The sequence below is a fragment of the Pseudophryne corroboree genome, chromosome 10 (genome assembly GCF_028390025.1).
Source record: "Pseudophryne corroboree isolate aPseCor3 chromosome 10, aPseCor3.hap2, whole genome shotgun sequence".
Classification (NCBI taxonomy): domain Eukaryota; kingdom Metazoa; phylum Chordata; class Amphibia; order Anura; family Myobatrachidae; genus Pseudophryne; species Pseudophryne corroboree.
Genome location: NC_086453.1, coordinates 147,453,947 through 147,526,035, shown reverse-complemented (window position 1 = coordinate 147,526,035; position 72,089 = coordinate 147,453,947).

Here is a 72,089-nt window from a genome sequence, read left to right as displayed (position 1 = left end):
ATATCGTCAGTGGAATTACTGATGACACAGGACACTACCACTGGTCTGATGCAGCCCAACAGGTTGTTATAATTGTTATACTGCAGCAGTGGATATATAGCAGCAGCGTATATTGTCACTGGAATTACTGATGACACAAGACACTACCACTGGTCTGCACAACACAGCACCACTTTATACAGCTACACTGGATATATGGCAGCAAGAACATCTACACTGTGAATGGCTGGGCTAATAGAGCACAATACACTGACTACACTGGACTGGTTTGCACAACACAGCACCACTTTATACAGCTACACTGGATATATCTGCCTAGACTGATGCAGCACAATACACTGACTACACTGGACTGGTCTGCACAACACAGCACCACTTTACAGCTACACTGGATATATGGCAGCAGAGAACACCAACACTGTGACTGCCTGGACTGATGCAGCACAATACACTGAGTGAATACACTGGACTGGACTGAGCAGCACAACACTTGCCACCCCACTTTCCCGCCCCAACACACAGACACTGAACACTGAGGACACGTCCTCTCTATACACTCTCCGAGACTGGAGTGAAAATGGCGGGGACACGCGGCTCTTTATATGGAATCCAAATCCTGCGAGAATCCAACAGCGGGATGATGACATTTTGCCGCGTTCGGGTTTCCGAGTCAAGAGGGAAAATCCGAGCCAGGCTTGGATCCGGACTCGGAAGGCAAAGTTCGGTAGGGTTCGTTCTCTGAGAACCGAACCCGCTCATCTCTATTTTAGACACGATTCATTGTCATTTTTTATCCCCGCTAATCGCAAACAATAAAAGATGATTTGCCGCACGAATTCATAAATAAATATATGAACATATGGAGACCGTCCCTGTGATGTGATGATAGAAGAGATGTGTGCCGGACCATTTTTGCTGGATTTGGTTCTGATTAGTCGTGCGATTTTGGATTTGGATCTTTCAAAACACCATGACAGGTTTTAGATTTGGATTTTCTTTAAAAAATGTACAAAAAAAGGGTAAACTCACATAATGTGGGCCTTTTTTTATTCCTAGAGTAACATTAACCTCAATAACATTAATTTCCAGTCATTTCCAGTCAAGTTTGACCACCTTACAGCTCACAATATTGTTTTTACCAATATTGGCCAAAGGCTGCAGTGAGCTGGCTGGTTACTAAGTGACAGATCAGTGGAACAAATACACGGCAGTTTATAGCGCATCAATAAAACCTTGCTACTGGGGTACAGTGCACAGAACAGTACAAATAATAGATCTATATATATCCAGACGAAAAGTGCTAACAAATGCACCTGAAACGTTGAAAGCTAAGCTTGTGTAGCTGTCTAGATTATCTTGAAATCTGTGGAGTGCCACCTGTCTCTCTTTGACATGTTTGTTGATCCAGGGTAAAGCACCCACCAGGTAGCACAACGTCTAAGTGGAGGGCCGGTCAAATTGCATTGGCAAATCGTGTGCTCCGTTCGCTCCCGGTGGTCTGCCTTGCCGGGCACGCCCAGGCACAGATGGAGCCACGATTAGCGTGGCTCCATCTGTGTGTATATATATATATTTATTATTATTTTTTATTTCAGATTTTTTACTTGCAGCTTGGGTCAAACTGCATGGATCACAGAGCTTATAGAAACATGTGAACAAAGTGCACTAGGGTAAAGTGCACAAACAGTACAAACAATAGAAATAATGTATTTTTTATTTTGCTGTCTTTTAACTTGCAGCTCGGTTCCAACTATGTGAATCACAGGGCTTATAGATGCATGTTAACAAAGCGCATCAAACAGTACAAACAACAGAAACATATATATATATATATATATATATATATATTGTGGCAGGGGAGGTACTTTGTCACCTGTAAGCTACACACAGGGTCCTGGGGGTAGGTGGGAAGTGTGGATGGACCAGGTTCCCATCCATTTGGCCCAGACCAGGTCTTATAGGCTTCTTAGCCCAAGTTTGCTGGGTTTAAAGCAGAGTCTCTCCCATGAGTCAGGGCTCCTGAAGGCAGTTAGTGTCCAGGTGATAGGCCTGCTAGGGACAGTGGGATCTGGAGGGCTGGGCCACTAGTGTCAGGATGCCGAGACCTGAAGGGTTCCTTATTAAGTAAGAGGGAGTGAGGCAGGTCCTAACCTCCCTGGTAGTTTATACTAAAGACAGTGATCTTTGTTTTATGCATATCTTTGTTTTTGAGCTACCTGAATAAAAGGTATTTGTTGCTTTTGCACAAGCCTGGAGTCGGTCGTTGGTGGAAATTTTTGTAGCAGAGCACATTCTAGCAAGACTCCTGTTACAATATATATTATATTTTTTAACGTGGTTCAAACTGCATGGATCACAGAGTTTATAGACATATGAGCAAAGTGCACTAAGGTTAAGTGCAACAGTACAATTTACAGCAGATTACAGCGCAGCATACAGCAGCGTGCCCCTATACACAGTCACTATACAGAGCACAGCCAATACAGCAGAGTATAGCGCAGTATTCAGAAGTGTGCAGTGTGCCCCCTATGCACAGTCAGTTTACAGCATTTTAGAGCACAGTCACTTGTGAGTCTATACACAGCATAGCCAATATAGCAGAGTATAGCATAGTATTCAGCAGCGTGCAGTGTGCCCCCTATACACAGTCACTTTATATACAGCATAGCCACTTGTGAGTCTGGAGTCTTAGCACAGCAAATACAGCAGAGTATTGTGCAGTATTCAGCAGCATGCAGTGTGCCCCCTATACACAGTCATTTTAGAGCACAGCCACTTATGATTCTGGATACAGCACAGCCAATACAGCAGAGTATAGTGAAGCATTCAGCAATGTGCAGTGTGCTTCCTATACACAGTCACTTTATAATATATACAGCATAGCAACTTGTGAGTCCGTAGTCTCAACACAGTAAATACAGCAGAGTACAGCAAAGTGTTCAGCAGTGTGCAGTGTGCACCCCCTACACAGACATTTTAGAGCACAGCCACTTGTGGCTCTGGGCACAACACAGCCAATACAGCAGAGTATTGTGCAGCATTCAGCCGCATGCCCCTATACACAGTCACTTTAGAAGCCAACTCAGCAGCATACAGCAGTGTGTGTTGAGTGACATGGAGCAGAGATCAGCTGTGGCGCCTTATATAGAATCTAAGTCCCATGAGAATCTGATGCTGTGAGGGTGACGTCCAGCCTCACAGTTTCATCCAAATCTGTCAGGAACACCCACGCTCGGACTGGGATGCCTTGTGTTCGGAGTGGTTCGGATTCCTTGGGCATTTCTATGTAGTATATTTTGAGTTTGGGCTGCTATATGGCATATTATAAATTGAGGACACTGATACGTGGTATATTATAAATTGAGGGCACTTGTGGCATATTATGAATTGGGAGGAGCAGGGGCCGTTGGTGAAATGTTGCCTAGGGCACCAAGAAACCTTGCACTGGCCCTACTTCCCTATGTTTCCTGAGGGAGAATACTTTAAAATGGAAATGATCTATCATATCAAATATGTTTACTGACAGTTTTATAAAAAATGAAATTACTGGCAAACAGCAGTTGTAGTGCTCTTTATTTGTGTGTCACGGCAATGTATGCAAAACAAAGAAAGCCTTGGGTTAACAGTATCATAAGCCTATTCATGTGCAAGACAGTGAAGTACTGTTAGTAGAATTCTATATTCTCTCAGTGAATATTTTACAGAAAGCCAGTACATTTTCTGGCAGCTGCAGCAGTGACTAACTGACAGGATACTCAATATTCATGGCTCCAGACAGTCACAATGTCAGCTCACTGTCCCACAAGCACTCTGTGATCTACTGTCCTCCTGATTATGTTGGATCAATCCAGATTTTCAGTGGCTAACAGGGGCAGGGGCATAGCCAGAACTTTGTGGGCCCCATAGCAACATTTTGAAGGGGGGCCTGTCCCAGTGCTTCTAGGGAGACATCTCTGCAGCAATGTTGTTAATGTTATGCCCCATAATAGTTCATCTTCTGAACCATAGGAGCGCTCTAGTTCACATGATGTCACACTGTAGGGCTTCCACTCCTTCCAGTACACATTATGCAACACAGTACCCAGTGGCGTAGCGTGGAGACATGACACCCAGAGCAGGGTCATGTCACGGCACCCCCAACCACCACCACCACCACCACCACCACCACCACACATGCATACATGTATTCCATAGACAAAAAAACCTTACGGTTTCACATGTCCCATTAAGGCTTCTTAGACATGATCGAAATTTCAGAAACCTGTTGTAACTCTTCCACTCAAACTCCAAAAAGCAATGAAATTCCGATCATTAAGGCTGACGCCTTAATGGACGTGTTCCTTGCGCAATACAGATATGGTATGCCATCACAGCCTGTGGGTAAGTGCAGATTCAGCAATCTCACAGAGTGAGATTGCTGTCACTCACACAATGGTGGAGCTGCTAATTCACAGATTCGTGTGCTCATTGGAATACACACATGCAGTCTATGCAACTGAAGGTCTGAGCAGTTTTGTGGTGCTCCCATCCCACACAGTCCTCACAACCATCCCATTCAGTCACCACAACCATCCCACCTTGTTACAACATCCTTCTCACTCCATACATCCATCTCACATAGTATACACATTTAGCTCCCTCAAACATCTTGGTTAATTGCTAAAACTATAATACCCTATCTACGGTCTATGCATCTACACTTACTTCCCCTATACACCCCCATGCTGCCCTGTCTTCCCCAATCCCTACTGCTGTGTTCTCCCATCTGTGCTAGTCTGTACTAATTTATCTGCACCATCTGTCTTTCCCCACCTGTGCCTTGTCTGTACCACCGTTTCCTTCTCTCTGTGCTGCTCAGTGTTTCCTTCTTCAACGTCACTCTGCCTCCTTCAGTACATGGCACACTATCTTCTCTCCCATCTGCACCAGTTTTCTACCCATCCATGCCAGTGTTTTCAACCCATCTGCACCGCTCTGTCTCCCTTCCCATACTTGCTGTTTAATCTACCCCCTATCCACACCACTCTTACCCCATTCATGTAGCTGACATCCTGAAGGTAAATTTCGTGGATCATGTGCTCTTGGCAGGGGGATAACCGCTACAGCCCACCCCCCAGTGGTCCGGAAACGCCTCCGTTGTGCAGACCATGCCCTGCCAATGGCATGCTAACGCTGTTTGCACGCCCCCCTCCTTCCCCGCAACCACCTCTGCCTATCAATCAGGCAGGGTGATCGCAGCCAGTGAGATGCTGATAGCATCTCACTGGGCTCCTGGGGTACGCACGCGCAGTGCGGCCATTGCACGTGCGCACCTCACAAACTAATTCAGACTGCGATTGCTGCTGCTGCGGTCTGAATTACCCCATGTGTTTCTTTGTCCCCCCCATCAGTGCTGCTTAGTGTTCAACTCTATCCACACACTTCTGTTCCCCCATCCACACCGCTCTCCTCCCTCCAATCAACAACACTCTTACCTCATCTGAGCAGCTTTGTCTTTCGCTCAGACCTTCAGTTGCATAGACTGCATGTGTGTATTCCAATGAGCACACAAATCTGTGAATTAGCAGCTCCACCATTGTGTGAGTGACAGCAATCTCACTCTGTGAGAGTGCTGAATCTGCACTTACCCACAGGCTGTGATGGCATACCATATCTGTATTGCGCAAGGAACACGTCCATTAAGGCGTCAGCCTTAATGATTGGAATTTCATTGCTTTTTGGAGTTTGAGTGGAAGAGTTACAACAGGTTTCTGAAATTTCGATCATGTCTAAGAAGCCTTAATGGGACATGTGAAACCGTAAGGTTTTTTGTCTATGGAATTTCATCGCTTTTTTTAAATTTATTCTTTTTATTCAGAAATGTAAAATTTCACTGTAAGAATAAACATTTGATTTTTTAAATGTTTAATGAAAATGTTCGTATAACATCACTGTTCTGTGCAGAATTATTTTATTAACCAAACCGAATTGTTTAAGGTCCATACACACTTAACGATTTAATGAGCAACGTCGCTCATTTTCCGCCTCCTTGAGCGATGTCGCTCGTTTTATCGTTAAGTGTGTATGCCGCCAGCGACGAACGATGCGCTGCCCCACGGGTCGGCAACAATCGTCGCTGTCGGTAGGTCATGCATGAAGGATGTGGACTGTCGTCCACGACCTTCATGCAGGGCTGGCGGGGGCGTGACGTCACTGAGCGATATGAGCGGTCATATCGCTCAGTGTGTACAGTCGGCCGCCGGCCGGCCCGGGGAAACATTAGACGATGTCGCTCACAGAGCGACATCGTTTAATGTGTATGGGCCTTTAGACTTTGGTCAAAATATTTTGCTGCCTTTGCAGCTGATGCAGGGAGGGGGGTAGGCGGCAGCAGCCTGTGACTGAGGCTGGAGGTAGGCGTGAAATGCATTGCTTGTACGTGTGAGTGCGTGGTGTCAGGTGCTGCGCGTGTATATGTGTGTGTGTGTGTGTGTGTGTCAGGTGCTGCCTGTGTATCAGCTCCTGTGTGTGTATGTGTGTCAGGTGCTGCGTGTATATACGAGTGTGTCTGATGGTGCGTGTGTATGCGTCAGCTGCCGCACGTGTATGTGTGTCAGGTGTTGCGGGTGTATATGTGTGTGAGTATCAGGTGCTCCGCGTGTGTACAAGGGTAGGTCTGGTGCTGTGCATGAATACGTATGTCTGTGTCAGGTGCTGCGCGTGTACATGTGTGCATCAGGTGCTGCGCGTGTACATGAGTGTGCGTCGGGTGCTGCGCGTGTACATGAGTGTGCGTCGGGTGCTGCGTGTGTACATGAGTGTGCGTCGGGTGCTGCGTGTGTACATGAGTGTGCATTAGGTGCTGCGCGTGTACATGAGTGTGCGTCAGGTGCTGCGTGTGTACATGAGTGTGCGTCAGGTGCTGCGCGTGTACATGTGTGTGCGTCAGGTGCTACACGTGTCTATGTGTGTGTGAGTAAGGTGCTGCATGTGTATGTGTGTGTCTGATGGTGTGCGTGTATATGTATGTGTCAGGTGCTGCGTGTATATGCATGTGTCAGGTGCTGCATGTTTATTTTATTGTGTCTGATGCTACGTGTGTGTGTCAGGTGCCGCACGTGTATATGTGTGTGTGTCAGGTGTTGCGCGTGTATGTGTGGGTCAGGAGCTGCATGTTTATTTTATTGTGTCTGATGCTACGTGTGTGTGTGTCAGGTGCCGCACGTGTATGTGTGTGTCAGGTGTTGCGCGTGTATGTGTATGTCAAGTGCTGTTCCCCTTCTTCCCATCCCAGCTCTCTCTGTAGAATACAGCTCTGCACCCAGAGAGAGGGAAAGACTAGGGGGCTGATCACTGCACTGCTCACTTTTTGGTCATGAGTTCGGCCTCCTGTTTCTTCCAGTGCTGTGTTCCTGCAGCCCAGCCCTCCCTGTTGTGCCAGAGAATCAGCCCTTCCTTCCCCTGCCAGAGAGAGAGAGCCAGAGGCAGAGACACTCTTCCCGTAGCTGGCTTACCCCCAGTACTTCAGCACTGGCCATGCGGCAGTCAACAAAGGAGACCAGCAGGGGGTTCTGGCAGCATCAGCTGTGGCCGCAGCTGGATCGGGGAGGCCTGTAGTGTCTGAGGTGGGCAGCACTTCCTCCGCCGCTGTCACCTTCCCCTGCCGGAGAGAAAGCCAGAGACATACCCTTCCCGCAGCTGGGCTACCCCTAGTACCTCAGCGCTGGCCAGGCGGAAGTCTATGGAGGGGACCGGCAGGGGTTTCAGGCCACAGCAGCAGCGGCCACAGCCAGATCAGGGAGGCCTGCAGGGTCAGAGCTGGGCAGCACTTCTACCAACACTGTCACCTCTGTGCTGGGCATGTACACCAGTCCGTACGGACGGAGGTGTCCACAACAGGCAGCAGTATAATGAGTCAGACAAACTCATTACACGCCGCCCACTGCTGCGCCGCATGCACTCGATGGAGGAAGCCTAGATGCGGTCCCCAGCTGCAGCGAGGGAGAAGGGTGATCACATCACCCTTCAACCCGGCACCTCACAATCAGCTGGGGATCTGCAGTAGCTTCATCTCTCTCTTCCTCTCCCTCTCTGACAGCACAGCAGCCCCTCTGGGTCCCATGTAGCTCTGCCCCCCTGCTCAGAGTTCACTCGGCCTCTCCTGATTAAAAAGAAAATAGACTGACCTGCTGCTCAGATGTGAGGAGGGGACGGGCGGTAGGTCCTCTGTGAGTGCACTACACAGTCAAAATTAACTCTGACTCCTCACAACAGTGTGGACTGTGGGCGACGTCAGACGCCAATTTGGGTGTGCTTGCCGCACTACCTGCCCATCAAGCCCAACGTGGTGCCATGGTGCAGCCCCGCCCACTATACGGATTCCATTTTGTATTAGGAACCCTATAACAGCATTCTGACATCCCTCCCCATGATGCTGCCATCCATACACTGCCGCTCTCACACAACCGTACACTGCTGCTCTCATACATCGATACACTGCCGCTCTCATACATCCGTACAACCCCGCTCTCATACATCCGCACACTGCCGCACTCTTACTGCCGCACTCTTACAGCCGCAGACTGCCACACTCTTACAGCCGCACACCATCGCACTCTTACAGCCGCACACCATCGCACTCTTACAGCCGCACACCATCGCACTCTTACAGCCGCACACCATCGCACTCTTACAGCCGCACACCATCGCACTCTTACAGCCGCACACCATTGCACTCTTACAGCCGTACATTGCCGCTCTCATACATCCGCACACTGCCGCTCACATCTATACAAACATAGCCTCCATACATCCACACATCCAATCCCCGCGCAAGGGAACACTGAAATCACTATCACTTTTGCCCGGGGTGTGACCACAGCCAGCCACTACTCCGGCCACCTTCTTGTGACACCAAAATGCATCTTACCTATCATCAGGGTGGTGCTGCTGCTGGGGGTGGGTTGCTGCCTCAGTCTCCAGGTTGGTGCTGTGATTGGAGGGGGTACTGCTTCCCTGTGCTGCCACTGTCTCCCGGATCATCGTGCCGCTGGCTGAATTGCAGCTTGGCGCTACTGCTGCCGGGAGTAACAGCTTCCTGGCTGTTGTTGCTGGTGGCTGCCTACTGCTCATTGCCACCGGAACACTGACCGGCTCGGCAGTGATGCTGGCGGAGGAGTAGTGGCGGTGGGGTGGGGGTGGGGGGGTGCCTGCTCCCTTCCCTCGAGCATGCTGCAGTATACAAAAATAAATAATAAATAGAGAGCTTACCAGGGTGAGAGTCTGTATGGATCACAGTGATTACATGGGGCACAGCAAAAGGACACCTTGCTGTGAGGGGCTCTGCCCACACAGATTGCTGCACCCTCTCTGATGTCAGCCGCTGCCCTCTCGCTCTCTGGGCGGCTAGTTCCAGTGTGAAGTAGGAGAGGAAGAGAACACACAGGAGAGCAGCCCTGATATATAACAGAGGTGGAAGTTCTATAGGCAGCAGAGACGGAGACCAGCCAGCCAGTCTCCCAGTGCCCTGATCACTACACGCCGCCAGCACAGCATTACAGGAGGGTCCTATAGTGCTGCCCTGAGCTAACAGGTGTGTGTACCAAGTGTACCCCGTACAGTGTGCTGCGCCCTGGTGTCTCTGAGAGGGGTGAGGTCACCGTGCCGCTTTAGTATATGGCTTTTCCTTACTACTGTACGTTACAGCCCTGCACTAGTGGTGGCAACTCTGCCCTATGTGAACCTGTGAGGTTATTTTCCTATTTACAGAATAACCGGGGAGAAGGCGGCCATATTGCGGCTCTCAAGTGAAGGCACTCTAATACACTCCCTGCTGGCGGCCACTGTGCAGGCGCAACAAATTGAAATGCCCGATCTCTAATGGGGCATATTTCTCTTAATTAAAAAAACCCTGTAACTTTCTGAAAAACCACAACCCCAAAAGGCACTTCACTGGGACATGCTCTATCTCATAAAACAAACCCCAAGTCATATACATATACATATATATATATATATATATATATATATATATATATATATATATACACACACACACACACACACACACACACACATGTATATACATGTATACACAAATACACGTATGTCCATGTTTATGTATGTATAATACATTGATAGAGTACATTATATTTATGAATTAATTGCTTCCCGATTCTGCAGCAGCATCATCAGCACCACCAGTGTTACTCACAGTCACTTCACACTGACTGCTGCACAACACATCACTTAATTTCCGGGCCGCCCGCCACCAGGTGAAGAGACATGGGAGATGAAGGACCAGCAGTGCCACGTTGAGCGGAAGTATTGTGAATTAGATACCCACACACTCCTTGTGACACCTGCTCCCCGTCTGCCCTCCCACCCGCCGCCTGCCGTCCGGAACCCGCACTGACAAGTAAGTCTCAGCAGAATGTGTCTGCCGGCGGCTCCCAGTCCCCAGTGGTGTGGCGGCCGCGGCACACTAGGACTGAGAGACCGCAGCGGGAGGAAAGCACAGGTGGGCGGGAGGAGAGCATGGGCGGACATCACCACGTCACATTGCAAGGTGACGCCAGTCCCCCCAGTGAGGCCGCCAACTAATGCACTCAGCATAGTATTAGCAGCAGGCAGAGGGGGGGCGGGCGCATCGGTGGTGGGAGGTACGGAAATGAGCTGCAGGCTAGGCTCCACCGATCACAGACTCAGCGATCACTGTGCTACAGCAAGCGTGGCGTGCAGCGGTGCTGGACATTAGGGAGTGCCTGTGCGCACCAGGCACCCCCTGTACGCACGCCTATGCGCTACCACCCCCCATATGCCACACTACATCACTATGCTATAGCCCTCCCATATGCTGCACTTCATAATTACACTATACCCCCCATACAACATACTACATCACCACACTACACTACTCACAATAAAATTAAAACATCCCAGTTCCTCATTCTTAATGAGCTCACGTGAGTTCTCTTCCCAACGGAGCTCCAGACCAAGTAACAATGAAGACACCAGCAGCGTGTAGGGGGCAGGCCTGGTCCACTTGTCAGGAGAGAGCAGTAACTGGAGGGTAAGAAGGGGGCGGGGCCTAGTCCTACAGACGGGAGAGAGCACAGACAGGAGAGAGCAAGGTACAGGGGTACAAGGGGACGGCTGATGTGAAGAAGGGGGCGGGGCCTATTCTTACAGGCTTTCAAAATTCGATTTTTTTAAAAATTCGACATTTGACAAATTCGACTTTTCTGCAATGGTACAAATGCGGCAATTCGACAAAAGTATATTCTATTGAAGTTTGTAAATTCGACAACAGTGCTTTTAAACAGTAAATTCGTCATTTTCAATCCGCCACACTTTGCTGGCGGAATCTAATAAAAAAATGTAAAAACATGTTTTTTTTGCAGTTTTCTTTTTTGGTAATAGCATATCTATTTATATTAGAAGGGATTAGGTACTTGGTTTGTCTTTTTTGGAGGCACAAGTATTATTTATATATTTTTTAAAAGATTATTATTATTTTTTAAATGGAATGTGAAAAACCCGGAAAAAAAATTGCGTGGGGTCCCCCCTTAAAGCATAACCAGCCTCGGGCTCTTCGAGCCGGTCCTGGTTCTAAAAATCCGGGGGAAAAACGGACAGGGGATCCCACGTATTTTTAAAACCAGCACCGGGCTCTGCGCCTGGTGCAAAAAATACGGGGGACAAAAAGAGTAGGGGTCCTCCGTATTTTTTACACCAGTATCGGGCTCCACTAGCTGGACAGATAATGCCACAGCCGGGGGTCACTTTTATACAGTGCCCTGCGGCCGTGGCATTAAATATCCAACTAGTCACCCCTGGCTTCAATCAAGGGGTCCCCCCCCCCCAGCCACCCAAGGGCCAGGGGTGAAGCCCGAGGCTGTCCCCCCCATAAAAGGGCTGCGGATGGGAGGCTGATAGCCTTGAGAAAATTGAAAGAATATTGTTTTTTCCAGTAGTACTACAAGTCCCAGCAAGCCTCCCCCGCAAGCTGGTACTTTGAGAACCACAAGTACCAGCATGCTGGAGAAAAACGGGCCCGCTGGTACCTGTAGTTCTACTGGGAAAAAAATACCCAAATAAAAACAGGACACAGACACCGTGAAAGTATAACTTTATTTCACACCTGCCGACACACACATACTTACCTATGTTGACACGAAGCAGTCGGTCCTCTTCTCCAAGTAGAATCCACGTGTAACTGAAAATAAAAGATAATTATACTCACCTGATCCAGGTTCCAGATTAAATCCACGTACTTGGCAAAACAACAAACCGAACACACGGACCAGATGGACTGAAAGGGGTCCCATGTCCACGAATGCAGACATCCGAATCTCGCGAGAATCCGACAGCGGGATGACAACGTTCGGGCGCGCTCGGGTTAGCCGAGCGAGGCGGGAAGGTTCGAACCTGCCTCGGACCCGTGTAAAATGGGTGAAGTTCGGGGGGTTCGGATTCCGACGAACCGAACCCACTCATCACTAGTATGTACGTGTGCGTCAGGTGCCGTGCGTGCACGTACGTGTGTGTCAGGTGCCGTGCGTGTACGTACGTGTGTCAGGTGTCGTGCGTGTACGTGTGTGTGTGTCAGGTGGCGCGTACCTACATGTGTGTATGTCAGGTGCTGTGCATGTGTGTACGTACACGCGTGTATGTGTCAGGTGCCGCACGTGTACGTGTGTGTGTGTGCCAGGAGTCACGCATGTACATGTGTGTGGGTGTCAGGAGCCGCGCGTGTACGTACATATATGTGTATGTGTGTGTGTCAGGAGCCGCGCGTGTACGTACATGTGTGTATGTGTGTCAGGAGCCACGCGTGTGCATACGTGTGTGTGTGTCAGGTGCCACACGTGTATGTACGTGTGTGTGTGTGTGTGTGTCAGGTGCCGCGCGTGTACGTGTGTGTGTGTGTGTGTGTGTGTCAAGTGCCACGTGTGTACGTACGTATGTGTGTGCCTGGAGCCGCGCGTGTACATACATGTGTGTGTGTCTCAGGTGCTGCACGTGTATATGTGTGTATCTCAGGGGCTTCATTTGTATGTGTCAGCTGCCACGAGGGTGTCAGGTGTTGAGAGTGTATGTGTTTGTGTCAGGTGTCGCATCTGCATGTGTGCGACTGTCAGGTGCTGCGCGTGTATGTGTGTGTCAGGTGCTGCATGTATATATGTGTGTGTTAGGTGCTGTTCATGTATGTGGGAGTGGCAGGTGCTGCATGTGTATATATGTGTGAGTAGCAGGTGCTGCGTGTGTATATGATTGTGTGTCAGGTGCTGTGCGTGTGTGTGTTAAATGCCACATGTATATATGTGTCAGGTGCTGCCTGTGTGTGTGTGTGTCAGGTGCTGCATGTCTGTATGTGTGTGGGTGTGTCAGGTGCTGCATGTCTGTGTGTGTGGGTGTGTCAGGTGCTGCATGTCTGTGTGTGTGTGTGTGTGTGTGTGTGTGTGTGTCTTTCAGGTGCTGCATGTGTGTGTCAGGTGCTGCATGTCTGCGTGTGTCAGGCGCTGCATGTCTGTGTGTCAGGTGCTGCGTGTGTGTGTCAGGTGCTGCGTGTCTTTGTGTGTGCGTGTGTCTGTCAGGTGCTGCATGTGTGTGTCAGGCGCTGCATGTCTGCGTGTGTGTGTGTGTGTGTGTGTGTGTGTCAGGTGCTGCGTGTGTGTGTGTCAGGTGCTGCGTGTGTGTCAGGTGCTGCGTGTGTGTGTCAGGTGCTGCGTGTGTGTGTGTGTGTGTGTGTGTGTCAGGTGCTGCGTGTCTGCGTGTGTGTGTGTCAGGTGCTGCGTGTCTGCGTGTGTGTGTGTGTGTCAGGTGCTGCGTGTCTGCGTGTGTGTCAGATGCTGCGTGTGTGTCAGGTGCTGCGTGTGTGCGTGTGTGTCAGGTGCTGCGTGTCTGCGTGTGTGTCAGGTGCACATCCCAGTTCCTCATTCTTAATGAGCTCACGTGAGTTCTCTCCCCAACGGAGCTCCAGACCAAGTAACAATGAAGACACCAGCAGCGTGTAGGGGGCAGGCCTGGTCCACTTGTCAGGAGAGAGCAGTCACTGGAGGGTAAGAAGGGGGCGAGGCCTAGTCCTACAGACGGGAGAGAACACAGACAGGAGAGAGCAAGGTACAGGGGTAGAATGGGACGGCTGATGTGAAGAAGGGGGCGGGGCCTATTCTTACAGGCTTTCAAAATTCGACTTTTTAAAATTCGACATTTGACAAAATCGACTTTTCTGCAATGGTACAAATGCAGCAATTCGACAAAAGTATATTCAATTGAAGTTTGTAAATTCGACAACAGTGCTTTTAAACAGTAAATTCGTCATTTTCGTCACACTTTGCAGGCGGAATCTAATAAATAAAAGTTGTTGTTTTTTTGGTAATAGCATATCTATATTAGAAGGGATTAGGTACTTGGTTTGTCTTTTTTGGAGGCACAAGTATTTTTTATATATTTTTTAAAAGATTATTATTATTTTTTTAAATGGAATGTAAAAAAACCCGGAAAAAAAAATTGCGTGGGGTCCCCCCTCCAAAGCATAACCAGCCTCGGGCTCTTCGAGCCGGTCCTGGTTCTAAAAATCCAGGGGAAAAACGGACAGGGGATCCCCGTATTTTTAAAACCAGCACCGGGCTCTGCGCCTGGTACTGGTGCAAAAAATACGGGGGACAAAAAGAGTAAGGGACCCCCGTATTTTTTACACCAGCATCGGGCTCCACTAGCTGGACAGATAATGCCACAGCCGGGGGTCACTTTTATACAGTGCCCTGCGGCCGTGGCATTAAATATCCAACTAGTCACCCCTGGCCGGGGTACCCTGGGGGAGTGGGGACCCCTTCAATCAAGGGGTCCCCCCCCCAGCCACCCAAGGGCCAAGGGTGAAGCCCGAGGCTGTCCCCCCCATCCAAGGGCTGCGAATGGGAGGCTGATAGCCTTGAGAAAATTGAAAGAATATTGTTTTTTCCAGTAGTACTACAAGTCCCAGCAAGCCTCCCCCGCAAGCTGGTACTTTGAGAACCACAAGTACCAGCATGCGGGAGAAAAACGGGCCCGCTGGTACCTGTAGTTCTACTGGAAAAAAATACCCAAATAAAAACAGGACACAGACACCGTGAAAGTATAACTTTATTTCACACCTGCCGACACACACATACTTACCTATGTTGACACGAAGCAGTCGGTCCTCTTCTCCAAGTAGAATCCACGGGTACCTGAAAATAAAAGATAATTATACTCACCTGATCCAGGTTCCAGATTAAATCCACGTACTTGGCAAAACAACAAACCGAACACCTCGGACCAGACGGACTGAAAGGGGTCCCATGTTTACACCCCTTTCCACGAATGCAGACATCCGAATCTCGTGAGAATCCAACAGCGGGATGATGACGTTCGGGCGCGCTTGGGTTAGCCGAGCGAGGCGGGAAGGTTCGAACCTGCCTCGTGTAAAATGGGTGAAGTTCGGGGGGTCCGGATTCCGACGAACCGAACCCACTCATCACTAGTATGTGCGTGTCAGGCGCTGCGTGTGAGTGTGTGTGCGTGTCAGGCGCTGCGTGTGTGTGCGTGTCAGGTGCTGCATGTGAGTGTGTTTGCGTGTCAGGCGCTGCGTGTGAGTGTATGTGCGTGTCAGGCGCTGCGTGTGAGTGTGTGTGCGTGTCAGGCGCTGCGTGTGAGTGCGCGTGTCTGTCAGGCGCTGCGTGTGCGCGTGTCTGTCAGGCGCTGCGTGTGAGTGCGTGTGCGCGTGTCTGTCAGGCGCTGCGTGTCTGTCACGCGCTGCGCGTCTGTCAGGCGCTGCGCGTCTGTCAGGCGCTGCGCGTCTGTGTGTGTCAGGTGCTGCGTGTCTGTGTGTGTCAGGTGATGCGTGTCTGTGTGTGTCAGGTGATGCGTGTCTGTGTGTGTCAGGTGATGCGTGTCTGTGTGTGTGTGTGTGTCAGGTGCTGTGTGTCTGTGTGTGTGTGTCAGGTGCTGCGCGTCTGTGTGTGTCAGGCGCTGCGCGTCTGTGTGTGTGTGTCAGGTGCTGCGTGCCTGTGTGTCAGGTGCTGCGTGTGTGTGTGTGTGTGTGTGTGTGTCAGGTGCTGCGTGTGAGTGTGTGCGTGTGTCAGGTCCGTGTGAGTGTCAGGTGCTACGTCTGTGTGTGTGTGTCAGGTGCTGCCTGTGTGTGTGTGTGTGTGTCAGGTGCTGCCTGTGTGTGTGTGTGTCAGGTGCTGCCTGTGTGCGTGTGTCAAGTGCTGCATATTTGTGTGTGTGTGTGTGTGTGTCAGGTGCTGCATGTCTGTGGGTGTGGGTGTCTGTCAGGTGCTGCATGTCTGCGTGTGTGTGTCAAGCGCTGCATGTCTGCGTGTGTGTTTCAGGCGCTGCATGTCTGAATGTCAGGTGCTGTGTGTGTGTGTGTGTCAGGTGCTGCGTATGTATGTGTGTGTGTGTCAGGTGCTGCGTGTCTGCGTGTCAGGTGCTGCATGTGTCAGGTGCTGCGTGTGTGTCAGGTGCTGCATGTGTGTGTGTGTCAGGTGCTGCGTGTCTGTGTCAGGTGCTGTGTGTCTGCGTGTGTGTCAGGTGCTGCGTGTGAGTATGTCAGGTGCTGCATGTGAGTGCATGTGTCAGGTGCGTGAGTGTGTGTGTCAGGTGCTGCGTGTGAGTGTCAGGTGCTGCGTGTGTGTCAAGTGCTGCGTGTGTGTGTCAGGTGCTGCGTGTGTGTGTGTGTGTGTGTCAGGTGCTGCGTGTGTGTGTGTGTCAGGTGCTGCGTGTGTGTGTGTGTGTCAGGTGCTGCGTGTGTGTGTGTGTGTCAGGTGCTGCGTGTGTGTGTGTCAGGTGCTGCGTGTGTGTGAGTGTCAGGTGCTGCGTGTGTGTGAGTGTCAGGTGCTGCGTGTGTGTGAGTGTCAGGTGCTGCGTGTGTGTGTGTGTGTCAGGTGCTGCGTGTGTGTGTGTGTGTCAGGTGCTGCGTGTGTGTGTGTGTCAGGTGCTGCGTGTGTGTGTGTCAGGTGCGTGTCAGTGTGTGTGTCAGGTGCTGCGTGTGGTTGTCAGGTGCGTGTGAGTGTGCGTCAGGTGCGGGTGAGTGTGCGTCAGGTGCGTGTGAGTGTGCGCCAGGTGCGTGTGAGTGTGCGTCAGGTGCATGTGAGTGTGTGCGTCAGGTGCTGCATGTGCGTCAGGTGCTGCGTGTGCGTAAGGCGCTGCGTGTGCGTAAGGCGCTGCGTGTGCGTAAGGCGCTGTGCGTCTGTGTGCGTCAGGCGCTGCGCGTCTGTGCGTCAGGCGCTGCGCGTCTGTGCGTCAGGCGCTGCGCGTCTGTGTGCGTCAGGCGCTGCGCGTCTGTGTGCGTCAGGCGCTGCGCGTCTGTGTGCGTCAGGCGCTGCGCGTCTGTGTGCGTCAGGCGCTGCGCGTCTGTGTGCGTCAGGCGCTGCGCGTCTGTGTGTGCGTGTGTGTCAGGTCCGTGTGAGTGTCAGGTGCTGCGTCTGGGGACGGCGGGGAGGGAAGGACGGACACACGGCGGGGAGGATGGACGGACACACGGCGGGGAGGGGTGGACGGACACAGGGCGGGGAGGGGTGGACGGACACAGGGCGGGGGGGATGGACGGACACACGGCGGGGAGGGCGAGGGGGGATGGATGGACACACGGCGGGGAGGGCGGGGGGGATGGACACACGGCGGGGAGGGATGGACGGACACACGGCGGGGAGGGGATGGACAGACACACGGCAGGGAGGGCGGGGGGGATGGACGGACACACGGCAGGGAGGATGGACAGACACAGCAGGGAGGGAGGGCGGATGGACGGACACAGCAGGGAGGGCGGGGGATGGACGGACACAGCAGGGAGGGCGGGGGGGGGGATGGACGGACACAGCAGGGAGGGCGGGGGGGGATGGACGGACACAGCAGGGAGGGCGGGGGGATGGACGGACACAGCAGGGAGGGCGGGGGGGATGGACGGACACAGCAGGGAGGGCGGGGGGGATGGACGGACACAGCAGGGAGGGCGGGGCGGGGGGATGGACGGACACAGCAGGGAGGGCGGGGGGATGGACGGACACAGCAGGGAGGGCGGGGCGGGGGGATGGACGGACACAGCAGGGAGGGCGGATGGACGGACACAGCAGGGAGGGCGGATGGACGGCACAGCAGGGAGGGCGGGGGGGGGATGTGGACGGACACAGCAGGGAGGGCGGGGGGGGGATGTGGACGGACACAGCAGGGAGGGGGGGGGATGGACGGACACAGCAGGGAGGGCGGGGGGGATGGACGGACACAGCAGGGAGGGCGGGGGGGATGGACGGACACAGCAGGGAGGGAGGGGGGGATGGACGGACACAGCAGGGAGGGAGGGGGGGATGGACGGACACAGCAGGGATGGAGGAAGGGGGGGGATGGACGGACACAGCAGGGATGGAGGAAGGGGGGGGATGGACGGACACAGCAGGGAGGGAGGGGGGGATGGACGGACACAGCAGGGAGGGAGGGGGGGATGGACGGATACAGCAGGGAGGGAGGGAGGGGGGGGACGGACACAGCAGGGAGGGAGGGAGGGGGGGGACGGACACAGCAGGGAGGGAGGGAGGGGGGGGACGGACACAGCAGGGAGGGCGGGGGGGGATGGACGGACACAGCAGGGAGGGCGGGGGGGGATGGACGGACACAGCAGGGAGGGCGGGGGGATGGACGGACACAGCAGGGAGGGCGGGGGGGATGGACGGACACAGCAGGGAGGGCGGGGGGGATGGACGGACACAGCAGGGAGGGCGGGGCGGGGGGATGGACGGACACAGCAGGGAGGGCGGGGCGGGGGGATGGACGGACACAGCAGGGAGGGCGGGGCGGGGCGGGGGGATGGACGGACACAGCAGGGAGGGCGGATGGACGGACACAGCAGGGAGGGCGGATGGACGGCACAGCAGGGAGGGCGGGGGGGGGGGATGTGGACGGACACAGCAGGGAGGGCGGGGGGGATGTGGACGGACACAGCAGGGAGGGGGGGGATGGACGGACACAGCAGGGAGGGCGGGGGGGATGGACGGACACAGCAGGGAGGGCGGGGGGGATGGACGGACACAGCAGGGAGGGAGGGGGGGATGGACGGACACAGCAGGGAGGGAGGGGGGGATGGACGGACACAGCAGGGATGGAGGAAGGGGGGGGATGGACGGACACAGCAGGGATGGAGGAAGGGGGGGGATGGACGGACACAGCAGGGAGGGAGGGGGGGGTGGACGGACACAGCAGGGAGGGAGGGGGGGGATGGACGGACACAGCAGGGAGGGAGGGAGGGGGGGGACGGACACAGCAGGGAGGGAGGGAGGGGGGGGACGGACACAGCAGGGAGGGAGGGAGGGGGGGGACGGACACAGCAGGGAGGGAGGGAGGGGGGGGACGGACACAGCAGGGAGGGAGGGGGGGGGTGGACGGACACAGCAGGGAGGGAGGGGGGGATGGACGGACACAGCAGGGAGGGAGGAAGGGGAGGGAGGGGGGGATGGACGGACACAGCAGGGAGGGAGGGGGGGATGGACGGACACAGCAGGGAGGGAGGGGGGGATGGACGGACACAGCAGGGAGGGAGGGGGGGATGGACGGACACAGCAGGGAGGGAGGGATGGGGGGGATGGACGGACACAGCAGGGAGGGAGGGGGGGGATGGACGGACACAGCAGGGAGGGAGGGGGGGATGGACGGACACAGCAGGGAGGGAGGGGGGGGATGGACGGACACAGCAGGGAGGGAGGGAGGGGGGGGACGGACACAGCAGGGAGGGAGGGAGGGGGGGGGGGGACACAGCAGGGAGGGAGGGGGGGATGGACGGACACAGCAGGGAGGGAGGGGGGGGATGGACGGACACAGCAGGGAGGGAGGAAGGGGAGGGAGGGGGGGATGGACGGACACAGCAGGGAGGGAGGGGGGGATGGACGGACACAGCAGGGAGGGAGGGGGGATGGACGGACACAGCAGGGAGGGAGGGGGGGATGGACGGACACAGCAGGGAGGGAGGGATGGGGGGGATGGACGGACACAGCAGGGAGGGAGGGGGGGGATGGACGGACACAGCAGGGAGGGAGGGGGGGATGGACGGACACAGCAGGGAGGGAGGGGGGGATGGACGGACACAGCAGGGAGGGAGGGAGGGGGGGATGGACGGACACAGCAGGGAGGGAGGGGGGGGATGGACGGACACAGCAGGGAGGGAGGGAGGGGGGGATGGACGGACACAGCAGGGAGGGGGGGATGGACGGACACAGCAGGGAGGGGGGGATGGACGGACACAGCAGGGAGGGAGGGAGGGGGGGATGGACGGACACGGGAGGGAGGGAGGGAGGGGGGGATGGACGGACACAGCAGGGAGGGAGGGAGGGAGGGGGGGATGGACGGACACAGCAGGGAGGGAGGGAGGGGGGGATGGACGGACACAGCAGGGAGGGAGGGGGGGGATGGACGGACACAGCAGGGAGGGAGGGGGGGGATGGACGGACACAGCAGGGAGGGAGGGGGGGGATGGACGGACACAGCAGGGAGGGAGGGAGGGGGGGGATGGACGGACACAGCAGGGAGGGAGGGAGGGGGGGGGATGGACGGACACAGCAGGGAGGGAGGGCGGGGGACGGGGACACAGCAGGGCGGGCGGCGGACGGGGACACAGCAGGGCGGGCGGCGGACACGGCAGGGCGAACGGGTGGGGGACGGGGACACAGCGGGCCGGGCGTGCGGGGGACGGGGACACAGCAGGGCAGGCGGGCGGCAGACACAGCAGGGCGGGCGGGGGGCAGACACAGCAGGGCGGGCGGGGGACGGACACAGCAGGGAGGGAGAAGTAGAAGAAAAATAAGAAATGATGGCATACTTCCTGCCGACGCTCCCGCTGAGGTAAGTGGACCTGGCTTCCTCCTAGCTGCGGCTATCTCCTCCCGCTGACACTCCTGAAGGGGACCCGTCTTCCTCCGGTTCTCTCCGTGTGACTGCTCCGTCGTTCTCCTCCCCCAGTAAGGCTCCCTCCGTCGCTCACGTCCCGCGATCTCCTCCGGGTCTTGTAGAGGCTCCCTCCTTCTCGTCCTACCGCCGCCTGCAGCTGTCCTCGTCATGCACGAGACACTGCTTCCCGCTCTCAACTGCCAGTACACAGCGCGTGAGGCTACTAGAGCCATTATGCCACCAATGACAAGCTCATCTATGTTCACCCCCTGCTGGCGGCCACTGCGCAGGCGCAACAAATTGAAAAGCCCTATCTTTAAAATGGGGCATATTTTACTTAATTAAAAAAAAACTATAACTTTCTGAAAAACCACAACCCCAAAAGGCACTACACTGGGACATACTCTATCTAATAAAACAAACCCCAAGTCTTAATTTGTCCTCTATCCTGAGTTATGCCTTCCCAAAAAAATCCTCATTCACTCTATAGGAAAACGGTGTCAAAAAGCCACTGAGGGAGTGGCAGAAAAAAACTGACAGTTGGAATTTTAGCTTACTCCCAATTCCTCATTTTTTATTATTTTGCCCTGAAATTTGGCATGCAGCAGCGGGTGACGATTCTACGCGTCCATGCCAAATTTCAGCTCGGTATGTCCTATCAGTTTTGAGGTGTAGCCCCTCAAACACCATGCCCCCATCTCAGAAATTCCCTATGGGAGAATTCCGTTTGTTCGATTCAGCCTTAATATAAGGGCACGACCGTGCCCTTATAATATATTCTCACACACACACACACACACACACACACACACACACACACACACACACACACACACACACACACACATATATACACAGATACATGCACATATACATGCATATATACATACACACATAAACACACAAATATACACACAGATATACACATAGACATACATAACACACACATATACACAGTCATATACACACTGACATACATAAATAAACACATATACACAGATATATGCACATATACATACACACATAAACACACAAATATATACAGACATACACATATACACACAGACATCCATAAACACACACATATTCTCCAAGCTACTTTAGATAATTGCCAATACTCACCTTACACATTTTCTTAACTCGCACAATTTATTGGACCCACTTCAGTCAGGCTTTCATTCCCAAAAGTCCACTGAGACAGCACTGACTAAAGTACTGTAGTGAACGATCTGGTCACTATGAAGTCTAAAGGCTATTACTCAGTTATTGTTCTTTTTGATCACTCTGCTGCATTTTACACCACTGACCACTCCCTCCTCATACAAACACTACAATCCCAAGGTATTCAGGACACAGCACTTTCTTAGTTCTCATCCTACCTTTTTAATTGCTCTTTCAGTGTTTGCTTCCCTGAATCCTTCTCCTGAACTCTACCTCACAAGCTCACTACATAGGTGTCATCCTTGACTCTGAATTGTCCTTTGTTCCCCACATTCAATCTGTCTCAAAATAACGTTACATACATCTAAATATACCACACCTTACACAAGACACTGCAAAAACTCTACTCCATGCACTGATTATATTCCGCATTGACTATTGCAATTGTCTAATTACTGGTCTTATCAAGAACAGACTCTTACCATTACAATCCATTCTGAATGCAGCTGCAAGGCTAATCTTTCTCACTAGGGGGTAAATTTACTAAGATGGGAGTTCTATTTCAGATGGGATGTTGCCCTTAGCAACAAATCAGATTCCAGGTATTATCTTCTAGAAGGTGCTAGATAAATGAGAAGTAGGATCTGATTGGTTGCTATGGGTAACATCCCATCTTAAATAGAACTCCCATCTTAGTAAATGTACCCCTAGATGTTCATCAGTCCCTCCATTGGTTACCTGTTTTCTACCATATTCAATATAAAATACTTTTTACTTACACCCAAGGCCATTAACCAAACTACACCATCATACATCTCTTCGCTTATCTCAAAATATCACCCAACCCAACCTCTCTGCTCTGCACAAGATCTGCGCTTATTACTTGCTCCAATTCACAACTGCAGAACTTTCATCGAGCTGCACCCACTCTATGGAATACCCACCCATGCACAATTAGACTCTCTGCTGATCTCCAAACCTTCAAGCACTCACTGAAAACTCACCTCTGCAGGGCAGCTTATCCAATTACAGAACTGCCCACAGAGCCTTCATAAGTGATTCTACTCAAGTACATCCCCTCTATACAGTCCACACGTTACATTACATATTTTGTCTTTATTCACTTGTCTTTATTCCTGACCCCTGGACAACATTGCTGTGTGACGTTATCATACAGCTCTTTGCAATGTGGCTGGACCATTTTGCAATAGTTAGCACCTGTCAATGGGGGTCATTCCGACCCGTTCGCTTGCTGTGTTTTAACGCAGCAGAGCAAAAGGGTCCCTGCTGCGCATGCGCCAGCACCGTAGTGCGCCTGCTCCAACACAGTAGTGCACCTGCACATGCGGGACGGCCGAAGACCATAGCAGGACAGCGATCGCCTCTGCCTGATTGACAGGCAGATGCAATCGATGGGCGGGAGGGGGCAAAATGGTGGTGTTTGGCCGCCGTTTCATAGGCGCGGTTTGGCCAATGCAGGCGTGGTCGGACCGAACGGGGGGCTGGCACAGCGGCTGCGTGACATCATAAGCAGCCGCTGCAGGCCAGAGAGCGAGGAGTAGCTCCCGGCCAGCACGCTAAAGCTGCGCTGGCTGGGAGTTACTCCTGAAGTGCAAAGGCATTGGCGAGAGCGAACGGGTACCTGCTGCGCATGCGCCGGCACCGTAGTGCGCCAGCGCAACGGCCGAAGGCCGTAGCAGCACAGCGATCATATTTGCCTGATTGACAGGCAGAGGCGATCGATGGGCGAGAGGGGGCGAAATGGTGGTGTTTGGCCGCCGTTTCATAGGCGCGGTCCGGCCTTCGCAGGCGTGGCCGGACCAAACTGGGGGGGGGGGGAGCGCAGAGGCTGTGTGACGTCATACGCAGCCGATGCGGGCCAGAGAGCGAGGAGTGGCTCCCTGCCAGCACGCTAAAGCTGCGCTGGCTGGGAGTTACTCCTGAAGGGCAAAGGCATCGCCGCTGTGCGATGCCTTTGCACTTCTGCGAGGGGGGGCTGGACTGACATGCGGGGCGTTCTAGCCCCATGCTGGGTGTACCCCCGCATGTCAGGAAAGATGATCGTAGCTGTGCTAAATTTAGCACAGCTACGATCAACTCGGAATGACCCCCAATGTGTATTCTCCCTATAGATTGTAAGCTTGCGAGCAGGGCTTTTCTACCTCTATGTCTGTCGATTATCACCTGGTTTGTTCTATCACTTTTTCCAATTATTAAGTGCAATGGAATATGCTGAGCCATATAAGCAACTGTTAAAAATAATAACTCTGGATCAGATTAGACTGTAGCAATCCACTATGGCAGTGCCTTTGCAGCCAGACAGTATGTGTATAATGAGAGGCAGCACTTCAGTAAAACTGGGGATGGCCAGGAGAAGTGCGAGCAACCATGATGCGACAGCACCGGACAGGATAAGTAGGGTTAACATGACACATGAATTGTTTTAATTCACCTGTGGAGCAATTATGAACCTTTTTAAAGTGCTCAATAGACTTTACATGGTAAGATGTTTCTTGTTCTTGTGTGTTCTGCAATGCAGGATTTTGAGGGTTACCGGATGATAGATCGGCAGTCAATAGGTCGACAGTCAATAGGTTGACACCATATGGTCGACATGCATTAGGTCCTCCGGTACAAAAGGTTTTTTTTTTAATTTCTTTCAACTTTTTCATCATTTACCAGAGAAAATGGCTAATTCTAGAAATTGAAAATGCTTGGGTATGGAAATTGTTCTACTCCATGGTAGCAATTCATTTCCGAAGGTTCGTCGATCAAGGTCAATACCTTCAGCTCCCATAATTGCCTCAAAGATTTGAAATTTGGTCTGGATAGACAATCCCGCATAACACGTTGCACATCTTGTCTCGCATAGGGGGTCATTCCGAGTTGATCTGAGCTGTGCTAAATTTAGCACAGCTACGATCATCTTCCCTGACATGCGGGGGGATGCCCAGCACAGGGCTAGTCCGCCCCGCATGTCAGTGCCGGCCCCCCTCCGCACAAATACAAAAGCATTGCACAGCGGCGATGCCTTTTGTATTTGAGGAGTAACTCCCGGCCAGCGCAGCTCCTGCGGCTGGCCGGGAGTTAATTGTCGCTGCCACTGGCCGCAGCAGCTGCGTGAGATGTCACGCAGCCGCCATGGACCCCCCCCCCCCCCAATGGTCCGGCCACGCCTGCATTGGCTGGACTGCTCCTCCTAAACGGCGGCTTAACTCCGCCCTTCAGCGCCCTCCCGCCCAGCGATTGTCTCTATCTCAGAGGCGATCGCTAGGTAATGAAAGCTGCCCTGCGCCAGCACACTGTGGCGCCGGCACATGCGCAGTTCCGACCCGATCGCTGCGCTGCGACAAACTGCAGCGAGCGATCGGGTCGGAATGACCCCCATAGTGTGGAAAGCATTTCCAGAAATGAAAACATTGCACATCTGATGTTGCTACGCAAGTGAAGACTCAAAAAAACACATTAATTTGACTGTAATTTTGCAGAATTCAGGTAATATTGGCCTGCAGCTTTTAGTTAATTTCTAAAGATATTTTCAGAAAATTTCTAGGACCCATCACAAGGAGATGGCTGCAGTTCAGGTCCCACCCCCCACCCAACCCAACCAATTAACCATGGAGCAAGAGATAAAGTTTGTGCTTGTGGTACACGGACATGTGTTGTGTCATCTATTCATGAAGAAAGAGATGGTAAGTTATTTTGAAGCATCTTTGTAAATTTGCCATTTCCTCCCTTGATTTTTAGAGTACTCAGCTTCACAGTCCTCTCAACAGCCTGTGTGTGGCACGGAAACACACAACCTGTTGGTGGCACAGAAACACACTGCCATATACTGTATCTAGTGATGCAGATGCGACTGGGTCCTTCACTGACAACATCAGTTCTTCTTCAGACATATCTCTGAGGAGCGGAGGTGGAGTCACTTTAATTGTTTCCCAGTTAATTACCTCAGTATAGTCTTTGGCTCTGAAATTTAGTGTAGGAATTTGGAACAGTCTCACACTTTATGCATCTTCCTGGGCGCTAACATTCATAATTCTTTTCACAGCCAAATGTTTGATATCTGACCATTCATCGAAGAGCATACTGACCAGTAAATTTTCTGGATGCAAAACGTAAGCATTAATCTGCATGACCTCATCAACCTTTCATTGTGCAGGATCAGGAAAGTATCATGGGCCTAATTCAGAGTTGATCGCAGCAGCAAATTTGTTAGCAGACAAAACCATGGGGGTCATTCCGAGTTGTTCGCTCGTTATTTTTTTCTCGCAACGGAGCGATTAGTCGCTAATGCGCATGCGCAATGTCCGCAGTGCGACTGCGCCAAGTAAATTTGCTATGCAGTTAGGTATTTTACTCACGGCATTACGAGGTTTTTTTCTTCGTTCTGGAGATCGGAGTGTGATTGACAGGAAGTGGGTGTTTATGGGCGGAAACTGGCCGTTTTATGGGTGTGTGCGAAAAAACGCTACCGTTTCTGGGAAAAACGCGGGAGTGGCTGGAGAAACGGAGGAGTGTCTGGCCGAACGCTGGGTGTGTTTGTGACGTCAAACCAGGAACGAAACTGACTGAACTGATTGCAGATGCCGAGTAAGTCTGGAGCTACTCAGAAACTGCTAAGAAGTGTCTATTCGCAATTCTGCTAATCTTTCGTTCGCAATTTTGATAAGCTAAGATTCACTCGCAGTAGGCGGCGGCTTAGCGTGTGCAAAGCTGCTAAAAGCAGCTTGCGAGCGAACAACTCGGAATGACCCCCCATGGGGGTAATTCTGAGTTGATCGCAGCAGGATTTTTGTTAGCAGTTGGGCAAAACCATGGTGGTCATTCCGAGTTGTTCGCTCAGTAATTTTCTTCGCATCGCAGCGATTTTCCGCTTAATGCGCATGCGCAATGTTCGCACTGCGACTGCGCCAAATAAATTTGCTATGCAGTTAGGTATTTTACTCACGGTTTTTTCATCGTTCTGGTGATCGTAATGTGATTGACAGGAAGTGGGTGTTTCTGGGCGGAAACAGGCCGTTTTAGGAGCGTGTGGGAAAAAACGCTACCGTTTCTGGGAAAAACGCGGGAGTGGCTGGAGAAACGGAGGAGTGTCTGGGCGAACGCTGGGTGTGTTTGTGACGTCAAACCAGGAACGACAAGCACTGAAATGATCGCACTGGCAGAGTAAGTCTCGAGCTACTCAGAAACTGCACAGAGATGTCTTATCGCAATATTGCGAATCTTTCGTTCGCAATTTTAAGAAGCTAAGATTCACTCCCAGTAGGCGGCGGCTTAGCGTGTGCAATGCTGCTAAAAGCAGCTTGCGAGCGAACAACTCGGAATGAGGGCCCATGTGCACTGCAGGGGAGGCAGATATAACACTGTGCAGAGAGAGTTAGATTTGGGTGGGTTATTTTGTTTCTGTGCAGGGTAAATACTGGCTGCTTTATTTTACACTGCAATTTAGATTACAGATTGAACACACCACACCCAAATCTAACTCTCTCTGCACATGTTATATCTGCCTCCCCTGCAGTGCACATGGTTTTGCCCAACTGCTAACAAAGATCCTACTGCGATCAACTCAGAATTACCCCCCATGTGCACTGCAGGGGGGTAGATACAACATGTGCAGAGAGAGTTAGATTTAGGTGGGGTGTGTTCAAACTGAAATCTTGCAGTGTAAAAATAAAGCAGCCAGTATTTACCCTCCACAGAAACAAAATAACCTTCCCAAATCTAACTTTCTCTGAAAATGTTTTTTCTGCCACACCTGCAGTGCACATGGGTGGTCATTCCGAGTTGTTCGCTCGCTAGCAGTTTTTAGCAGCCGTGCAAATGCTATGCCGCCTCCCACTGGTAGTGTATTTTAGCTTATCAGAAGTGCAAATGAAAGGATCGCAGAGCAGCGGCAAAGTTTTTTTGTGCAGTTTTAGAGTAGCTCAATATCTACTCAGCGCTTGCAATCACTTCAGACTGTTTAGTTCCTGTTTTGACGTCAGAACACACCCTGCGTTCGCCCAGCCATGCCTGCGTTTTTCCTGGCACGTCTGCATTTTTACGAACACTCCCTGAAAACGGTCAGTTGACACCCAAAAACGCCCTCTTCCTGTCAATCACTCTGCGGCCAGTAGTGCAACTGAAAAGCTTCGGTAGACCTTGTGTGAAACTACATCGGCCGTTGTAATAGTATATCGCGGGTTCTCTCAGGATGTGGAAGGATAAGAGACTTCCGGTTCCGGCGCCCATGTGAGGAGAAGCTGATTGCTGCAGCTCTCCTGCACCCTCGGCAACCGGAGCACACAGCGCCTCCAATTCGCGGCTTTTCTCCGCGCCGGTCGCACAATACCAGTGGGAAGGTGTAGAGAACTGGATGGAGAGGTTTCTGTCCTCCCCTATGCCCCCTAAAGTCCAAAGATCGAGGTCTGAAAAACGGCCGGGAGAATCCAAGATGGCCGCCGCATCTAACTCACAAACGAGTCTGCAGGCTGCTGGCAGCACCAAACAGGCTTCTGCAAAACACACTTCTCCCTCAGGTGAGCCTGACTGTACCCCTGTCTCTCCAGTGACTTATGCTGATGTAGTAAGAGCTGTTAGGGATGCCATGGAGCCTATCATGGATGCACATGCTGTTAAAATGCAGCAGGCAGTAAAAGATCTAAAATCCCAAATCAAGCAGCTCACCAAGACTATTCTTACAAATGAACAAAGGCTGGGGGAGACTTTTCAGGATGTTGGGGATCTTAAGCACAGATATGATGAGCTCCAGAAATCTCACTTTCAACTGCTGAACAAGGTTGATGATCTTGAAAATAGATCGAGGAGATCGAATCTTCGGGTACTGGGGCTCCCTGAGTCACTGAAAGGTACTGATTTGACTCTGTTTTTGCAAACGTCCCTCCTTGATTTACTGCATATCCAAGATGAATGCACCGGCTTAGTTATTGAGAGAGCCCACAGACTGGGTCCCCCACGTTCTGCACCTAATAGCAGACCACGTGTGGTCATATTTAAATGTCTGAACTTTCTCCATAAGGAGGCAATACGGTCGGCATCCAGGAAGCATAGAAATTTACAATGGGAGGGAGCTCGTTTGGCCATTTTCCAGGACTACTCCGCGGAGGTTTCCCGGGCCCGTCGAGAATTTACCCCCCTTTGCTCTCGTTTGGTAAAGGCGAATAAAAAATTTGCTCTGCTCTTCCCTGCAAGACTACGTCTGTTTGATGGAAATTCTTTTCGAGACTTTACAAACCTTGCAGATGCAGAGGCTTATGTTTCCGAGGCCTCCCAGGCAGATGACGACTCATCTCAGGTGGACGACACCCTGGAGAGGGATGGCTGAGTATTGCTCCTGGACTTCTCTGTTTCTGGCGATGCCCGCAAATCTAATATAATTTAATTATTGCGGTAGAAGCTGCCGCAGGTGTTTTTTCCCCACAAAAGAGCATTTGGTCTTATACAACGGGCCGAACCATTTTACTTTGTTTTATGTTTTAGATTTTTCTTATACATCTGCTGTTTTCTCCTGGAAATGCAATCTTTCTAGAATGTTTACATATGTTTAGAGGAGATATTTCCATCCTTTTATTTATGTGACCGGCTGCATTTTTCTTTTTCTGTAACATGCTCTGTGTGCTCCGATATTTTCTGGTTAATTTTCTTAGATATATTTTCATATAATATGTTGCCGAGGGTGGGTAAGGGCGCCCCCTCCCTCACTTTTTTTCTCAGGTTATCAAATTCTGGCTGGCTCAGTGGTGGTCTATGACGGCCTCTGTGCTTGCTCGAACCGGTTGTTCTTGTTTTCTGAAGTTATGATCGTCCTTAGCAGGACTTTCTTTCACAATTTTAATGTTATATTCTGTGTGTTTTCTATGTTTTTGTTCTTCTTTTCTTCTCCCCCTCCCCTTCTTTTCCTTATGTGTCCACCCCGGTATGTTTGGTGTTTGTTTTTCAACGGCTGTAGATATTATGGTTACTGTGCATGTTTTCAGGTTCTCCCAGGTCATTTGATGCATGGCTAGTCTGAGTGTAGGCACGTGGAATGTGGGAGGGATCAACTCCCCAGCTAAACGCAGAAAGATTTTGCTCTATCTTCGGAAGGTGGGCATGGATGTTGTTTTCATTCAGGAATCTCACCTTATGCCAAATGAGGTGGTAAAACTGAACACTATGGGTTGGTCTGTGGTAGCCTCTTCCTCCTTCTCTTCTAAGGCTAGAGGAGTGATTATATTAGCACGACACACGGTCCCTATCTCTGTCCAAGCTATTATAGATGACACTCAGGGTAGGTATGTATTGGCAGATGTCACATTGTATGCATCCAGGTTCCTACTTTGTAATATTTATGCCCCTAATCAGTACTCTAGGCAATTCTATACGAACATGGTCACTAAGCTACTAAGTTACTCTGAAATTCCCATAATACTGGGTGGAGATTTTAATATATATTCTTCTTCAACCATGGATAAATCCCCTCCCCCCCGCACTCCCCCCTCGTTACCGCGTATTGGTATCCCCTATATTTGCTCGCAGCTGTCCTTAGTGGATGTGTGGCGCGCATGCTATCCATTAGAAAGGGAATTTACATGCCTCTCAGCTGCGCACCACACGTTCTCGAGGATTGATTATCTGCTGTTATCTGAATCCCTTTTCTCAAAAGTGGCTGACTCAAAAATTGAGAATATCTGTATTTCAGATCATGCTCTATGCTGGATGAAATTGATGCTCCTCTCAGAAAAATCCCCATTCCGCTCCTGGCACTTCCCCTCTCATTTAAGTGGCTCTCTAAAATTCCGCTCCTCATTAGATGCAGCGTGGCTGGATTATCATATGCACAATGGAGAAACTCTGAGCGACGATCCTGCTCTTTTCTGGCAGGCGTCAAAATCAGTTATCCGGGGACACATTATTTCCTATAGTAAAAAAAGGGATTTAGATTTAAATTCACAATATTTGGAAGCCCAGGCGGCTCTCACTCTCGTTTTCCAGGAATTTAAGTCCTCCCCTTCTACTAGAGAACGGTACCTTACACAAAAAACACTGTTCGATACCCTCCTTTCTCAATTGGAAGCGAAATATTCATTTTCAAGAGACTGTAGCATTTACAGATATGGCAACAAGTCTGGCAAACTGTTATCACGTTTATTAAAGGGCAGACACCCTAAAGTGGTCATTCACTCTCTGCTCACCCAAGGTGGAGACAGAGTACGGACCTCGGCCGAGATTGCTGAGGTGCTACAGTCTTTTTATTCCACTCTGTATGCACGTCCTATTATCAACCAGACACACAAGTCTAGCTTTTGGTCTTCTACTGATCTGCCTCAAATGTCAGAGTCGCACTGTACCTCTCTTCTTGCACCTATCACCACTGAGGAAGTTTCTCTAGCAATAGGTGGACTGAAGACTGGGAAGACTCCGGGTCCTGACGGTTTCGCCAATGACTACTATAAAATTCTATCTACTAGACTGAGCGAACCTCTTTCTGTCTTATTTAATTCTTTTATGCAGGGTGCTTCCTTGCCCCAATATTTTAATTCAGCCGTCATAAAGGTTATCCCGAAGCCTGGCCGGGATCCTGAGTCTCCCAGCTCTTATCGTCCGATCTCCCTTTTAAACACGGATTACAAATTATTCACTAAAATCCTCTCAAATAGACTCAAATTCATAGTCCCTGACATAGTGCATACGGACCAGACTGGATTTGTCTGGGGTCGGCAATCAGTGAGCAATATCCGAAAGGTCTTGACTGTTATGCAGGCCTTTCAGCTTTCCAAACCCACGGATACTAATGTATTATTATCCATTGATGCCGAAAAGGCGTTTGACCTGGTCACCTGGGACCATCTGTATGAAACGCTCCATCGCTTTGGTGCACCTGAGGACTTTGTCTCTCTTATTTCCCGTCTATATGAATCTCCCTCCACTCAAGTTTTGGGGAATAGTATTCTCTCTTCCCCTTTCCTTATCCAGAGTGGCACACGACAGGGCTGCCCCTTGTCACCTTTATTATTTGCCTTAGCTTTAGAACCCTTAGCTGTTTCCCTGAGAAACTCTCCCGAATTTGCAGGCATAAAAATCATGGACACCACGGTAAAATTATCACTGTATACCGACGACATGCTGCTATTTATTTCCCATCCTGATACGTCCATCCCTGCGATTGTCTCCCTTTTTGAACAATTTGGTTCTTTTGCGGGATACAAGATTAATATATCCAAATCCGAGCTCCTCCTCCTTTCAGGGGACTCCTCCCTCTTTCCATCACACCCGGTCCTGTCCCGATTCCCAGTTACCCGAGATAGTCTTAAATATTTAGGAGTTCAGATCCCTACTTCTCTCCCGGATCTATATGCGATTAATTTTGGTCCTATTTTGTCCAAGGTGTCTAAAATACTTACTGACTGGGCGTCCCTGCCCTTATCTCTTATGGGTCGTGCAGAGGTTATTAAATCTGTGATATTTCCCAAAATTGCTTATTTCCTGCTTATGCTCCCTATTGCCCTCGTTGAGAAAGATGTCCTTTTCCTTAAGCAATGTTTCACTAGATTTCTATGGGCCGGAAAACGACCAAGAGTCCCCTACGCTAGATTGCAGCTATTACGTGAAGAGGGAGGTATGGGAATCCCGGATCCAGTCCTATTTAGTAGAGCAGCAATGTACAGGTATATCACAGACTGGCTTTGGGGCAGATCAGTATTTACGAACCCGACACTGGAACTGGCCGTATTTCACCCTTTCTCCCCTGCTGCACTCTTACACACCCCAAACTCCCGCCTCCCATCTGGGATAAAACAGAATATTTTGTTTTGGCATACGTATCGAGCATGGCAGGTCACACACACTAAAGCACAGAGAAAACCTGACACCTCTCTTCACACTACGTTCTGGGGTAACTCATGTTTCCTTCCTGGCCTTGATAACACACATTTTTTGAGTTGGAGAGAAAAGGGGATCGCAGCTATTAGAGACATATATGACCCAGGAGGCAACGCAGTGCTCTCTTTCTCTGATATCCAGATAAAGTTTGGTATATCCCACCGGGAATTTTTTATGTACCTACAGGCTAGGCATTTTGCTCAATCCCAGTCTCATCCTATGATTTCTGAGGCTACCACAGACCCGCTGCGCACCCTAACGGTGCTCACTAAAGATTGTCCTTACCATCTCAATTGTTTCAGAAACACCTTTAGGGTCTCATATAGAGACCGGCTCTGGGAAACCGCGCTGTCCTCATGGTCCAGAGATATCCCCAATATGGGATCGAGCGCTGAATTATTAGATAACATTTTACCCATTTTTAGGTCCTTATACTCTGCCTCTTTGCAAGAGGTACACTTGAAAACTAGAGTTGAGCGGGTTCGGTTTCTCTGAATCCGAACCCGCCCGAACTTCATGTTTTTTTTCACGGGTCCGAGCGACTCGGATCTTCCCGCCTTGCTCGGTTAACCCGAGCGCGCCCGAACGTCATCATGACGCTGTCGGATTCTCGCGAGGCTCGGATTCTATCGCGAGACTCGGATTCTATATAAGGAGCCGCGCGTCGCCGCCATTTTCACACGTGCATTGAGATTGATAGGGAGAGGACGTGGCTGGCGTCCTCTCCATTTAGATTAGGGTTGAGAGAGAGAGAGAGAGATTGACCTGAGGCTGTGATACTGTAGAAGAGAGTGCAGAGTTTAGTGACTGACGACCACAGTGACCACCAGACAGTGCAGTTGTTTGTTTTATTTAATATATCCGTTCTCTGCCTGAAAAAAACGATACACACAGTGACTCAGTCACATACCATATCTGTGTGCACTGCTCAGCCCAGTGTGCTGCATCAATGTATATATATATATCTGACTGTGCTCAGCTCACACAGCTTATAATTGTGGGGGAGACTGGGGAGCACTGCAGTGCCAGTTATAGGTTATAGCAGGAGCCAGGAGTACATAATATTATATTAAAATTAAACAGTGCACACTTTTGCTGCAGGAGTGCCACTGCCAGTGTGACTAGTGACCAGTGACCTGACCACCAGTATATATAATATTAGTAGTATACTATCTCTTTATCAACCAGTCTATATTAGCAGCAGACACAGTACAGTGCGGTAGTTCACGGCTGTGGCTACCTCTGTGTCGGCACTCGGCAGCCCGTCCATAATTGTATATACCACCTAACCGTGGTTTTTTTTTCTTTCTTTATACATACATACTAGTTACGAGTATACTATCTCTTTATCAACCAGTCTATATATTAGCAGCAGACAGAGTACAGTGCGGTAGTTCACGGCTGTGGCTACCTCTGTGTCGGCACTCGGCAGCCCGTCCATAATTGTATATACCACCTAACCGTGGTTTTTTTTTCTTTCTTTATACATACATACTAGTTACGAGTATACTATCTCTTTATCAACCAGTCTATATATTAGCAGCAGACACAGTACAGTGCGGTAGTTCACGGCTGTGGCTACCTCTGTGTCGGCACTCGGCAGCCCGTCCATAATTGTATATACCACCTAACCGTGGTTTTTTTTTCTTTCTTTATACATACATACTAGTTACGAGTATACTATCTCTTTATCAACCAGTCTATATTAGCAGCAGACACAGTACAGTGCGGTAGTTCACGGCTGTGGCTACCTCTGTGTCGGCACTCGGCAGCCCGTCCATAATTGTATATACCACCTAACCGTGGTTTTTTTTTCTTTCTTTATACATACATACTAGTTACGAGTATACTATCTCTTTATCAACCAGTCTATATATTAGCAGCAGACACAGTACAGTGCGGTAGTTCACGGCTGTGGCTACCTCTGTGTCGGCACTCGGCAGCCCGTCCATAATTGTATATACCACCTAACCGTGGTTTTTTTTTCTTTCTTTATACATACATACTAGTTACGAGTATACTATCTCTTTATCAACCAGTCTATATATTAGCAGCAGACACAGTACAGTGCGGTAGTTCACGGCTGTGGCTACCTCTGTGTCGGCACTCGGCAGCCCGTCCATAATTGTATATACCACCTAACCGTGGTTTTTTTTTCTTTCTTTATAGTCATACTAGTTACGAGTATACTATCTCTTTATCAACCAGTCTATATTAGCAGCAGACACAGTACAGTGCGGTAGTTCACGGCTGTGGCTACCTCTGTGTCGGCACTCGGCAGCCCGTCCATAATTGTATATACCACCTAACCGTGGTTTTTTTTTCTTTCTTTATACATACATACTAGTTACGAGTATACTATCTCTTTATCAACCAGTCTATATATTAGCAGCAGACACAGTACAGTGCGGTAGTTCACGGCTGTGGCTACCTCTGTGTCGGCACTCGGCAGCCCGTCCATAATTGTATATACCACCTAACCGTGGTTTTTTTTTTCTTTCTTTATACATACATACTAGTTACGAGTATACTATCTCTTTATCAACCAGTCTATATATTAGCAGCAGACACAGTACAGTGCTGTAGTTCACGGCTGTGGCTACCTCTGTGTCGGCACTCGGCAGGCAGTCCGTCCATAATTGTATACCACCTAACCGTGTTTTTTTTTTCTTTCTTCTTTATACATACATAGTTACATAGACATCTCTTTATCAACCAGTCTATATTAGCAGCAGACACAGTACAGTACGGTAGTTCACGGCTGTGGCTACCTCTGTGTCTGCACTCGGCAGGCAGTCCATAATTGTATACTAGTATCCATCTCCATTGTTTACCTGAGGTGCCTTTTAGTTGTGCCTATTAAAATATGGAGAACAAAAATGTTGAGGTTCCAAAATTAGGGAAAGATCAAGATCCACTTCCACCTCGTGCTGAAGCTGCTGCCACTAGTCATGGCCGAGACGATGAAATGCCAGCAACGTCGTCTGCCAAGGCCGATGCCCAATGTCATAGTACAGAGCATGTCAAATCCAAAACACCAAATATCAGAAAAAAAAGGACTCCAAAACCTAAAATAAAATTGTCGGAGGAGAAGCGTAAACTTGCCAATATGCCATTTACGACACGGAGTGGCAAGGAACGGCTGAGGCCCTGGCCTATGTTCATGGCTAGTGGTTCAGCTTCACATGAGGATGGAAGCACTCAGCCTCTCGCTAGAAAAATGAAAAGACTCAAGCTGGCAAAAGCAGCACAGCAAAGAACTGTGCATTCTTCGAAATCCCAAATCCACAAGGAGAGTCCAATTGTGTCGGTTGCGATGCCTGACCTTCCCAACACTGGACGTGAAGAGCATGCGCCTTCCACCATTTGCACGCCCCCTGCAAGTGCTGGAAGGAGCACCCGCAGTCCAGTTCCTGATAGTCAGATTGAAGATGTCAGTGTTGAAGTACACCAGGATGAGGAGGATATGGGTGTTGCTGGCGCTGGGGAGGAAATTGACCAGGAGGATTCTGATGGTGAGGTGGTTTGTTTAAGTCAGGCACCCGGGGAGACACCTGTTGTCCGTGGGAGGAATATGGCCGTTGACATGCCAGGTGAAAATACCAAAAAAATCAGCTCTTCGGTGTGGAGGTATTTCACCAGAAATGCGGACAACAGGTGTCAAGCCGTGTGTTCCCTTTGTCAAGCTGTAATAAGTAGGGGTAAGGACGTTAACCACCTCGGAACATCCTCCCTTATACGTCACCTGCAGCGCATTCATAATAAGTCAGTGACAAGTTCAAAAACTTTGGGTGACAGCGGAAGCAGTCCACTGACCAGTAAATCCCTTCCTCTTGTAACCAAGCTCACGCAAACCACCCCACCAACTCCCTCAGTGTCAATTTCCTCCTTCCCCAGGAATGCCAATAGTCCTGCAGGCCATGTCACTGGCAATTCTGACGAGTCCTCTCCTGCCTGGGATTCCTCCGATGCATCCTTGCGTGTAACGCCTACTGCTGCTGGCGCTGCTGTTGTTGCCGCTGGGAGTCGATGGTCATCCCAGAGGGGAAGTCGTAAGCCCACTTGTACTACTTCCAGTAAGCAATTGACTGTTCAACAGTCCTTTGCGAGGAAGATGAAATATCACAGCAGTCATCCTACTGCAAAGCGGATAACTGAGGCCTTGGCATCCTGGGTGGTGAGAAACGTGGTTCCGGTATCCATCATTACTGCAGAGCCAACTAGAGACTTGTTGGAGGTACTGTGTCCCCGGTACCAAATACCATCTAGGTTCCATTTCTCTAGGCAGGCGATACCGAAAATGTACACAGACCTCAGAAAAAGAGTCACCAGTGTCCTAAAAAATGCAGCTGTACCCAATGTCCACTTAACCACGGACATGTGGACAAGTGGAGCAGGGCAGGGTCAGGACTATATGACTGTGACAGCCCACTGGGTAGATGTATGGACTCCCGCCGCAAGAACAGCAGCGGCGGCACCAGTAGCAGCATCTCGCAAACGCCAACTCTTTCCTAGGCAGGCTACGCTTTGTATCACCGGTTTCCAGAATACGCACACAGCTGAAAACCTCTTACGGCAACTGAGGAAGATCATCGCGGAATGGCTTACCCCAATTGGACTCTCCTGTGGATTTGTGGCATCGGACAACGCCAGCAATATTGTGTGTGCATTAAATATGGGCAAATTCCAGCACGTCCCATGTTTTGCACATACCTTGAATTTGGTGGTGCAGAATTTTTTAAAAAACGACAGGGGCGTGCAAGAGATGCTGTCGGTGGCCAGAAGAATTGCGGGACACTTTCGGCGTACAGGCACCACGTACAGAAGACTGGAGCACCACCAAAAACTACTGAACCTGCCCTGCCATCATCTGAAGCAAGAAGTGGTAACGAGGTGGAATTCAACCCTCTATATGCTTCAGAGGTTGGAGGAGCAGCAAAAGGCCATTCAAGCCTATACAATTGAGCACGATATAGTAGGTGGAATGCACCTGTCTCAAGCGCAGTGGAGAATGATTTCAACGTTGTGCAAGGTTCTGATGCCCTTTGAACTTGCCACACGTGAAGTCAGTTCAGACACTGCCAGCCTGAGTCAGGTCATTCCCCTCATCAGGCTTTTGCAGAAGAAGCTGGAGACATTGAAGGAGGAGCTAACACGGAGCGATTCCGCTAGGCATGTGGGACTTGTGGATGGAGCCCTTAATTCGCTTAACAAGGATTCACGGGTGGTCAATCTGTTGAAATCAGAGCACTACATTTTGGCCACCGTGCTCGATCCTAGATTTAAAGCCTACCTTGGATCTCTCTTTCCGGCAGACACAAGTCTGCTGGGGTTGAAAGACCTGCTGGTGACAAAATTGTCAAGTCAAGCGGAACGCGACCTGTCAACATCTCCTCCTTCACATTCTCCCGCAACTGGGGGTGCGAGGAAAAGGCTCAGAATTCCGAGCCCACCCGCTGGCGGTGATGCAGGGCAGTCTGGAGCGACTGCTGATGCTGACATCTGGTCCGGACTGAAGGACCTGACAACGATTACGGACATGTCGTCTACTGTCACTGCATATGATTCTCTCAACATTGATAGAATGGTGGAGGATTATATGAGTGACCGCATCCAAGTAGGCACGTCACACAGTCCGTACTTATACTGGCAGGAAAAAGAGGCAATTTGGAGGCCCTTGCACAAACTGGCTTTATTCTACCTAAGTTGCCCTCCCACAAGTGTGTACTCCGAAAGAGTGTTTAGTGCCGCCGCTCACCTTGTCAGCAATCGGCGTACGAGGTTACATCCAGAAAATGTGGAGAAGATGATGTTCATTAAAATGAATTATAATCAATTCCTCCGCGGAGACATTGACCAGCAGCAATTGCCTCCACAAAGTACACAGGGAGCTGAGATGGTGGATTCCAGTGGGGACGAATTGATAATCTGTGAGGAGGGGGATGTACACGGTGATATATCGGAGGGTGATGATGAGGTGGACATCTTGCCTCTGTAGAGCCAGTTTGTGCAAGGAGAGATTAATTGCTTCTTTTTTTGGGGGGGTCCAAACCAACCCGTCATATCAGTCACAGTCGTGTGGCAGACCCTGTCACTGAAATGATGGGTTGGTTAAAGTGTGCATGTCCTGTTTTGTTTATACAACATAAGGGTGGGTGGGAGGGCCCAAGGACAATTCCATCTTGCACCTCTTTTTTCTTTTCTTTTTCTTTGCATCATGTGCTGATTGGGGAGGGTTTTTTGGAAGGGACATCCTGCGTGACACTGCAGTGCCACTCCTAAATGGGCCCGGTGTTTGTGTCGGCCACTAGGGTCGCTAATCTTACTCACACAGTCAGCTACCTCATTGCGCCTCTTTTTTTCTTTGCGTCATGTGCTGTTTGGGGAGGGTTTTTTGGAAGGGACATCCTGCGTGACACTGCAGTGCCACTCCTAGATGGGCCCGGTGTTTGTGTCGGCCACTAGGGTCGCTAATCTTACTCACACAGCTACCTCATTGCGCCTCTTTTTTTCTTTGCGTCATGTGCTGTTTGGGGAGGGTTTTTTGGAAGGGACATCCTGCGTGACACTGCAGTGCCACTCCTAGATGGGCCCGGTGTTTGTGTCGGCCACTAGGGTCGCTAATCTTACTCACACAGCTACCTCATTGCGCCTCTTTTTTTCTTTGCGTCATGTGCTGTTTGGGGAGGGTTTTTTGGAAGGGCCATCCTGCGTGACACTGCAGTGCCACTCCTAGATGGGCCCGGTGTTTGTGTCGGCCACTAGGGTCGCTAATCTTACTCACACAGCTACCTCATTGCGCCTCTTTTTTTCTTTGCGTCATGTGCTGTTTGGGGAGGGTTTTTTGGAAGGGACATCCTGCGTGACACTGCAGTGCCACTCCTAGATGGGCCCGGTGTTTGTGTCGGCCACTAGGGTCGCTTATCTTACTCACACAGCGACCTCGGTGCAAATTTTAGGACTAAAAATAATATTGTGAGGTGTGAGGTACTCAGAATAGACTGAAAATGAGTGTAAATTATGGTTTTTGAGGTTAATAATACTTTGGGATCAAAATGACCCCCAAATTCTATTATTTAAGCTGTTTTTTAGTGTTTTTTGAAAAAAACACCCGAATCCAAAACACACCCGAATCCGACAAAAAAAATTCGGTGAGGTTTTGCCAAAACGCGTTCGAACCCAAAACACGGCCGCGGAACCGAACCCAAAACCAAAACACAAAACCCGAAAAATTTCAGGCGCTCATCTCTATTGAAAACGCTCCAAAAGGCATATATAGCACCTAATCAGAGGGCACACATGGTCCCAGACGACACTGGCTGTTGCATCAAATGTACTGCGCAGAATGCCACCTTGTACCACAATATGTGGTCTTGCCGGAAAATATCTAAGTTTTGGTATAAGGTGGTCGCTTATCTCAACACAGTATTTAACTTACAGTTAATAAAACGTCCTAAGGCTTGCTTGTTACTTGATTTTAGGGAATGGTCTCTTGGGCCTGAAGATAGAGATATTGTACCGGTAATCTCTGTCATTTTGACAATTGCCAAGAAACAAATTCTTAATAATTGGATCAAACCGTCTACCCCTTCTTTGATGGCTGTAAAACACATGACCCTCCGAATTATTTATTTTGAGAGGCGTGCTACTCTTCCTGACATAGAAATGGGGGTCAGGCGGTTTGCCAAGAAGTGGGAGAGGTACATTGATACTCTAGATCCGGACATACAATCTTTCATATATAAATTATTTGAGACCACAAAGTGGTACCTATATAGACAAATCGATAGGGCCTATTGATAACTTAGGCCTATGTACTGTTCCTTTGAGACCTCCTGTTCTTTTCCTAGGAAATGTAATCATACTAATCTTAATACCCCACGCTGTATGTTTAGTCCGAGGCCAATTAGATACTGAACCTTCTCTTTGGTTAGAATGGCTAACCATGCCGGAAATGCCTTTTTATTATTCTTAACTAAGATGTCTTTGGCCGTTACTCATTCAGGAACTGATCATACTTGTATTGTCTTCCCCATTTGTCCCCCCCCCCCCCCCCCCTCCTCCTGTCTGTCTTCTTCATTGACCTCTCCGGTATATTGATGTTCTGTAAACTCTCATGTAAAACTAGGTGCTTGACCGTGGGTATATGATGATTTCGTATGCTGAGACGCAAACGGGTACTGTTTTCATCATTTCTTAGACCTCAAGTAGATTAAGATTGTCCATCCTTTGCCTTTTACCCAAGCCCACAGCTACCGACCATATAGGTATTTGTTGATTTCACTGATGTGATTTAAAAGCACTTTACGTTGGAACACTGTAACTATACCGGTTTCTCTCCGGTCTTTGGTTTGTCTGTACCATGAAGGTCTTCCCTGTTTTTTGTATTTCTATATAAAAATCTAATAAAAATTGTTGAATTAAAAAAAATTGTATATCGCGCGTGCGCATTGGTTCGCATACGCATGTGCAGAAGTGCCGTTTGTTTGCCTCATCGTTGCACAGCGACCGAATGCAGCTAGCGATCAACTCGGAATGACCACCATGGTTTTGCCCAAATGCTAACAAATTTGCTACTGAGATCAACTCTGAATTACCCCCATGAGTATTGTATGCTTGCATGTCTTATTTGCCAGTCTCTTTTAATAGAGGATAAAATTCAAGAGAAAGAGAAAAGAATTGGTCTTGCAGTGGCATACTAATACTTAATAACTGTGCACATGTAAAATATAACTTTAATTTCCATCTTCTTAAAAGGCCTGTAACTGTGAAATATTAAAAACTGAAAACAAGTGACAAGACAAAATGTAACAATCACATACCTCCCTACTGTCCCAATTTTCGCGGGACAGTCCCTTTTTTTTTTAGACTTTCCCGCTGTCCCACCCGCGGGCAGCAGTGTCCCACGGTGGGGGATGGGCAGTTGGGAGGCCACTGTCACTTGCTGCCCTGCTTAGCAGAGAAGCGGTGAATAGGCAAATTGTTTAATACCACACACTGTACTCTCATGTTTTAGCATTCACACAGCTTCTATTCACTGGAGACAGGAGGGACAGGGGGCATGACAGCAGCTCACAGAGCGCTGGACGTGCCCCCATAGTGACGTGAAAGGGGGGGCATAGCTCGTGATCGCGGCTTTACCGTGAGGCCATGACCCCTTTTCCTGAGGCCCTTTTTCCCGTGGGGGCGCTGCAGGGAGTCCCTCTTTGTACCTCCCAAAAGCTAGGAGGTATAAAATCACAATAAATAGTTCATATATTTATATCCCTGTGTGTTTCCTTCTTATGATGTTTTATCTGAACTAAGAAGGAAACACACAGGCAGAGGCGGATTTAGACCTCATGGGCCCTAAGCGAAATACCGATTTGGGGCCCCCCTACCTCAAACAATCCATAGCACTATATTTTTGTTCTGACTTACTTACATTACAGATGGAGTTCCGTCTGTGCCTGGACCTATCACCGCGTCTGGGGCGTGCACGTGTCCGTGACACGCACGCGCCCCATTCACTAGAATGAGAGCGTCTGTGTGCACTCTCGGCGGGGCTAAGCGGCGACCAATCAGACAGAGAGTGCCCCCCAAAAATGGGTGTGGTCAATTAAAATGGGACGTGATACACAGACATATGCCCCCAATAGTGCAGTGCCAGATCCACAATTGCCCCCACAGTGCCAGATCCACAATTGCCCCCACAGTGGCCAGGTGTACAAATGCCCCCACAGTGCCAGGTATACAAATGCCCCCACAGTGCCCCCACAGTGCCAGATCCACAAATGCCCCCACAGTGCCAGATCCACAAATGCCCCCACAGTGCCAGATCCACAATTGCCCCCACACCTGACACTGTGGGGGCAATTGTGGATCTGGCACTGTGGGGGCAATTGTATACCTGACAGGTATACAAATGCCCACACAGTGCCAGGTATACAAAAGCCCCCACAGTGCCAGGTAAACAATTGTCCCCACAGTGCCAGGTATACAGACAAATGCCCCACAGTGCCAGCCAATTGCCCCCACAGTGCCAGCCAATTGCCCTTACAGTGCCAGGTATACATACAAATGCCCCACAGTGCCAGCCAATTGCCCCCACAGTGCCAGGTATACATACAAATGCCCCACAGTGCCAGCCAATTGCCCCCACAGTGCCAGGTATACATACAAATGCCCCACAGTGCCAGCCAATTGCCCCCATAGTGCCAGGTATACAATTGCCCCACAGCAGCCAGTGCTGCAGCTGCTTACCGCTGCTGCACTGCTGCTGCTGCTCCTCCGGGCGGCTGTGAGTGAGGCAGGGTGACGGTGTGACAGTGTCAGTCAGGAGAGGAGAGCGCCCGCCAGCGCGGCTATGTCTGGCGCTGGCGGCATGTAGCAGACTTCAAACCAGCCGCTGGTTCGTGAGCCAATCAGAGCTTGCGGACCGACGGCTCCTGATTGGCTGCCGGTCCGCGAGCTCCGATTGGCTCACGAACCAGCGGCTGGTTTGAAGTCCACTATTCACCGCCGCACCGGACACAGTCGCGCTGGCGCGCTCTCCTCTCCTGACAGGCTGACAGCTGAGACACGCTGCCGCCGGACTGAGCGGCAGCGTGTCTCAGTGACACAAGGGGGGGCCCGCTTCGGCAAATCCGCCACTGCACACAGGGATATAACTATATGAACTCTTTATTGTGATAAATATACAACCTGGAAGTTTACACAACAAATTTATAGGATGTCATAGTGACGGGAAATAAACAATTCATTGAATTCATTTGCTAACACATGAGAGTACAGTGTGTGGTATTAAACACTTTGTCTTGTCACTTGTTCTCAGTTTTTAATATTTCATAGTTACAGGCCTTTTAAGAAGATGGAAATAAAAGTTATATTCAAATGTGTACAATTATTACATATTAGTGCGCCACTGCAAGAACAATTCTTTTCTCTTTCTCTTGAATATATTCTTGTATATTGGCAACAATATAATCTGTGGCGGCACCCCCGGAGTTGATTTGATTGAGGAGATTGTCATATGGGGTTTCCTTGTTAATAATAAAGAATATTATACTAGTGCAATAGATTTCCCACTTTCCCTTTTCCCATTAAATATAATAGAGGACCAAAGCCTGGCATATAACTTCATAATGTATTTGTAATTGTTACCAGGTTTCGTTAAGGAAGTGTCATGGCAATGTACAAGCGAAGAATGCGATTCCCTGCTGTCAGCCATCAGGAATGATGTAGCGGCCCCGGGTCTCAGTTAGCAAGAATTGGCTCTGCACATCTCTAGGAGGTACTTTTGGTCAGTACTTACAGTAGGTCACTTGTGTCAACAGCTGAAAGTTCTGTATCTATTTTGTGAAATCTAACTGCCTTTTTATCACAGTCAGCAAGATTCTGTCCTATAGGACCTGAAAAAGTTTTTGGACCAGTTTTTCGCCCATCAAGTAACATGAAAAGGTGATGAAGAAGGCATATTGCCCATTGAAGATTTCTCTGCAAGCGATTTTCTATCAGTGTGATGACACCTTCCAGAAAGCCAGTTTTTGAGTTTGTGCCATCAGTCCCAATGACACGCACATTGTCAAGAATTCTTCCTTTCCCTTCATCTTTAAGGTGAGTGAGGATTCCTGTGGCTATACTGTTTGCTTTGCCTAACTCAGGAGTAATGTGCCCAATGTATCTTCCTCCAGGTTCCTCAATGAGTGAAATATGCTCCTCTATGATAAGTCACCTGTGATACTTTGAGCCAGTCTTTTCATGCAGGCTAATGTTAGAGAGTTCCGCAAAATTCTAGTCAAATTGACGTGATTTTTCGCGTCTTCACTTGCGTAGCAACATCAAATGCATAATGTTTTAGTGTCCGGCAATGATTTCCGCGCTATGTGAGACAATACGTGTATTGCGGGATTGCCTATCCAGACCAAATTTCTAAACTTTGAGGCAATTATGAGAGCTGAAGATATTGTCTTAGGATGACAAACCTTTGGCAATTAATTACTACCATGCGGTAGAACATTTTACATACCCAAGCATTCTCATTTTTAAAATCGGCCATTTTTACTACACCCTATTTACCATCCATGTGGACTATGATTGGGAATTGTAAGCTGTGCTGAGCAAAGGCGCCTTGCCTGAAGTGTGGTGAGTGAAGCGAACCTCTGAGGGTACATCTTTCCACTATTTTGGCTTAGATACAGTATTTCCCCATTCTTTAGTATATAATTAGTTAAAGGACTATTCAAGTGAAAGACTGTTCAGAATAATTAAATGGATAAGATGAAACATAGTAAGCCTCATTGTTAGAGCATATTCCGAAACGTAACCATACATCACGTTGTTACATATTTCTATCGTGTTTCACTGAGACAATATAATTATCTTTACGTGAAGAGAGAATTCTTTGGAGCGCAATCAATTCTCTCTAAACAAATAATGCAACAGAACAGAAGAGGGAAAAGAACTATTAAAGTGGTAAGGATAAAGAAAGGAATGTTAAGATGTATAGCTTTCAAACAGTAAAGCAAAGGGAGATTGATCAGAATGAGAAAACGGGAGAAAACAGAAGAAAAAAAACACAAGTTAATTAGAAATCTATTTCAATGTATTCATTTAATCCACCTGGATACAAGGTGTTTAAAATGTGAATCCAATAGTACACAGGTGTAACTTCCGGAACCTATCCCCCCTCATTCTGTTTTAGGAATGTGTTCTTTTCCAATTATCTTAATTTATGTTGGATCACTTTTATGGAACGCTAAAAATTTTTATCAATATTATTTATACCACTGGATTTGGAAATGTTCCTTTTGTGTTCCATAAAACACATTTTTAGGCATCTAGTTTTTCTCCCCACATATTGGAGTGAACAACTATATTCCAAAGTGAACAACTATATTCCAAAAGTTAGATGGTATATGCAGTATTACAAATGATAAATGTTTTGATTTCAAATATTTGCCCTGTCACCCTAGATACCATTTTTTTTTTAATGTGATTTGAATTTACATGTGGTGCAAATCTTAGCACTGCATTTATAACAGCCTATTGTCCTTCCTAATGGCCACAAATCATTTTTTATTTATCGCTATTCTATCTACATAGTGATTTCTGACTAGTCTCCTTCCTATATTATTTGCTTTTTTATAGATTACCAAGTGGGTGTTTTCTATTTCCTCTCTGAGAATAGAATCGTGCATTAGAATTAGAAAATGTGGTTCTCAAAGCTGTCCATATCTTTTGTAGACAGAAGTCCCCATTGAAATAAAAAATAAGATTTTACTTACCGATAAATCTATTTCTCGTAGTCCGTAGTGGATGCTGGGGACTCCGTCAGGACCATGGGGATTAGCGGCTCCGCAGGAGACAGGGCACAAAAATAAAGCTTTAGGATCAGGTGGTGTGCACTGGCTCCTCCCCCTATGACCCTCCTCCAAGCCTCAGTTAGGATACTGTGCCCGGACGAGCGTACACAATAAGGAAGGATTTTGAATCCCGGGTAAGACTCATACCAGCCACACCAATCACACCGTACAACTTGTGATCTGAACCCAGTTAACAGTATGACAAACGTAGGAGCCTCTGAACAGACGGCTCACAACAATAACAACCCGATTTTTTTGTAACAATAACTATGTACAAGTATTGCAGACAATCCGCACTTGGGATGGGCGCCCAGCATCCACTACGGACTACGAGAAATAGATTTATCGGTAAGTAAAATCTTATTTTCTCTGACGTCCTAGTGGATGCTGGGGACTCCGTCAGGACCATGGGGATTATATTAAAGCTCCCAAACGGGCGGGAGAGTGCGGATGACTCTGCAGCACCGAATGAGAGAACTCCAGGTCCTCTTTAGCCAGGGTATCAAATTTGTAGAATTTTACAAACGTGTTCTCCCCCGACCACGTAGCTGCTCGGCAGAGTTGTAATGCCGAGACCCCTCGGGCAGCCGCCCAGGATGAGCCCACCTTCCTTGTGGAATGGGCCTTGACAGATTTAGGCTGTGGCAGGCCTGCCACAGAATGTGCAAGTTGAAATGTGCTACAAATCCAACGAGCAATCGTCTGCTTAGAAGCAAGAGCACCCAGTTTGTTGGGTGCATACAGGATAACAGCAAGTCAGTTTTCCTGACTCCAGCCGTCCTGGAAACCTATATTTTCAGGGCCCTGACAACATCTAGCAACTTGGAGTCCTCCAAGTCCCTAGTAGCCGCAGGTACCACAATAAGCTGGTTCAGGTGAAACGCTGACACCACCTTAGGAAGAAACTGGGGACGAGTCCGCAGCTCTGCCCTGTCCGAATGGACAATCAGATATGGCTTTTGTGAGACAAAGCCGCCAATTCTGACACTCGCCTGGCCGAGGCCAGGGTCAACAGCATGGTCACTTTTCATGTGAGATATTTCAAATCCACAGATTTGAGCGGTTTAAAATGTGATTTGAGGAATCCCAGAACTACGTTGAGATCCCACAGTGCCACTGGAGGCACAAAAAGGGGGTTGTATATGCAATACTCCCTTGACAAACTTCTGGACTTCAGGAACTGAAGCCAATTCTTTCTGGAAGAAAATTGACAGGGCCGAAATTTGAACCTTAATGGACCCCAATTTGAGGCCCATAGACACTCCTGTTTGCAGGAAATGCAGGAATCGACCGAGTTGAAATTTCTTCGTGGGGCCTTCCTGGCCTCACACCACGCAACATATTTTCGCCACATGTGGTGATAATGTTGTGCGGTCACCTCCTTCCTGGCTTTGACCAGGGTAGGAATGACCTCTTCCGGAATGCCTTTTTCCCTTAGGATCTGGCGTTCCACCGCCATGCCGTCAAACGCAGCCGCGGTAAGTCTTGGAACAGACCTGGTACTTGCTGAAGCAAGTCCCTTCTTAGCGGCAGAGGCCATGAGTCCTCTGTGAGCATTTCTTGAAGTTCCGGGTGCCACGTCCTTCTTGGCCAATCCGGAGCCACGAGTATAGTTCTTACTCCTCTACGTCTTATAATTCTCAGTACCTTGGGTATGAGAAGCAGAGGAGGGAACACATACACCGACTGGTACACCCACGGTGTTACCAGAACGTCCACAGCTATTGCTTGAGGGTCTCTTGACCTGGCGCAATACCTGTCCAGTTTTTTGTTCAGGCGGGACGCCATCATGTCCACCTTTGGTCTTTCCCAACGGTTCACAATCATGTGGAATACTTCCCGATGAAGTCCCCACTCTCCCGGGTGGAGGTCGTGCCTGCTGAGGAAGTCTGCTTCCCAGTTGTCCACTCCCGGAATGAACACTGCTGACAGTGCTATCACATGATTTTTCGCCCAGCGAAGAATCCTTGCAGTTTCTGCCATTGCCCTCCTGCTTCTTGTGCCGCCCTGTCTGTTTACGTGGGCGACTGCCGTGATGTTGTCCCACTGGATCAATACCGGCTGACCTTGAAGCAGAGGTCTTGCTAAGCTTAGAACATTGTAAATTGCCCTTAGCTCCAGTATATTTATGTGGAGAGAAGTCTCCAGACTTGATCACACTCCCTGGAAATTTTTTCCCTGTGTGACTGCTCCCCAGCCTCTCAGGCTGGCATCCGTGGTCACCAGGACCCAGTCCTGAATGCCGAATCTGCGGCCCTTTAGTAGATGAGCACTCTGCAGCCACCGCAGAAGAAACACCCTTGTCCTTGGAGACAGGGTTATCCGCTGATGCATCTGAAGATGCGATCCGGACCATTTTTCCAGCAGATCCCACTGAAAAGTTCTTGCGTGAAATCTGCCGAATGGAATCGCTTCGTAAGAAGCCACCATTTTTCCCAGGACCCTTGTGCAATGATGCACTGACACTTTTCCTGGTTTTAGGAGGTTCCTGACTAGCTCGGATAACTCCCTGGCTTTCTTCTCCGGGAGAAACACCTTTTTCTGGACTGTGTCCAGAATCATCCCTAGGAACAGCAGACGTGTCGTCGGAAACAGCTGCGGTTTTGGAATATTTAGAATCCACCCGTGCTGTCGTAGAACTACTTGAGATAGTGCTACTCCGACCTCCAACTGTTCTCTGGACCTTGCCCCTATCAGGAGATCGTCCATTTTCTTTGAAGAAGAATCATCATTTCGGCCATTACCTTGGTAAGGAGCCGGGGTGCCGTGGACAATCCAACCGGCAGCGTCTGAAACTGATAGTGACAGTTCTGTACCACGAACCTGAGGTACCCTTGGTGAGAAGGGCAAATTGGGACATGGAGGTAAGCATCCCTGATGTCCCGGGACACCATATAGTCCCCTTCTTCCTGGTTCGCTATCACTGCTCTGAGTGACTCCATCTTGATTTGAACCTTTGTATGTAAGTGTTCAAAGATTTCAGATTTAGAATAGGTCTCACCGAGCCGTCTGGCTTCAGTACCACAATATAGTGTGGAATAATACCCCTTTCCTTGTTGTAGGAGGGGTACTTTGATTATCACCTGCTGGGAATACAGCTTGTGAATTGTTTCCACTACTGCCTCCCTGTCGGAGGGAGACGTTGGTAAAGTAGACTTCAGGAACCTGCGAGGGGGAGACGTCTCGAATTTCCAATCTGTACCCCTGGGATACTACTTGTAGGATCCAGGGGTCCACTTGCGAGTGAGCCCACTGCGTGCTGAAACTCTTGAGACGACCCCCCCACCGCACCTGAGTCCGCTTGTACGGCCCCAGCGCCATGCTGAGGACTTGGCAGAAGCGGTGGAGGGCTTCTGTTCCTGGGAATGGGCTGCCTGCTGCAGTCTTCTTCCCTTTCCTCTATCCCAAGGCAGATATGACTGGCCTTTTTCCCGCTTGCCCTTATGGGGATGAAAGGACTGAGGCTGAAAAGACGTTGTCTTTTTCTCCTTTATACGGCAATACTTCCATGTGCCGTTTGGAATCTGCATCACCTGACCACTGTCGTGTCCATAAACAACTTCTGGCAGATATGGACATCGCACTTACTCTTGATGCCAGAGTGCAAATATCCCTCTGTGCATCTCGCATATATAGAAAATGCATCCTTTAAATGCTCTATAGTCAATAAAACACTGTCCCTGTCAAGGGTATCAATATTTTCAGTCAGGGAATCCGACCAAGCCACCCCAGCGCTGCACATCCAGGCTGAGGCGATCGCTGGTCGCAGTATAACACCAGTATGTGTGTATATACTTTTTAGGATATTTTACAGCCTCCTATCAGCTGGCTCCTTGAGGGCGGCCCTATCTGGAGACGGTACCGCCACTTGTTTTGATAAGCGTGTGAGCGCCTTATCCACCCTAAGGGGTGTTTCCCAACGCGCCCTAACTTCTGGCGGGAAAGGGTATACCGCCAATAATTTTCTATCGGGGGAAACCCACGCATCATCACACACTTCATTTAATTTATCTGATTCAGGAAAAACTACAGGTAGTTTTTTCACACTCCACATAATACCCTTTTTTGTGGTACTTGTAGTATCAGAAATATGTAACACCTCCTTCATTGCCCTTAACAAGTAACGTGTGGCCCTAAAGGAAAATACGTTTGTTTCTTCACCGTCGACACTGGAGTCAGTGTCCGTGTCTGTGTCTGTGTCGACCGACTGAGGTAAAAGGACGTTTTAACGCCCCTGACGGTGTTTGAGACGCCTGGACAGGTACTAATTGGTTTGCCGGCCGTCTCATGTCGTCAACCGACCTTGCAGCGTGTTGACATTATCACGTAATTCCTTAAATAAGCCATCCATTCCGGTGTCGACTCCCTAGAGAGTGACATCACCATTACAGGCAATTGCTCCGCCTCCTCACCAACATCGTCCTCATACATGTCGACACACACGTACCGACACCCAGCACACACACAGGGAATGCTCTGATAGAGGACAGGACCCCACTAGCCCTTTGGAGAGACAGAGGGAGAGTTTGCCAGCACACACCAAAACGCTATAATTATACAGGGACAACCTTTATATAAGTGTTTTTCCCTTATAGCATCTTAATATATGTAATCATATCGCCAAATAAGTGCCCCCCCTCTCTGTTTTAACCCTGTTTCTGTAGTGCAGTGCAGGGGAGAGCCTGGGAGCCTTCCCACCAGCATTTCTTTGAGGGAAAATGGCGCTGTGTGCTGAGGAGAATAGGCCCCGCCCCCTTTTCGTCGGGCTTCTTCTCCCGTTTTTCTGAGACCTGGCAGGGGTTAAATACATCCATATAGCCCCAGGGGCTATATGTGATGTATTTTTTAGCCAGAACAAGGTATTCTCATTGCTGCCCAGGGCGCCCCCTGCAGCGCCCTGCACCCTCCGTGACCGCTGGTGTGAAGTGTGTGACAACAATGGCGCACAGCTGCAGTGCTGTGCGCTACCTCATGAAGACTGAAAAGTCTTCTGCCGCCGGTTTCTGGACCTCTTCACTTTTCGGCATCTGCAAGGGGGTCGGCGGCGCGGCTCCGGGACCGGACTCCATGGCTGGGCCTGTGTTCGATCCCTCTGGAGCTAATGGTGTCCAGTAGCCTAAGAAGCCAATCCATCCTGCACGCAGGTGAGTTCACTTCTTCTCCCCTAAGTCCCTCGTTGCAGTGAGCCTGTTGTCAGCAGGACTCACTGTAAAATAAAAAACCTAAAAACTTTTTCTAAGCAGCTCTTTAGGAGAGCCACCTAGATTGCACCCTGCTCGGATGGGCACAAAAACCTAACTGAGGCTTGGAGGAGGGTCATAGGGGGAGGAGCCAGTGCACACCACCTGATCCTAAAGCTTTATTTTTGTGCCCTGTCTCCTGCGGAGCCGCAAATCCCCATGGTCCTGACGGAGTCCCCAGCATCCACTAGGACGTCAGAGAAATAATTATTATCCAGAATAAACTAGATGCCTTATTTAATAAATTACATTTTGTCTCCCAGTAAATTGGATTAGAACAAAAACCATGAACCTGCTTCTAGACCATTTTTATGGTATACTATATGATGTTGTACAAGGAGGATATATCTGCAAAAAACTAAGTGCATAGTGTCTTTCAAAGTGACATTTATTAATTTATTGATGGAACAGTATCTAAAAATAATGAATGTGCAGTTAATGTCGCAGCCCTATGTCTCTGGTACAGATTGATCTGCCTCTGCGGTGCAAATAAAAGGAAAAGGTACTGCGCTACACCGATCATCACTGCTAACTCATGCCAAGCGCCTCACACCACATGGTGTATTGTGTTATTTCCTCAGTGCCAGATTAAGGTCCACAAGGGCCTGGAGCTGAAATTGTTGAAGTGCCTATTGTGTGCCACAACAGGGGTGTGACCAGTGCTGTAGTGGTGTGACTTTTGATGTGTGGGTGTGACCAGTGCTGCGGTAGTGTGAATAGTGATGTAATGGTGTGTACTGTGCTGTGGGGGTGTGACCTGTGCTGTGGTGGTGTGACTTGTGATGTGTGGGTGTGACCTGTGCTGAGGCAGTGTGAATAGTGATGTAAGGGTGTGTACTGTGCTGTGGGGGTGTGACCTGTGCTGTGGTGGTGTGACTTGTGATGTGTGGGTGTGACCTGTGCTGCGGCAGTGTGAATAGTGATGTAAGGGTGTGTACTGTGCTGTGGGGGTGTGACCTGTGCTGTGGTGGTGTGACTTGTGATGTGTGGGTGTGACCTGTGCTGCGGCAGTGTGAATAGTGATGTAAGGGTGTGTACTGTGCTGTGGGGGTGTGACCTGTGCTGTGGTGGTGTGACTTGTGATGTGTGGGTGTGACCTGTGCTGCGGCAGCGTGAATAGTGATGTAAGGGTGTGTACTGTGCTGTGGGGGTGTGACCTGTGCTGTGGTGGTGTGACTTGTGATGTGTGGGTGTGACCTGTGCTGCGGCAGTGTGAATAGTGATGTAAGGGTGTGTCCTGTGCTGTGGGGGTGTGACCAGTGATGTGTGGGTGTGACCAGTGCTGCGGCAGTGTGAATAGTGATGTAATGGTGTGTACTGTGCTGTGGGGGTGTGACCTGTGCTGTGGTGGTGTGACTTGTGATGTGTGGGTGGGACCTGTGCTGCGGCAGTGTGAATAGTGATGTAAGGGTGTGTCCTGTGCTGTGGGGCATACAGGGGTGTAAAGCCATTCTAGTGGAAAGTTAGAATTTGGAGCTCATGTTGTCCATATGTGCCTACAGTATGCATATATGTGCTTCTCTGTCTTCTTGTGCCTATGGCTGTATATGCTTCTCTATGTCTTCATGTACCTATGTCTGTATGTGCTCCTTTATGTCCATATGTGCTTATGACTGTATGTGCTCCTTTATGTCCATATGTGCCTATGTCTGTATGTGTTCCTCTATGTCCATATGTGCCTATGACTGTATGTGCTCCCTTATGTCCTTATGTGCTCTTCTATGTCCATATGTGTCTTTATCTGTATGTACACTGTACTCCTCTATGTCTGTATGTGCCTATGTCTATATGTGTTCCACTATGTCTGTATGTGCTCCACTATGTCTGTATGTGCCTATAGGAAAAATTGTGGGCTGGCAGCGCTAATAATGAAGTGATCGGATTAGTACAATATTTTACCAATTTATTTTTAGTAAAAACACATATATTAAACAATTACTCTCCTCATGTTTAAAAATAAGTGAATAAATAAAACACATCACATTCAGTTCGTCCTATAGCTGTTAGGATCACTCGGTGTCTGTTCCTTTAAGATGCCCAGAAACGTCCACTGATTTGTACAGAGGTTTGATTAATTTAGCACAGTTCGGGTTTTTTTGTATAATTACCGGTCACCGCTTTAGAGGTGGAAAGGCTTCCATAGGTAGCAGTCCATATTAGATGGAAAATGTCCTCATTGGTAGTGGTGAGTGCTAGAGTTGTCCTCTTTGTTGCCGCACGGCAGATTAGTAGTGGATCCAAGGCTGGTTCAGACACACGCTGGAGCTCATTGGAACTGAAGTGAAGCAAAACAGGGGGTACTGACGCGTTTCGCTGCACCCCAATAAGTTCAGCAGCTTTATCCTTTGATAAAGCTGCTGAACTTATTGGGGTGCAGCGAAACGCGTCAGGACCCCCCTGTTTTGCATCACTTCAGTTCCAATGAGCTCCAGCGTGTGTCTGAACCAGCCTTGGATCCACTACTAATCTGCCGTGCGGCAACAAAGAGGACAGCTCTAGCACTCACCACTACCAATGAGGACATTTTGCATCTAATATGGACTGCTACCTATGGAAGCCTTTCCACCTCTAAAGCGGTGACCGGTAATTATACAAAAAAAAACGAACTGTGCTAAATTAATCAAACCTCTGTACAAATCAGTGGACGTTTCTGGGCATCTTAAAGGAACAGACACCGAGTGATCCTAACAGCTATAGGACGAACTGAATGTGATGTGTTTTATTTATTCACTTATTTTTAAACATGAGGAGAGTAATTGTTTAATATATGTGTTTTTACTAAAAATAAATTGGTAAAATATTGTACTAATCCGATCACTTCATTATTAGCGCTGCCAGCCCACAATTTTTCCTCTAGTCTATACGGGATTGACATTCCTGTTTTTGTGGCAGCTGCTTGGTGCAGCAACTTTATAAGAAGCGCCTGTTCTTCTTTTTTAGGGAGTTCTTCTGTATGTGCCTATGTCTGTATGTGCTCCGCTATGTCTGCATGTGCATATGTCTATATCTGTCCCTCTATGGGATGGGTACAGGATTCCGACAGTAAGGATGTTGGCAGTCAGAATACTGACACTTTTGGTAAGTAAAGTAACCCTACCCCTTACCCTTTCCCTAACCTTCCCACAGCCTAACCCTCCCCTCATGCAGCCTAACTCTAACCTTCCCCTCCAACTGCCTAATTCTAACCTTCCCTCCCACAGCCTAACACTAACCCTCACCCTAGTGCCTAACCCTAACCTCCCCTCTTGCAGCCGAACACTAACCTTCACCCTAGTGCCTACCCCTAACTTCCCCTCCCGCAGCCTAACCCTAACTGCATACTTATATTAGGGAAAACAGAGAGAGAGAAGGGGGAGACACAGAGAGAAAGAGGGGGGGAGAGGTCAGAGAGGAGAGAGAAAGGAGAGGGTAGAGAGAGACAGAAAGAGGAGGGAGAGACACACAGAGAGAGAGAGAGAGAAGTTGGAGACAGAGAGAGAGCGGGGGAGAAGTTGGAGAGAGACAAAGGGGGAGAGAATGGGAGCAATAAAGGCGAAGAAACAGAGAGAGAGAGAGAGAGAGAAGGCGGAAGATACAGAGGGCGGGATGTACTAATGTACATCGCCGCCCATCGCGCCACGATGCTGATCGCATATGTACTTACATATGCGATCAGCATTGCGGAGGACAGCTCTTCCGATAAGATCTGTCCTCCGCTGTCACAACTGAGGGTTTAGGCTGACGGGAGGAAGCCTCAGTTGTAGGGGCTGGAATGAAGTTAAACTTAGATGGTTTAATCAGACCCCTGGACATGTAAGTGTGGAAGGAAACCCGAAGGTGTGACCATGACAAGCAGGTTAAAAGTCAAATGAAAGTTTATTAAACAGACTCCGTATAATCACAACAGCGTTCACAGTCAGTATTAGCAGTGGCAGATAATACAGTTCCTGGATCACTAAACCATAAAAAGGTATAACAGGGCACTGGTAGGTTGCAGAACAGATGTTATAGTCCTTGGGTAGAATAACCTTACCAGGCCAGGCAGTAGTAGTGGAGACAACCGAGGAACACGCCAGTAGATGTATGAGATGATGCTGGTAACTGGAATGCACTGTAGGAGTTAAAACTAAAAGATGCTAGGGTGCGTGGAAACAGATGAAATGAAGAGTGGTTACCGGTGGTAGTGGATACTGCTGGTAAGTAGAAATCCGCTTGGAGAACACCGGCTCTTTAAGGAGGCTGAATTCTGTTGGAAGCAGGTTGCTGGAAACAGATGGGTTAATAGCTGCAAGCTTGGAAGCTGGAAGCAAACGAGGTAATAGCTGAAAGCTGGATCAGTCACAGAGGATTGCAAAGTCAGGCTGCACCGCAGGATGGAAAGCAGGTGCGGGTCTCTTTGTGGATGCTGGAGACAGGAGCTGGAACCTGGAGAAACAAACCACAGGAGAGAGAGACTGGAACAAGGTATGACATTCAAAGCACTGACATCTATCTGGCCCAAACACAGGATACTTATACCTGCTGCTATGCAGGCATTGGCTGGGCAATTATGCAGATTCCAGAGATGGTGGATTGGAGGAATTGGAGCATGTGATCAAATCCAACGTGGCTGCGCCCATGCTGGAACCTGGAGGGAAAACCTGGTTTGGAATGAAATGTGCAAACATAGTGATAATGGCGGCGCCGGCCGCGGAGGACAGGAGACGCCAGATGACAGCCATATGCTGAGACACTTGGAGGGCAGCAGAGGCCGCGGCAGGCATGATACATGATTCTGAGAACCTGCAGCAATAACACAGTAACGGCGGCGGAGGCCGCGGAGGACGGGAGACGCCATGTTGGATTCAAACATGGCGCCGCTGTGGTAGTGTCTCAGAATGACAAGAGGGATGTGCAGAGTCTTGACACAGATGAAATCCGGATTTGGAACGCTGGGCCAGTCTCAGAAGACACCTAAACGGCAGGTAATGGCGTCCAGATACCCGGATTGTGACATCCGCGTTGCACAGCGGCAGCCTGACTTCCGGGATTCGGCCCCAGGAGTCAGTCTGCGCATGCGCAGGATGACGGGAGGTGGCCGCAAGGCATGCTGGGAGGGATCCGATCGGATCCCTCACACAGCACCGCGGAGAGAAGCCCATACGCTTCTATGGACTATCGCCAGGCGAACCCCGCCGTGGCGCTGACCTGCCGGCCGGGGGATGGTACATCAGGAAAATGCGGTAAACAGGGGGTTTACCGCATTTTCCGCTTAGTACATCCCACCCAATGAGAGAGAGGGGTGGGAGAAAGGTGAGAGTGAGAGAGGAGAGAGAAAGGGGAGAGGAGGGGGAGACAGAGAAAGAAGAGGGGGAGAAAGAGAGAAAGAATAGGGAGAGAGAGAGAGAGATGGGACACAGAGAGAGACAAAGAGAAAGAAGAGGAGAGAGAGAGAGAGAGAAGGGAGGAGACAGTGAGAGAGAGGGGGGTGAGGGAGAGGAGAGAGGGGGAAGACATAGAGAGACAGACAGAGAAGGGGAGGAGTCAGAGAAAGAGATAGTGAAGGGGGAGACAGAGAGAGAGGGGGGAGAGAGGGAGAGGAGAGAGAAAATAAGAATTTACTCACCGGTAATTCTATTTCTCGTAGTCCGTAGTGGATGCTGGGACTCCGTAAGGACCATGGGGAATAGCGGCTCCGCAGGAGACTGGGCACAACTAAAAGAAAGCTTTAGACTACTGGTGTGCACTGGCTCCTCCCACTATGACCCTCCTCCAGACTTCAGTTAGGATACTGTGCCCGGAAGAGCTGACACAATAAGGAAGGATTTTGAATCCCGGGTAAGACTCATACCAGCCACACCAATCACACCGTATAACTCGTGATACTATACCCAGTTAACAGTATGATAACAACTGAGCCTCTCAACAGATGGCTCAACAATAACCCTTTAGTTAAACAATAACTATATACAAGTATTGCAGACAATCCGCACTTGGGATGGGCGCACAGCATCCACTACGGACTACGAGAAATAGAATTACCGGTGAGTAAATTCTTATTTTCTCTGACGTCCTAAGTGGATGCTGGGACTCCGTAAGGACCATGGGGATTATACCAAAGCTCCCAAACGGGCGGGAGAGTGCGGATGACTCTGCAGCACCGAATGGGCAAACTCTAGGTCCTCCTCAGCCAGGGTGTCAAACTTGTAGAATTTAGCAAATGTGTTTGACCCCGACCAAGTAGCTGCTCGGCAAAGTTGTAGAGCCGAGACCCAACGGGCAGCCGCCCAAGAAGAGCCCACCTTCCTCGTGGAATGGGCATTCACTGATTTAGGATGCGGCAGTCCAGCCGCAGAATGTGCAAGCTGAATCGTACTACAGATCCAGCGAGCAATAGTCTGCTTAGAAGCAGGAGCACCCAGTTTGTTGGGTGCATACAGGATAAACAGCGAGTCAGTCTTTCTGACTCCAGCTGTCCTGGAAACATAAATTTTCAGGGCCCTGACTACGTCCAACAACTTGGAAGCCTCCAAGTCTTTAGTAGCCGCAGGCACCACGATAGGTTGGTTCAGATGAAAGGCTGATACCACCTTAGGGAGAAATTGGGGACGAGTCCTCAATTCTGCCCTATCCATATGGAAAATCAGATAAGGGCTTTTACATGACAAAGCCGCCAATTCTGATACACGCCTGGCCGAAGCCAAGGCCAACAACATGACCACTTTCCACGTGAGATACTTCAATTCCACGGTTTTAAGTGGCTCAAACCAATGTGACTTTAGGAAATCCAACACCACGTTGAGATCCCAAGGTGCCACTGGAGGCACAAAAGGGGGCTGAATATGCAGCACTCCCTTAACAAAAGTTTGAACTTCAGGTAGTGAAGCCAGTTCTCTCTGGAAGAAAATCGATAGAGCCGAAATCTGGACCTTAATGGAACCCAATTTTAGGCCCATAGTCACCCCTGACTGTAGGAAGTGCAGGAAACGGCCCAGCTGAAATTCCTCCGTTGGGGCCTTCCTAGCCTCACACCACGCAACATATTTTCGCCATATGCGGTGATAATGGTTTGCGGTTACTTCTTTCCTAGCTTTAATCAGCGTAGGAATGACTTCCTCCGGAATGCCCTTTTCCTTCAGGATCCGGTGTTCAACCACCATGCCGTCAAACAGAGCCGCGGTAAGTCTTGGAACAGACAGGGCCCCTGCTGCAGCAGGTCCTGTCTGAGCGGCAGAGGCCATGGGTCCTCTGAAATCATTTCTTGAAGTTCCGGGTACCAAGCTCTTCTTGGCCAATCCGGAACAATGAGTATAGTTCTTACTCCTCTTCTCCTTATTATCCTCAGTACCTTTGGTATGAGAGGAAGAGGAGGGAACACATAAACCGACCGGTACACCCACGGTGTCACTAGAGTGTCCACAGCTATCGCCTGCGGGTCCCTTGACCTGGCGCAATATCTTTCTAGCTTTTTGTTTAGGCGGGACGCCATCATGTCCACCTGTGGCCTCTCCCAATGGTTTACAATCAGTTGGAAGACTTCTGGATGAAGTCCCCACTCTCCCGGGTGGATGTCGTGCCTGCTGAGGAAGTCTGCTTCCCAGTTGTCCACTCCCAGAATGAACACTGCTGACAGTGCTAACACGTGATTTTCCGCCCATCGGAGAATCCTTGTGGCTTCTGCCATCGCCGTCCTGCTTCTTGTGCCGCCCTGTCGGTTTACATGGGCGACCGCCGTGATGTTGTCTGACTGGATCAGTACCGGCTGGTTTTGAAGCAGGGGTTTTGCCTGAGTTAGGGCATTGTAAATGGCCCTCAGTTCCAGAATATTTATGTGTAGGGAAGTCTCCTGACTTGACCATAGTCCTTGGAAGTTTCTTCCCTGTGTGACTGCCCCCCAGCCTCGAAGGCTGGCATCCGTGGTCACCAGGACCCAGTCCTGTATGCCGAATCTGTGGCCCTCTTGAAGATGAGCACTCTGCAGCCACCACAGCAGAGACACCCTGGTCCTTGGAGACAGGGTTATCAGACGATGCATCTGAAGATGCGATCCGGACCACTTGTCCAACAGGTCCCACTGAAAGGTTCTTGCATGAAACCTGCCGAATGGAATTGCTTCGTAGGAAGCTACCATCTTTCCCAGGATCCACGTGCAGTGATGCACCGACACCTGTTTTGGTTTTAGGAGGCCTCTGACTAGAGATGACAGCTCCTTGGCCTTCTCCTCCGGGAGAAACACTTTTTTCTGTTCTGTGTCCAGAACCATCCCCAGGAACAGTAGACGTGTTGTAGGGACCAGCTGTGACTTTGGAATATTTAGAATCCAGCCGTGCTGTTGTAGCACCTCCCGAGATAGTGCTACCCCGACCAACAACTGCTCCCCGGACCTCGCCTTTATCAGGAGATCGTCCAAGTACGGGATAATTAAAACTCCCTTCTTTCGAAGGAGTATCATCATTTCGGCCATTACCTTGGTAAAGACCCTCGGAGCCGTGGATAGACCGAACGGCAACGTCTGGAATTGGTAATGACAATCCTGTACCACAAATCTGAGGTACTCCTGGTGAGGATGGTAAATGGGGACATGCAGGTAAGCATCCTTGATGTCCAGTGATACCATGTAATCCCCCTCGTCCAGGCTTGCAATAACCGCCCTGAGCGATTCCATCTTGAACTTGAATTTTTTTATATATGTGTTCAAGGATTTCAAATTTAAAATGGGTCTCACCGAACCGTCCGGTTTCGGTACCACAAACATTGTGGATTAGTAACCCCGTCCTTGTTGAAGTAGGGGCACCTTTACTATCACCTGCTGGGAATACAGCTTATGAATTGCCTCTATCACTGCCTCCCTGCCTGAGGGAGTTGTTGGCAAGGCAGATTTAAGGAAACGGCGGGGGGGAGACGTCTCGAATTCCAGCTTGTACCCCATAGATACTACTTGAAAGATCCAGGGATCCACCCGTGAGCGAGCCCACTGATCGCTGACATTTTTGAGACGGGCCCCCACCGTACCTGGCTCCGCCTGTGGAGCCCCAGCGTCATGCGGCGGATTTAGAGGAAGCGGGGGAGGACTTTTGCTCCTGGGAACTGGCTGTATGCTGCAGCTTTTTCCCTCTACCTCTGCCTCTGGGCAGAAAGGACGCGCCTTTAACCCGCTTGCCCTTATGGGGCCGAAAGGACTGTACCTGATAATACGGTGCTTTTTTTGGCTGTGAGGGAACATGGGGTAAAAATGCAGACTTCCCAGCAGTTGCTGTGGAAACTAGGTCCGAGAGACCATCCCCGAACAACTCCTCACCTTTATAAGGCAAAACTTCCATGTGCCTTTTTGAGTCTGCATCACCTGTCCACTGCCGAGTCCATAACCCTCTCCTGGCAGAAATGGACATTGCACTTATTTTAGATGCCAGCCGGCAAATATCCCTCTGTGCATCTCTCATATATAAGACTGCGTCTTTAATATGCTCTACGGTTAGCAATATAGTGTCCCTGTCTAGGGTATCAATATTTTCCGACAGGGAATCTGACCACGCAGCTGCAGCACTGCACATCCATGCTGAAGCAATAGCTGGTCTCAGTGTAATACCTGTGTGTATATATACAGACTTCAGGATAGCCTCCTGCTTTCTATCAGCAGAGTCCTTTAGGGCGGCCGTATCCGGAGACGGTAGTGCCACCTTCTTTGACAAGCGTGTGAGCGCTTTAGCCACCCTAGGGGATGTTTCCCAACGTGACCTATCCTCTGGCGGGAAGGGGTACGTCATTAGTAACCTTTTAGAAATTACTAGTTTCTTATCGGGGGAAGCCCACGCTTCTTCATACGTCATTTAATTCCTCAGATGGAGGAAAAACTACTGGTAGTTTTTTCTCTCCAAACATAATACCCTTTTTTGTGGTACCGGGGGTAACATCAGAAATGTGCAACACATTTTTCATTGCCTCAATCATTTAACGTGTGGCCCTATTGGAAGTTACATTAGTCTCATCGTCGTCGACACTGGAGTCGGTATCCGTGTCGACATCTGTGTCTGCCAGCTGAGGTAGCGGGCGTTTTAGAGCCCCTGATGGCTTTTGAGACGCCTGGGCAGGCACAGGCTGAGAAGCCGGCTGTCCCATATTTGGTATGTCATCAAACCTTTTATGTAAGGAGTCGACACTGTCACGTAGTTCCTTCCACATAACCATCCACTCAGGTGTCGGCCCCGCAGGGGGTGACATCACATTTATAGGCATCTGCTCCGCCTCCACATAAGCCTCCTCATCAAACATGTCGACACAGCCGTACCGACACACCGCATACACACAGGGAATGCTCTGACAGAGGACAGGACCCCACAAAGCCCTTTGGGGTGACAGAGAGAGAGTATGCCAGCACACACCAGAGCGCTATATAACACAGGGATCACACTATAAATGAGTGTTTTTTCCCTTATAGCTGCTTATATTATATATACTGCGCCTAAATTTAGTGCCCCCTCTCTCTTTTTTACCCTTATGTAGCTTGACACTGCAGGGGAGAGCCAGGGAGCGTCCTTCCAGCGGAGCTGTGAGGGAAAAATGGCGCCAGTGTGCTGAGGGAGATAGCCCCGCCCCTTTTCCGGCGGACTTCTCCCGCTTTTTCTGGAATTCTGGCAGGGGTATTTTTACACCTATATAGCCTTCCTGACTATATATGGTGTAGATTTGCCAGCCAAGGTGTTTTATATTGCCCTCAGGGCGCCCCCCCCCCCAGCGTCCTGCACCCATCAGTGACCGGAGTGTGAGGTGTGCATGAGGAGCAATGGCGCACAGCTGCAGTGCTGTGCGCTACCTTGTTGAAGACAGAAGTCTTCTGCCGCCGATTTTCCGGAACACTTCTTGCTTCTGGCTCTGTAAGGGGGCCGGCGGCGCGGCTCCGGGACCGAACGATCGAGGTCGGGTCCTGTGTTCGATCCCTCTGGAGCTAATGGTGTCCAGTAGCCTAAGAAGCCCAAGCTACCTCCAGTCAGGTAGGTTCGCTTCTTCTCCCCTTAGTCCCTCGTTGTAGTGAGTCTGTTGCCAGCAGATCTCACTGTAAAATAAAAAACCTAAATATACTTTCTTTCTAGGAGCTCAGGAGAGCCCCTAGTGTGCATCCAGCTCAGCCGGGCACAAGATTCTAACTGAAGTCTAAAGGAGGGTCATAGTGGGAGGAGCCAGTGCACACAAGTAGTCTAAAGCTTTCTTTTAGTTGTGCCCAGTCTCCTGCGGAGCCGCTATTCCCCATGGTCCTTACGGAGTCCCAGCATCCACTTAGGACGTCAGAGAAAAGGGGAAAGACAGAGAGAGAAAAGGGGAGAGACAAGGAGGAAGAAACAGAGAGAAGGGGGAGAGGTAAGAGACTGAGGGAGAGGAGAGAGAGTGAGTGAGAAAGGACAGAAAAAGCAGAGGAGAGAGACAAAGGGGAGAAAGAAAGGGGAGTCCGTGAGAGACAGAAAGAGAGAGAAAGGGAGAGAGAGAGAAGGGGGAGAAAGAAGGGTGGGGGACACAGAGAGGGAGAGAGAAAAGGCGGGGCAATAAAGGGGAAGCACAGAGAGAGAAGGATGGAGGACACAGAGGGGTCTAATTCATGAAGCAGTGAAATGTGTGGAGAAGTGAGCCAGTGGAAAAGTTGCCCATGGCAACCAATCAGCATTGAAGTAACATTTATCATTTGCATACTATACAATTGTACGGAGCAGCTGATTGGTTGTCATGGGCAACTTCTCCACAGGCTCACTTCTCCACTCTTTTCACTGCTTCATGAATAGACCCGAGAGAGAGAAGTGGGAGACAGAGAGCGAGAGAGAAGGGTGGGAGACAGAGCAGTGGCAGATTTACCGCTAGGCAACTTAGGCTGCCGCTTAGGGACCAGCAGGTCTCAGGGGGCCCGACAGTGCTGTATTATGGCGTGCATCAGCATGTCTGATGTGTTCCCAGTAGAGATGGCTACTGACTCACTGTCTCAACACAGTGACTCGAATCATCAGGAAGTATGATGAATGATTCGAGTCACTCACTGTTTAATGAGTGGAGACAGCTGCAGCAGCCTCTCTCAGCCAGAGGGAGGAAACTCAGTGTGTCCTTCAGTCAGTGTCTTCTGCTGAGTGTCTTTAGCTGTGATTGGCCAGAGGCTATACCAGGTGACACCCAGTGGGAGGGGGGAGGGAGCAGTCACGACTCACCAGTCAGTGAGTGCTGTGCTGCTGTGCCTGATCCATTTCATGAATCATGATTCATCCTGAGTCTGCCAGTGAGTTGAGACAGTTGTACACTGTGTAGACTCAGTGACTCAGTGGATGGATCTGATTCATGCAGCATAAGCCTGCAGGAGGTGGAGCCCCTGTGGTACAGGGCTCTCAGCTCAGTGCTCACTGATCCTGCTCAGTGTGATTGTGGGTGGCAAACTCCCTGGAGGCTAGATAGTGGATAATATAATAAATCCAAGCCCACCTAAAATCATCCAATTAGCAAAGTATGCAAAATTTGTAAAAAAAAAAATGTTTTTATTTGGTTTAGTTACAGACTGAATGATGTGTTGCATGGCTGTTAAGCTTTCTCTCCTCAACCAGAAGTAATGTGCATATTCTGTAACTAGTGTGCAATAAGTGGTTATTAATAATATATCAACATAACACTGAATCTATGTTAATATATTATTAACAATCAGTGCATAAGCAGCTGCCTCCCCCAGATACACTGTACAATCACTGCAGCTGAATAACTCCATGAGTCCAGCACTGATCCTCCAGTACTGGCAACTCACTGATTCACGGCCCTCATTCCGAGTTGATCGGTCGCAAGGCGAATTTAGCAGAGTTACACACGCTAAGCCGCCGCCTACTGGGAGTGAATCTTAGCTTCTTAAAATTGCGACCGATGTATTCGCAATATTGCGATTACTAACTACTTAGCAGTTTCAGAGTAGCTCCAGACTTACTCTGCCTGTGCGATCAGTTCAGTGCTTGTCGTTCCTGGTTGACGTCACAAACACACCCAGCGTTCGCCCAGGCACTCCCATCGTTTCTCCGGCCACTCCTGCGTTTTTTCCGGAAACGGTAGCGTTTTCAGCCACACGCCCCTGAAACGCCGTGTTTCCGCCCAGTAACACCCATTTCCTGTCAATCACATTACGTTCGCCGGAGCGAAGAAAAAGCCGTGAGTAAAAATACTTTCTTCATAGTAAAGTTACTTGGCGCAGTCGCAGTGCGAACTTTGCGCATGCGTACTAAGCGGATTTTCACTGCGATGCGATGAAAAATACCGAGCGAACAACTCGGAATGAGGGCCCATGTGCAGTCTCTGCAATACATTAAAATACAAATGAGTCATGACTCATGTGCCGAGACACTGGGGTATATTTACTAAGGTCCCGATTTTGACCGAGATTATGTTTTTTCTTCAAAGTGTCATCTCGGGAATTTACTAAACTCAAATCACGGCAGTGATGAGGGCATTCGTATTATTTTGGAAGTCCTAGGAAAAAATTACGAATCAATACACCATCGGTCAAATACGCCAGGAATTTGGTAGAAATCGGTCATTTACTAAAAAGTGCAAATCACAAACACTGCCGACAATAGCCAAACACTGCCGTGCTAAAATACAAATCGTGAAAAAGTGCTAAAAAAACCAGACCTGCTTTTTTTTACCGTGTTCGGATAGGCATGCACGGATCAATGAGATCCGTGCATGTTTTTCAGTGGGAAGGGGTGGGAAGGTGTTATTTTGTTTAAAAAAAATGCGTGTGGTCCCCCTCCTAAGCCAAACCAGCCTCGAGCTCTTTGAGCCGGCCTTGGTTGAAAAAATATGGGGGAAAAAATGTCAGGGGTTCCCCCATATTTAAACAACCAGCACCGGGCTCTGCGCCTGGTCCTGGTTCCAAAAATACGGGGGACAAAAAGCGTAGGGGTCCCCCGTATTTCTGAAACCAGCACCGGGCTCCACTAGCCAGATACATAATGCCACAGCCGGGGGACACTTTTATATAGGTCCCTGCGGCCCTGGCATTACATACCCAACTAGTCACCCCTGGCCGGGGTACCCTGGAGGAGTGGGGACCCCTTCAATCAAGGGGTCCCCCCCTCTCCAGCCACCCAAGGGCCAGGGGTGAAGCCCGAGGCTGTCCCCCCCATCCAAGGGCTGCGGATGGGGCGCTGATAGCCTTTTTGTCAAAAAATGAATATTGTTTTTAGCAGCAGTACTACAAGTCCCAGCAAGCCTCCCCCGCAAGCTGGTACTTGGAGAACCACAAGTACCAGCATGCGGTGGAAAACCGGGCCCGCTGGTACCTGTAGTACTACTACTAAAAAAATACCCCAATAAAAACAGAAGACACACACCTTGAAAGTAAAAGTTTAATACATACATCCACACCTCCATATACACATACTTACCTATGTTCACACGAGGGTCGGTCCTCTTCTCCATGTAGAATCCATGGTGTACCTGTTGAAAAAATTATACTCACAAAATCCAGTGTAGATGGCTCCTCTTCTTTTCTATTTGTAATCCTGGTACTTTGCAAAATAACAAAACGGACACCCGACCTCGCACTGAAAGGGGCCCCATGTTTTCACATGGGACCCCTTTCCCCGAATGCCAGGAACCCCCCCCTGACTTCTGTCTAAGAGGGTTCCATCAGCCAATCAGGGAGCGCCACGTTGTGGCACCCTCCTGATTGGCTGTGTGCTCCTGTAGTGTATGACAGGCAGCACACGGCAGTGTTACAATGTAGCGCCTATGCGCTCCATTGTAACCAATGGTGGGAACTTTGTGGTCAGCGGTGAGGTTACTTTCGGTCCGTTTTGTTATTTTGCATACTTGTGGTTCTCCAAGTACCAGCTTGCGGGGGAGGCTTGCTGGGACTTGTAGTACTGCTACTAAAAACAATATTCATTTTTTGACAAAAAGGCTATCAGCCCCCCATCCGGCAGGGCCGCTGGGACCTATATAAAAGTGTCCCCCGGCTGTGGCATTATGTATCTGGCTAGTGGAGCCCGGTGCTGGTTTCAGAAATACGGGGGACCCCTACGCTTTTTGTCCCCCGTATTTTTGGAACCAGGACCAGGCGCAGAGCCCGGTGCTGGTTGTTTAAATATGGGGGAACACCTGACATTTTTCCCCCCATATTTTTTCAACCAGGGCTGGCTCAAAGAGCCCGAGGCTGGTTTGGCTTAGAAGGGGGGACCCCACGCATTTTTTTTTAGATTTTAACAATGATTTCTATTTCAATAAAGGTGCACAATGAAGCCCAGCGCGGATCTCTCAGATCCGGCCGAGATTCATTGTGTTAAAGTCGGCAGTGTTTTACAAGTCACTCACGTAAAACACTGCAAAAAAAAAAACGAATAACATCGACATCGGTAAATACAAAAATGCAGAATACGACAGCTTAGTAAATTAGTCGTAATAAATTCAAAAAGTTGCAACTTTACACTTTCGATGTCATTCGGGATTGAACTTTAACCTCAGTCGGGAAAATACGAATTTTAGTAAATATACCCCACTGACTCAAGACACTTCACTGAACTGAGTCATGTGTCTCTCAACTCAGTTCAGTGAATCACTTTGCCAATGACTATTTCCCAGTTCCGACACTGCCTGCCTCCCTCCCTGGCCTGCCTTCCCCCCCTGCACCCAGTCATACAACCAACCAGCAGAGTGTCCGCATGGGAGGAGTAGTGGCTGCCAGTGTCGATGGACGTCCTGTGTGGACTGGAGTGGAGAGAGGATAGTGCTGGAACAGGACAGGAGCATGTGGTTCTTCCATCGGCGGCACTGCAGTGATCGGGAATGTAGCTGTGGTCTTTGCAGTGTTTGCTGCTGCTGTGATCTGGAGTGTGTGGTGGGGAGACCGGCTGTTCAGGGATGGGGAGAGAGTGACATAATTGCAGCCACTGTGTTCAGGGGCAGGAGACAGCCAGCTGGCGCTGTTATGTGGAGTGTAGGTGCACTAGACCATGCAGGGAGGTTCTGAGTACTCATAAACCCCCCCTTACAGGCCAATTTTCTTGTAAATAGCAGATTGCGGGCCCGCGATCGAAGTCCAGCCCCTTGCATCATTTTGGTCCCGTCCCCTTGCAGATCCGAGTATCGCTGCATCGTGAGTGGGAGGACCCTAATACTGCAGTGTGCCTGACTCCACCATTCTCCTCAGTACATGCACTGTCTGCAGACAGCAATGCAAAAGTAAGTTTATTTATACTGTACTATTACAGGCTGGTGGCATTCCCAGTTGATGTATAAAAAATGTTACAGTGCATGTACCACCATTTTACTGGGAATCATACTGATGTATGGGGTGCCTGTCAGTAATAAATATATATATATATATATATATATATATATACACACACACACACACACACACACACATACACACACAGATATGTTTATATTTTTATATATATATATATATATATCTGTCAATGAAACATATATAGGGGGCGCTCCATAGTGCATAAAAGTTTTATTTTAAAAATAATACACAAGGTATTTAAAACCAACTGTAAATATTCGTACCAGAAGGCAACCAGTGTGGGCTGGTTACCACGTGATTCAAGTAAAAGTGATCAATTGGAACAGCAGCAACAAGTGTCAGGCGATCATACCGGATACCTCCACCCGTCGACGGCTGGTCTCCCCAGACTCTCGGGCAGGAATCACACACGTCCCCGACTCCTTGCTCAGCGATACCAACGATCATGTACGTCACCAGACTCCGCCCCAACGCGTTTCGTCATAGACTTCGTCAGAGGGCTGGAGTCTGTGACGATCAGATCCATTAAAAAGTGTTCAGTGTCTAATTTACATGATTATTAAAGTGACTACACCTGAGCTGCAGGCTGTGATTTAAAACGAAGATGGGAGTATACCAAATCAATGCTCCCTGATATTAATTAGGAACTTATTGAATCGGAGTACAAGAAATATATATTAATCTATTTATATATTATATCACGTTAACGTTAAGACCCACCTCTTCAATCAAGGTGTAAGAATTAACGGGACTCATATTGCCTCCATGATTATGTAGAGTAATTTAGACAATTTATAAAGTTTTAGAGGACACAGTATGCAGCTTGGTTTACAGAGCCATGAATGTTCAAATTACATAGATATTAAATCTGCAAGGTGTGAACCGCAAATCGTCGCATATTATTATAATAGACCCATAATAAACAAATGTTTAATATTTGTTCTAAGATATATTAGAGACAGGTATTATTTGAATTTAGATGAACAATAAACACCAATAGATGCGGCTAAGCATAAATTATGTGTAATTATATACATATTACAGGGTGAAGTGTTACTTAATTATTTTAACCTTTTTCTAGAATTTATCATACCACGATATGCGGTCAGATCTTGTATTATGTAAATATAGCAAAAATAATGTCCAACGACCTTGGTGACACAATATATAGGTAATACATACATAAAGAGTTGTTAATTAACATCCGATTAAAAAATATATATAGTTTTTATACATATAACGGTGCATACCCATTTTACTCTTATATGACTGAGAGAACAACAATAAGTACATAGAGGACTAGAAAATTATTTATATGGGTCTAGTAATACAAGAAAGTAAACAGAGAAATATTCGGAGAATTACCAAAAGGTTACCAAAGAAGGATTATCAGAAAGAATATATATATATATATAAAGAATGTAAATTGGAACTATCACTTAAGGAACGGGGTGATCTCAAACCCTTCATTTAACCCCTCTGGTTTCAGTGTTTTAAGGGTGAGTATCCAGAAGGTTTCTCTTCGTTCTAATTCTAGGTCCCGATCTCCCCCATTTTTATTCATGCTTATGTGTTCGATGCCTTTAAATCGAAGCTTCATCGGGTCACTATGATGGTGTTCCTTAAAGTGTCGTGGAACACTATGATTCGAAACTTGATTTTTTATGTTTCTTGTGTGTTCCAGTATACGTACTTTTAACATTCTTTTTGTTTTGCCTATATATCTATAACCGCAGGGACATATAAGCATGTATACTACATGAGTGAAATTACAATTAATAAAACTGTTAATTTGATATATTTTGGTTTTATTTTTGTCATAAAAAACTGTTTTCTCCTTATCAAGGAGTTTACACACCTTGCAGCTACCACAAGCATGGCTACCTTTGAGGTCATCCAGAAAATGTTTTTCTTTATTTTCTCTGATGGGTTCTAATCAACTTCTTGATACCATAGTTTTGACATTTTTTGCTTTCCTATAGAAAATTCCTGGGTGACTGGGAAGATGTTCCCCTAGTACAGGGTCCAGTTGTAAAATATGCCAGTTCTTTTTAAGTATCATTTTTATGTTTCCAGCTTCGTTGTTATAATCTGTAACGAATGGACATGTATTTTTATTTTTATTTTTCTCTAACTCCACGTTTCCCGCTTTGTCCTTATATACGAGTAGGTCTTGTCTATTCTTATCCCTTGCTCGTTTTTTAGACTGTTCAATTAGACCTATTGGATAACCTCGATCCAGAAACCTCTCTGTGTAAATTGAAGCCTGTTCATCAAACTTATCAAGAGTGGCACAGTTTCTTCTTAGTCGCGTGAACTGGGAAAAAGGAATATTTCTTTTCCAGCTAGGTAAATGACAGCTGGCAAAATCTAAATAACTATTACAGTCCACTTTTTTAAAAAATGTATATGTATTAATTTTACCCATGGTTATCGATTCAGTGCTATCAAGAATTAGATCTAGAAATTCAATTTTGAACTTATCCGCCTTATGTGTAAACTTTAAATTATATTCATTGATGTTAATATTATCAATGAAGATCTTAAGCAGTTCCTCACCACCCTTCCATATTATCAGAATATCATCTATAAATCTTTTGAATAGGACTATATGATCCGCAAATTGCCCTATAGATGATTTTTCCCATTCACCCATATAGATATTCGCTAGACTCGGGGCACAAATCGTGCCCATCGCTGTCCCGCATGACTGGATATACCAGTCATCAAGGAATGTGAAGTAGTTATGCACCAATACATAGTGGAGGCAGTCACAGATGAAATTGACCATAGGGGCGTTAAGTTCAATGTCCTCTGATAGTCTATCTGAGAACTCTGATATCGTCATTAAAAGTGCTGACAAAGGGGGGGGTATAGTGATTTTTGATAGAACCCACTATATAGAGGAAGCATATAATCTGCTTAAAGATAATTCTTCTTATCACAAACTCAGTGAGGACCCTACAGCTGGTTTTATCAATGAACTCAAAATTCTCCTTGATCAGGGTATAGGGAACAAATGTATATCCCAAGAGGAATATAAATATCTACTTAATTTACATCCCAAGATAGCAACATTCTACCATATGCCCAAGATGCATAAAAATCCTATTAGGCCACCAGGCCGGCCAATAGTAGCCGGCATAGGATCTTTGACGTCTAATGTGTCCGAATTTGTGGATACTCATATAAAGAAATATGTCACCCATCTTCCATCTTATATTCGTGACTCCACCCATGTCCTACAGATTCTAGAAAATGTTAAATGGGAAAGTAACTATATGTGGTGTACTGTGGATGTACAGGCTTTGTATACGGCCATCCCCCATGTTAAAGGTATAAATAGTGTCAGGAATGTACTATCAGAGGACATTGAACTTAACGCCCCTATGGTCAATTTCATCTGTGACTGCCTCCACTATGTATTGGTGCATAACTACTTCACATTCCTTGATGACTGGTATATCCAGTCATGCGGGACAGCGATGGGCACGATTTGTGCCCCGAGTCTAGCGAATATCTATATGGGTGAATGGGAAAAATCATCTATAGGGCAATTTGCGGATCATATAGTCCTATTCAAAAGATTTATAGATGATATTCTGATAATATGGAAGGGTGGTGAGGAACTGCTTAAGATCTTCATTGATAATATTAACATCAATGAATATAATTTAAAGTTTACACATAAGGCGGATAAGTTCAAAATTGAATTTCTAGATCTAATTCTTGATAGCACTGAATCGATAACCATGGGTAAAATTAATACATATACATTTTTTTAAAAAGTGGACTGTAATAGTTATTTAGATTTTGCCAGCTGTCATTTACCTAGCTGGAAAAGAAATATTCCTTTTTCCCAGTTCACGCGACTAAGAAGAAACTGTGCCACTCTTGATAAGTTTGATGAACAGGCTTCAATTTACACAGAGAGGTTTCTGGATCGAGGTTATCCAATAGGTCTAATTGAACAGTCTAAAAAACGAGCAAGGGATAAGAATAGACAAGACCTACTCGTATATAAGGACAAAGCGGGAAACGTGGAGTTAGAGAAAAATAAAAATAAAAATACATGTCCATTCGTTACAGATTATAACAACGAAGCTGGAAACATAAAAATGATACTTAAAAAGAACTGGCATATTTTACAACTGGACCCTGTACTAGGGGAACATCTTCCCAGTCACCCAGGAATTTTCTATAGGAAAGCAAAAAATGTCAAAACTATGGTATCAAGAAGTCGATTAGAACCCATCAGAGAAAATAAAGAAAAACATTTTCTGGATGACCTCAAAGGTAGCCATGCTTGTGGTAGCTGCAAGGTGTGTAAACTCCTTGATAAGGAGAAAACAGTTTTTTATGACAAAAATAAAACCAAAATATATCAAATTA